Consider the following 72,089-nt stretch of genomic DNA (forward strand, 5'->3'; position numbering starts at 1 on the left):
TTTTGAAAAGTAAAATCACTTGTGAAGATGATATGATGTTTTAATATATGTTAGTTCACAATGTTAAATCTTGTAATTTTTTCTTTTTATTTTGACACACTTGACAAAGGATAGATTTCTAATGAAAATTAATGATCGTACGAATTAAAAATAGTCCCGTTAATGTTTTGATAAGAAAGAAAAAAGGGGGCAATTAATGCTGTCTAATTTGTTCAAAATAGTCTATGAGCAAGAGTCAACACAAATCAAATGGCTCTATTGATATTTACATAGAAAGAGAAAAAGTAAATTGTTTGAAATAGATTATGAGTATTAGTTACCACAATTTAAATGGCTTCGTTGATATTTCCAAAGAAAGATAAAACGTAAATTGTTTAAAATAGATTATGAACGTGAGTTATCACAAATCAAATGGCTTCGTTAATATTTGCAAAGTAAGAGAAAAAGTGAAATTTGGAAACTAATGCAGTGAAATCTGAAATCTGGATCCCAAAATACATGACTATGGGGGGCAAAGTAGAATTAAGTTCTCGTTTTAAGAAAATAAATTTGTTTTGAGTAAATTTTGGGGATAAACTACAATTGATATTAAGTTGAGGCCAATGGTGAAAAATTCCCTCGCCAGCAAATCAAAAATTTGAGGTTTTATTAGGTGCGGGAACTGGTTGACTTTGACCATTGAGTAAGACCCATCTGACTATAAAGTCTTGCAAATTTGAAACCGGTCGTTGGATGTGGAATTTTGTTTTACTTTCATGACAGGAAAAATCATATTTTAACATTACTTCAAAGAAAATCTTCAATTTGGATCGAGACCTCAACAAGTCAAGCTTCAAAATCGAGGATTTTTTTTTTTGGGAAATAAACGATGGATATGTGATTTGTTTTGTAATATAAAGAAATTTATGGCCTGTGCGAATTCTATATTAATCTTTCTTTAGTAATAATGGGATTGCAAATCTTAATGCATGACAAAAAGTCGGCCGGTGTTTGCTTAAATTTAATAGGTTTAGATTTTAACGTGTTTATATGCTTTTGATAATCGAAACTAAAATATTTAAATTAATTAAGTAGTATTGAATTTTCTAAACAGAACTTCCTCCAAAAAATAAATGATAAGTTATTTATTTATTATATAATATGATATACACTCAAATATATCAAAATTAAGATTTAAAACTTCTCACTTACACTCCCTCCACCTATATCACCCAACCCATCCCTCTCCCCTCAAATTTAGTACTTAACAATTCAATAACTTAATAAATTCAGATTTCGGATTTTACACTTCAGATTTCAGTTTTCAAAATTCAATTTTATCAAATGTTGTATAATTCTAATCGTGCATCATATGAAGAACTAGAACAAACAAGTAAAAAAAAATATTTATTTCATTTAGAATCAAGTTTTTGTCTATATTATAAAAAAAGATAATAAAGTTTTCAAATATTCATTAAATATATTATTGAACTATCATTTTATCTTTTCAATTATGTATTTATCATGTATCCATCATACACAAAAAACATTGGATCCCAAAATATTATTTTATTTACCTTACAAATACAATTTTCAATCGAGCTTTTAATATTTTTAACCATTTTATTTCACATAGATCACATCATTAAAAATGCTATAGTGATTATTTTTCTATAAAAACATCTTAAGAAAAGTAATCCAAAGGGTAATTGTAAATTTGTAGCGACATGGGTGTTACTGATGTGGTTGAGAGTCATTGGGCAGTTTAGGATGGTAGAATGGATCCGTCTTTACAGGATAGCAGCTGGCCCAGATTCCTATTGAATCTCGTGGAAGTGCGGATTCTTTTCTTTGTATAGGTTAATGAATAAGGATGACTTTGTTATGCTTTTGTCCTCGGTCCGGAATCGTCGAAGGTTCTTTTGCTTTTCCCTTGTAAATAACTTGGATGAACTGCCATCTGGTGGTACCATTATTTGCCACGGAGAAAAGAATAATACCCAAAAATCTTCAAGAATACTTATTTGGGAATAAGTCCTAACCAAGCTAGTAATAGAGTAGGGACCAATCTTATCTAAGATTTTTTTTTTTTTTAACTTTAATCAGTTGGAATGCAAGTCAGGTGTGTATGAAACACATTTTCTATTAATAGAGAAATATTTTGTTATGCATTCAACTGTTCTAGTATTAAAAATCTTTTGACTATCAATGAGGGTATAGGAAAAAATTTCTATAGAGTTGTTGTTCACTTTAAACCAGTCAATGATCTTCTGCAAGCAAAAAAAAAAAAAAAAAATTGAACACCCCTCGTGAAAATATGCCAATGATTTTTTCCCTGTCATTAACATAGAGTTTTGTTGTTATTCGAACATTGAGAACAATTTACTAAGAATTTGGGAGCAAAGATATAAGTGCATATTTTGAATAGAGAGAATGACCAAAATGGTCCACCATGATTTAAAAATGATCTATTACAAATATATTTTTCAATCATCATTTTATCTTTTCAGACCAAAAGATGCATGTCCAAGTGTCTCATACTTTAAGGAGCAAAACTGGAACAAAAATAATATTTGCTTTCAAAAAAACCTTCCCACTACCACTTGTGGGGAAAGAGAGAAAGGGGTGGTGAGAGTGCTTTTTCCAGAAAAACATATTATTTTTGCTCCGATTTTGACCTTGAAAGTATGAGCACGCGACATGGACATGCATTTTTTAGCTAGAAATTTATTTTAACATAGTTAATCAGGCCAAATTTGGACATTTACCATATCTTGAGGGATCTCTTTGGACCATTTTATACATGAGGGGCTAAAAAATATTTTTTTTATATATAAGAGGGAGAAAATGGTCCTCAAATGTCTTTCACATTTTATTTTTTTTTATACTAGCACTTGTCATCAAGCTGTTTTTAAAAAAAAAACTGACAAGAAATTGTTGTTGTACTATGTCTTTATATTTGTTGATTGCATGGTATACTTCTTCCGTAAAAGCTAAGACATTTGTCCTAAATAATGAAATGAAAAAAAATTCCCGACCCATAGTCCGAGTATTTGATAGCTTTGCATTTTTTTTTTAATTTCATAACTAGAAAACATCATACGAGTAGTTATGTGTATCAATTAAACAATAACCACTTGATTATTGAAATTATTTTGTTTCATTCCCATGTATTTTTGGCATTTAAATTGTTACAAAAAAATTTTAAATTTTCGATATTTGTGCCATTTTGTGTAACGAAATAAAAGACAGGAGTGGGATGGAATTAAGCATGGTGTCCCAAACTCATTAGTCATAGATTCAAAATTTTAATTGCAGGATCTTCGTTTAATAGAAAACATAGATAATTTTATTAGAGAAAGTTCATAAAATTATACCCTAGTGAAACCATGCTACTCCCGTACTATTTCCAAAATAATTAAGGATATGCTAGACGAATAACATATAAATTCTTCAATAAAAATATCTTCCATTATAGGAATATTACATTATCACTCTTTCATTTTAAATTCACACGTTTGATGCAACAATGACTTATATTCTCCAAAAACTTATTTGAACTTAGTATATGAATGGATGTATTTTTAACATTTCTAAGTGTTAAATGCTTATTCAATTCTCCAAAATTTACTTTGCAACACTTTGAGATTTCCATCTACAATGTTGAGTAAATGAAATAAATGGGTATTTTAAATAGAGTCCACTTATCTAGAGTGATTGAAATTCACGGCGTTTCTAAGTGATAAACACAAATAAAGAAGTTTCTATAATCGAAAATGCGTGGACTGTCTTTTAATTTACATCCATCGCTTAAGTTGTGTGTCGATTAGTATAAAATTATCCTTCTAAATATTACTTTTGAAGGACTATATCTTAGGACTTACCCAAATAAGAGAACGAATAAACTCGCTAGATATTGATCACAATATTTCTTGAATCATGCCGTCATAATTGAATACCTAAATTATACAACAATTGTCATTTTCAAAACCTACACAGCTTGGATCTTTCTTTATCTTACTTGCATCCCATTTTCTTAGTGAGGTCAATGTCATTGTGATTTAATAATTAATGATTTTGGATCTTGTGCTAGTTTTTACTATGATCAATAATGCTTGGTGGAAAAAAAGGAACTGCACTAAGAGAAACAACCTAAGCAAGAAAGCTTGTAAAGTTAAAAATACTTTGTGGACACAGCTTTTGACTTGGAATAATTGAAGTAGGTATATTACCTTGTCAAGCTTAGCTAACCAGCCCACCCCAAAAGAAAAAGTAAGCTTTTGATTGCTTAATCCTATGCTCAAAATCTTTTGAGGAGCCCAGAAAGTGCTGTTCATCCTCAAACAATGCTTTTCTTTTAGGTCACAATCAAGCACAAAGGATATATATCCAAACCAGACAAATTGCTATGTCTTTCTATAATTTGAATTCCCCTTTTCTCTCTTTTTTTTTCTTGTGATTTTTTCCTAATTATACTTTGTGGGGTACTTATTTCTTTTATGACAGATACAACTGCATTAGCTGGTTAAGATACAATTAAGTTAGATTTATTACACAAATATAAAATGATTGTGAGTGTCAAGTGGTGGTGATTGATTAAATTCCCATTGTAATAAACCTCTTACCTTAAAAAGTTATTTGAAATTTACGTATTTTTGGACTTAAAAAAACGTTTAATATAATACAGCAATGGTGTCATATTATCTTGCCAGAAAATTATTTATTAGAGTACATCATACTAAAATACAAATCGGACTCTGAAATTGCAAAATGAGCTTTTGGAACACAAATGTATGCTTTCTAATGTTTAAGTGTGCTGCACAAATTGAATTAATATAGCAGATATAATTCCTCTCAGCTATGCAAGTAGTACAGATTAATCTTATAGGATGTAAACTTGATGGAGTTTCTATCATTTTAACCTCATAAATCTATTTTTTTTTTCGCAGCATTTTTTGTTGTTGTCATTTGAGATTTTACCCATTTTTCAAGATAGTAAGTTAGCAAGATGCATTTAAGGGCCCATGGATGGAAGTCAGATAAAGACACAAAAAAGAAAGACGCAAAAAAGTGCAAAAAGAAAGAAAGAAAAAGCCTTAAAGCAAGAGGGAATCACTTTTGGCATCTTTTCTTTTTGGACAACACAAGTTAGTTTAATTGGTAAGAATGAGTCATTTTTTCACAGAAAATATGCATGTATTCGAATTACGCTGCCAATGTGAAGACTGTGTTGATGGACGATTTGTAAGAACCGTTGAAAGTGACTTTTGATTCTAGAAACATGCCCTACCTTATAACGGTGACAGGAGTCGAATTCACCCAAACTTTTTTCCATAAAAAAAAATTCCTTTCGGGATGCAAACGCTTCCTTTTGTTTGCCTGAAATTAAACCTTGTGATACAATTTTCTCATCATGCCAGCCAGATAAAGTACATCAAATATTTGCTAATCCAGCGTTAGTATGCAAGAGATATATATTGCAGAAATAAGCATTCTTAACTGTTAAACCTTTGAAAAGAGCGGGAGAACTAAATAGAAAAATTGAAAAGAAAAACAAAAGGCACTATCTAGAAAAGATTGAGGCATCAAAAGATTTCTAGAAATGCTTTCAATATATTGTTTATAACAATCCATGCATCAAAAGCCTCTATGTTTGAGTAACATTACTACCATTTTCTCCATCTCTCTAGTTGTTATATTACATCTTTAAAAGTTTCTACTTTTTATATAAAAGCCTTTAAAAAATTTAAAAGCATGTATTCCACTCCTTGACAATTTTTTCATCTGTTAAAAGTGGTCCATATTTCCTTTAGGTGTGAGGTAAAAGAGTGGTGGGCTTTAGAGTATCGTGCAGTTATGCTTCTGCAGCAGATCAAGAATTCTTGAAACAAAGAATTGCGTCAAAATGAGGCAAAAACTTATTCCCACCTTCACATGTTAGAAAGAACTTGCATAACAGGTGTGACTTTGTGATATGATTTATATTTACTAACAATTCCAAAAATTATGAAGTTTCATATCCATACTTTTACATCAAAATCTAGAATCTGAAATTTCACAAGATTTTAAATCCCAGAATCTGCAAGCCTTCAAAATTTCTCATAAAGTTTTCCCGATGTAACGTAAATTCGAATATCATTTTCATCATTTTGAAAAATCTAAAACAAAATCTTTTTTAGCATGAACAATCAATTTTTTTTCTCGCAACAATAAGATTTCTATAATCTAATCTAGCCTAGTCTAGGAGATGGGGATGGGGGACTCGATGTGAGTACAAACTCCATCGAAAAAGACCAATTAAGGCCGCCACATATAGTGGCAAATTGGTGAGACCACCACCACCACCACCAGGCCAAAGGCCTAGTGGCTAGCATGAACAATCATACTTAATGTCATTGCCATCTTAACTTTTCATATTAGACTCCAAAGAGATTTTATATGCTTGAAAAGCTGCCAACAAAGCCCTAAGAGAAACAGCTTGAAAAGTGGGCTTTTCACCTCCAGAACAAATCTTCTTATTGAAATTTGCATGCTTTAGCATAATCCACTTCATCTAAGAACATCCCTTAGACACTAGGAATCACTCATCAACACTAAAGTATTCCAGACAATTGGACCTTTTGCAACAAAAAAAGAGGGAAAACAATTTTTACCATTCTTCTACTATTGTCTAAGTTATCATCCACCTTTTTATTTTAACCCGACCGACCATCGATCAAAAACCACAGAAAATTAACCAGAATTAGGAAGGAAGAGGAGGGGACATTATAATAAATCCCAAGTGCTAGAGAGCTTCGGAAAATGCTCTCAGAGAAACTCACAGGGTAAAGTGAAGTCTCAACATCTCAACAAAAACCAAGAAAGAAGGAAACTCTTCTCGGAGTTTTTCTGTATCAAGTGGTAGTACTACTAAGTCCCATGATTATGACTCAATCGGGCAATTTCAAGCGACTGAAAAGTACAAGAAAACTTTGCTCTGGAACAACATAGAGGAAACCAAGATCTGCACCTTTAATATATGGCCCCATGCCCTATACAAAGGAAGGAACAAAACTAGTTGTATCAAAAAGTACACGAATCCCATCAAGCTGCTAAAAATAAGAAGGACATGAAGAATAAGCAAAACAATAATTTACAAAGTAAACCAGTCATCCTTACCTTGCCATTGAGTTGTAAAAGCTCCCCCTCAACCCACTTCGGATTTCGGAACCCAAATTCAGCTATTCTTCCTTGACCTTTGTAACTGGCCACCTAGATAGATAGTAGAGTCAATTAATTTAGTCTTATCAGGAACCTATATGAACAAAGATTCAAATAATTCAGATTTAAAGCACCCCAACCTTAATACTAGACTTTGCATGTATTTGGTAGTGCCTTACAATGTCACGCAACTAATTCTAGAAATACATCTAAATCAAACCTCCGAGGTCATTTTTCCTTCCAAAATGGTGAAAAACCACAGATCCCTTATTCCTTTTTTTTTTTTTTTTGGAGGGGAGGGGTACGGTTGGAGTGTGTGGGTGGAGGTGGGGATGATTTGCTTAAGATAGTAGCATTCTAGTGAAAAAAATGCCAAGAACCAGATATGCGCTCAAAACGTTCAGACTGGGAGCAACATTCTCAATAAGAGCCTTATCTAATGAATAAAATTAGTACAGGAGTGCCAAATCCTCCCAGCAAGTAACAACATAGTAGTATCTACCAGTGTCTAAAAGAATTGGTGATCATAGATACAAAATTGAATTTCAAATTGATATAGAGACGAATAATGTAAAGACCAAAAAATAAAAAGATAAACTTTATCAAATAATCAGTTCAAGAGCTGGATAAAACCACCATAACTCCACATTGAATAAACAGGTAACTAGAGAGAAGTAAAAGTAAAAAAATTCCAACACTCGTGCATGGTACCCGGATAAATCAGGCAAAAGAAAACAAACAGCCAAGGAAACCATCAAAGCGTGCACATTATTCTCATACCCAGGTGCAGTAATGAAGAAAAAAGAAAAAAAGAAAAAAGGAAGAAAAAAAAAGAAGAAAAGACAATGAGATTGTTAGCAACAAACACTTACCACACCTAATTCATCGGGATACATTCCTCTATTAGAAATGCGACTTGCTTTCCCAATCCTAGCACGAAATGTGACCTAAGGAATAAGGAGATTCGCAATTAGTGGCAATCCAGCTGATAAAACATAAACAGGAACAAATGTGAAATGCGTATACCTGGCCAGCAGGAACATTCAGATCCCCCGTTAGCTTTACTGCCTCAACATATTCAAAGAACTCCATATCCGAAGATTCTTTAGTGCTAGTGGCATTCCAATTACCATACTTACGCCTTAATTGAACCACCTCAGTACCATATGGTCCAAAAGCACCAACATATAGACCTGCACAGAAAGAACAATTGGGGATTATGTTGGATGAACTTTATCCCCCAACCCCCCTCCCCAAGGAAAACAAGAAAAGAGCATTCACGCACTCATGCCGAGAGAGAGAGAGAGAGAGAGAGACTCACCATCAAATGGATCTAGATCACCTTTAGAGGTGGTAATTCGACTGAAGTTTGTGTACTCTGATAATCTAGTCCTCTTCTGTGCCTGACTGACAGCAAGCTTGACTATTTCACGTACATCTCTTGAAATCTACAAAAACAACAATTTGGTCAACGTTATCAACAGAGAAGTAGTTTTGGCATTGAATTCACCCAATAAGCTCCAAAACGAAATTTTCTTGATTCCAATACAAGTGCACTTTGGGCAAACCATTATCAAAAGAAAAAAGTAAAAACAAATGGACACTTTTAAAGTTTTTGAAGGACAAGATCCAGATCTTCTCAACTAAATGACATTAGGACCTCTAGCAGAAACTACAACATAATTTTGGCTAAATCAGTTTCTCAATCTTGGAAATGAAAGGATTTTTTTCAACCTTTTCCATTTGTACCTTGGAAGAAAATTTATCAGAACTCCAAAATGCCTTAGCCACTTCTGGAGGCATAAGTTTGGAAACATCTTGTGCTGCAGCAACAGCAGCTAATTTGACCTTGGAGGCAATATTTTCTTCTGTATCATCATCCTGATGTCTCTTGGAAATATGTAGCATAAAAGAATCTTTTTCCATGTCTTTAATTTCAGCTGGTACACGAACATACTCATCCTTGGTAGAGATGTCTTCTTTATTGTGTAAAACTCCTCCAATGAAAAGCTTTGAATCTAAATCTTTTCCTTCATCAACTGTGTCACTATTTTCTCCAGCAGCAACTTGATCCGGTTGTACACCACCCAAATCACTAGCTTCCTCTTCAGAATTTTCAGCTGAAATTGCATTTTCATTGTCTTCTTCCATCAACCGCTTGACATCACCATCCTCTGTTACCTCTTCTGAGACATTTATTTTCATCACTTTCACTTTCAGTTCCGGAATTTTGTCTTTGAGAAAATTTATCACAGTTCGTATTCCTTCCTCAGCAGCTTCCTCAACTTCTATGCTCTTTTCATCAACTTTTTCAGCTTCCTTCTCATTTGCTTCAACATCAACAACTGATGCATTCTCAATTTCAGCAGCTGAGAGACCCTTATTGGATTTAGAATCAGATGATGAACTTGAATTTGCTCCACTTCCCTTGTCTCGTTGCAGGAATACTACCTGTGGAGATGCAAAATATTGCAAGGGGTACATAGTAAATGACTATATCAGCAAATACGCAGTCCGAGGCTTAAGGACAATAAACAATTCCTTGGCATTGCCAAGCACCAACCCAATTTCATTTTCCCCTTCATAGAAAAAATTTTCAGAAATATTGAGCAGGACACCCCCATACTTGTAATATATCAAAATTCAAAAGCACACTAATTCCTGCACTTAAAAATTCTGTTAAAAAATTAAAAATAAAGCATTCAATGACATGAAGCAGAAGATCAGTGCAAACTATTAAACTCTAATCTCATGTATAGCCTGCAAACATCATGAAAAGGACATCAGATTGCCAGGTTTAGGTTTACGTTTAACATAATGCATGATGATAAAACTAGGTTATGACAGGGTCAACTTGATAAAATATAAGACCATTAAGAACCGACCAGACATAGACATCTTCAACTCAAAGCAACAGTTTGAATGGATAATTTAATGGCAGAGAATTCTTATCACAAGAATGACAGACAAAGCAAATTACCTGCATCTTGTATGTGTTATTCACATCTTTCACTACATAAATCTCAAATAAAGGTGTTCCAGGAGATGCATTGATAAGTTGTCTGCAGCCACCAATTATCACTAGTCTCTCAGCAAATAAGATAAAAATGAGAAGGAAAATTTTGCAGCCTTAACCATTCTTCAATGATGTTACCTTGGACTATAACATCTTCCAAGAAATCTGCCCATTCCAGGAGTTATACGAATCAGTCTGCCAAAGGGATCATCAGAATCCTTTGGATAGCCAACCCACCAACCAACCTGAAAATGGAAGGATAAGAATATTCCGAAGAAAAGAATGTAATAAATAGGAATAATTCAGGTTCCTAATAATTTATTTCTCGATTTCAACCCAATCCCATCTAGCAATTAGGAGGGGGGGGGGGGGGGGAGAGAGAGAGAGAGAAACAAATTGCAAGCAATTCTGGACCAATTTTTCTCTGTCAATTGCGATATTGCTTCAAGTGTATGGAGAAAACAAAAATCCCAACATTTCTGTGGAGGAAGAGACAGCAACAAGATATCACCATAAGAATTCCATGGTTCATATATTATACCAATATCCCCCTAAGAAGCAATTCCTGAGATTTATCTTTCAATCTCAATGACAATTGCCTATCCTGAGTCCATCCAAAGGAATAATAATCTGAAATTGGGACCAGAAAGATTTACTATTGATCTTCCGTTAGTCAATAATACCCCAGTTCACCTCTTGTAACAACATCCCTGTGTCAATATCCTCAAACAAATCAATCAGATGCAAAATCCTAGTTAAGCCATCTCCATGAGTATATTTACTGGCCAATTACTAAAGATTTTGAACAGTAAACAATTAAAAGGAAAAAAAATCAATGGCAAAAGTAAAAACTTTTGAACCAAAATAAGGAAAATCAGAAGAAGGAAAAAGAAAAACTAAGAAGCAAGTACACAGCATGCCCATATACAGAAAGAAAATTGAGAAGCGACAGTTGAGGCTACAATGGGGGCTAAAAAGAGGTTGTTGGACAAATGAATTACCAGTCCACTTCCCGTAGTACGACACAATCTCGAAGCATCGTGGTAGCGCTCTTCATCTACTGCATTCTATACAGGAACAGAAAGCAAAAAGATTCATATCCAATTCTCTGCATGACTGACAATTGAGCTTAAACTACTCTTTTACCTTCAATTCTGACATAATTTCAGCAATGCTATCCTTCAATGTTGCTTCTCGAATGGCTGTTTTCAACTTTGCAGCTTCTTGAAAGTCCTCCCTCTCTATTGCATCTTCTAGTTGGAACTGCGAATATACAACGATGCAGAGCAATTAACTTTCAAGTATCAGTTACCACAAATAGTTGCTATGTCAGTAATTCATGCCTCAATTCTGATTTGCCTCTCTGATTTCATGCCTATTAGATGAATATCTAGATCAAATAGATGGTAATGACCATGTTTACATGTTGCAATCCCATGCGGCACTGCTCTTGTTTAAGAACTATTATCAGCAACACACAGATTCACTAGAAGGCTTCCAAACCTTTTGCTACAGTTAGAATGTAAAACATCAGCACAAAGTTGCACAGTTAGACAAAAGAAATGCGGTAGGAAACTAACTCAAGTATATTATTTCTAAATGGAAACAGGAAAGTTAAGAATGATCAAGCACAAACAGAAATCACAAAAAAGAAAAGTGGACTCGAAAAAGCTACCGTAGAGCCAGAACTCTGGCTGCTAAACCAACGACCTGGAACACATTCTGGGGGTTAGATATGGAGGCAGGGAGTCAGAGTGGGATGATTGATAAAACATCTTCATTTTAATATAGTGTTGTGGTATCCACTGATAAGTGACTGAATTTAAAATTTTCTAAAACATTATTTCATCTATAGCAAAAGCTAGTTTATTGCACAGATATGTCAAGAACAATAGAAATGCTGTAATATTTAGTTCTGTTTAATGTCACAGCTGAACAAATGAATAGCCACTTTATTGGAGACACATCATTTTCTATTAAAAAGTAATAACTAATACTAGAAGTGCAACAGTCCAATTTTGTAGGACAATAGCATTTTTGTCAAGGACAAAAGGTTGAGCCATCTGATGACTCCACGATGATGCGGCTATGACTTCTAGAAGCTTCCTTTATTCAATGGTGCATTATATTTTAAACTAAGAATCAATATGAATTGTGAGCTACAGATTTTAGACTCTAAAAAGTTAGCTCGGAAAGAGGATTAAAGAGATGGACACATAACCCCTTTTCACAGTATATCTTGGTACAGGATTCAAAAGAAAAGAATATCAGGCGCTTTTCAACTCATAAACTATTAGTCTATTCATACATATTTGGACTTCAAAAGAAGAGGGCATCCAACTTTACAAGTAATGCTTCGTCCCTTAAGCCTTTTTCTCATCCTGCACCCCTACCACTTTATACATGAGAAAGAAACTTAAAAGTTGCTCAGTACACCTTATGTAGATGGAGTTCTCTGCCAAATTAAAGTAGGAGTTTTCTGAGTTCTTCTATTCCAATTTTTTCCATCTTATTGACTCAGTGAAATTATGAAAGTTGCACTTCATTACCAAGATACTGGACATGTTTATGAACTGGCGATCACATGAGATGTTAAGAACACAATGTGCCAGAAAACCAAACTTCAGCAGGTGCAAAATTCTCTCTTTTCAGCTAAACAAGCTAGATCATACCATCCTTTATGCAACATTCTTGAAGTCGAAGCCAAACAACAAATGAATTCTAGCATAAAACAAATATTTTGCTTTCCAATTTGATTAAAGAAGCTGTATGGAACAGCATGCTCTCCAAAAGCCAAGACTTGTCAGCGATGATTCCTTAACATTAAGTCAAACAAAACAACTGCTTAATTCCACACAAGCTTTATCCAAAATATAAATGTAGCATGAAGATTCAAGTCCAAGAATGTAAGCATCAGCACATTATCCTTAGCTATTACTCAAGATCTTTTCCTTGCACCCCATAGATTTCTCCTCTAAAATATGATAAACCAATTACAAAGAAAGGGTGAAAGAGAGGAGAGAACAGACTGCACTTGATGTTAAAGCGGAGAGAAGAGATGAGAGAAGGGAGAATGAGACTTAATCTTCAAGACCGCATTTTATCCTTCCAAAACTGGAAAGTAATTGAGGAAAGAATCTGTGGCAATCAGATTTTATTATAGAACATCCTGTACAATTTTATTTTTTGTTCCTTTTCTTCATTGGACAAAACAAAAAAGAAAGAGAAGAAAATAACTCTCTCTTCCCTACATTCAATCTGAATGAACTTTTAAGTCCTCTCTCTCTCTCTCTCTCTCTCTCCACATTTTTAAACTAATAAACATAGCGAAACTAATCAGATCAATTCTCAACAAGACTGCTTTCAGCCACAGCCATGAAAACATTAAACCAGAAAATTATGTTGCTTTCCAGAAGTCCTCCCGAAAGCAAGCCATGGGCTCTGTAATATTCTACCAGTATAAGAAACCTGAGCTTCCAACTCCACTAAGGAACTACTTGCAAAAACAACCTTTCAACTACAACATCTCAGCAGCTCTCATTCAAGTGGTCTAAATCTATAGTCAGTTCTATCATCTTCAATAGTTCACTATCTTCCATAATTGTACGAAAATTAAAAGAGACATAAAACATCTTCCCAAACAGAACAACCAAAATCCTAATTACAAATATAACTTCCTATAACTTCCCCTTTTCATTTCGCAAAAGAACAAAACTTTAGCCATCAAAACACTGAACATTGGTCACTACCATCAAACAGTAACAGCTTTCCCCAAACTCTCAACAGCTAGTATGAACAAATAGACATCAAATACAAAAAATAATAATAAACCTATAATTGTTGTTACTACAAATTTAAAATCCACCTACAAACCACTAAACAAAAATTAAAGTTTTACAAAAAAATGATATGAAAAACCCAAAGAGTAAAGATATCGGGTACAACCATTTGAAGAAAAATCCAACCTTTAACACAGAAGCATAGCTCTCTGCTTGCTCAATCTCTGAAATATGGCGAACCCACAAATTCCAATCCCATTCTGATGCTGGAGGAGGAGAATTATTGCTGTTTTCATCATCAAATCCAGTATAGGAGGCCAAAGAAGAAGAAGAACCCTCATCATTATTGTTGCTGCTAAGGCAATAAAGCCTTGACTTCTTATTGTTCTTCCCAATGAACAACCACCCTTTTCTTGAAAAATTAAGACTGCTAATAGACTTCTTATTATTCTTGGCAAATATCAACTGCTCTGACAAAGATGATGAGGATGAAGAAGAAGAATTAAGGGTTGGCCTTAATTGATGAATTGGGACAGTGGAAGAATGCCCTGTGGCCCAAGTGTTGGCCACAGCCATCTCTGTTTCTGGATGAGGTTTTCAGCACTTGATATCTGTGTGTGCCACTGTGTGTTGTGTGTGTAAAAATGGGAGAGTGAGGGAAGTTTCTTGCGGGTTTTATGGATTTTATGGCATGGAATTAAGGATAAAATTTTGGGATAATTCTTTGTTCATGTGGTCCAATCTGTGAGCAAGTGTCAGGATCAGGAATCAGGTGGCCTTAGATTTGTTTATGGGTCGCAATGGATATTTTTGCGGTGGTTCTATAGTTTGTCTCTATTCTTCATTTTTTTTCTTTTAATTTCTAATTATTATGGATTCTTTCATACAATGATGAAATATAGTAGTAAACACTTTTAATAGCAAAAGAATTTTACGAGGAGCTAAAACCTTTTTTTTTGTTTCAGTTTCAAAGATTGAGGTTTAGAAGAAGCTAAATCAACATTTTTTTTCTTCCATACATATATACATGCACATATCATTGAGATGTTGTCATTAATTTCAATCACGAGTTATTTGTAACCTTTGAATTTTCTGTCAAAAAGGTTGTATTTTCTAAATACCAATCCCTGAATTTCGCCCTAATAAAATTGTGCAATTAAATTGAAACAATTTAAGATGTTCTTTTTTTTTATTAATTTTTGGGTGGTAGAAAAAGAATTTACGACATTGCTCACCCTTTGACTAATTTTAGTTATTGCAGGAAACTAAGATGAAAAGCACCAAAGACAACTACAATAAATATCAAGCAACTTTATATTTCTTCACCATGTAATTAGAAAAGGGATTTTCTTTTATAGAAAATAAACTTGGAACATAGGCTTCATGTTTGAGCAACTTAGGTTTTTTTACTAGTAAAACAATTAAGGAGTTTCCATAGGGTTCAATGAGGTTCAAATAGTATTCCAAATAAATAAATAAGCTTTTTTTTTTAAATTTTTCCATTACCTTTTCGTCTTTGTAATTTGTATAGATCCAAAACTAAGGACCAGGAAACTCTAAGGTACTTGTCTAGCCTTTCCATGGTGGGAGTCAATTTGCAGGCTTCTCTACGTTCTTTCCTCGAGTAATTTTACCACATCAATGCTGTTCCCCTTCGTTCTTGTGATATCCAAATTACTGCATTTGTAATCTAAACTAAAAAAGTTCTCACTTTTTTGCATATGGCATGCATGTATATAACCAATTTTAGCAGGTTCAAGGTTCATCAAGTTATCTTCATGTAAACTTTTCTCAAGGTAGAGGCATTTTCGATTTACCAAAGTACAATTAGAATAATTGAAATCTTATTTATGTAAACTGTTGAAAGCATCATCGATCCTCGTCCCAGTGCTAAATAGCAGGTGCAAATGTGCAGTAACCAGTCAAACAGTTGAAATCTTCTCAACATTTTACAGAAACATGAGCACAAGCGACTCATTTTCATCTCCAAAAATTTACTGATAATTAAGAGATCAGCCCAGAAGTCCTTGTTTCTGTAACTATACTAGATAAGGTGCTTGACCTTTCAGTTCTTTTGGCTAATAATTAACAGATGCAATGTGTTCTAGTGCATCCACAACTTGTTTCATTGATGGTCTGGCTTTAGGATCAAAAGCAAGACAATTCTGAGCAAGCTTAGCCACGCCAACGGCTGCTTTTATTGGGTATTTGCCTTCTAACCGAGAATCCATTACGCCCTCTATCTTCGTTTTGTCAAATAACTGGCACTTGATCCAGTTAAACAAGTAGTGTTTCCCCTTCGGACGACAGGTGTCCAGAGCCCTTAAACCTGTTAACACTTCGGCCAATACAACACCAAAACCATACACATCGCTCTTCACACACAGCTGCCCTGGGACACAAGAATGAGGAATATTGTGTTATGATCATTCAGTTGGCATCTTTGCTCAGACACTCTAAGCCGCCAGCTTACTCAAAACTTTTAGCTCAGTTACTGCCAGCAATTTTACTATTGCCGTATGAATAGCTTGAAGGAGGCTCAAGAGGTCTACTTAAGAGTGATTTTACCTGTTCGAATGTACTCGGGAGCAGCATAACCAAGTGTTCGCCCTGCTTGTATTGTTACATTTAATTGACCGTTCAAGGGACCAATCTTTGCCAGGCCAAAATTTGATAGTTTGGCATTGTAAGACTGAAAAGAAAAAGATTGTTCCACATTAAAAAAAAAGGAATGAGGCTTCTTAGGGTGTAACCTCAAAGTCTTGGCAGACAAGTTTTTTGTCAAGTTTATCTGCTACAAGTTTTTTAAAAACTTTAACTACAGTAATCTCAAAAAACTTCTCAAAGTTTTTAAACTATACACTTCAAAATTTTTTTTAAAAACTTCTACAATAAGTTACAGTAAAATTTTAGATAAATACCCAAAAAACTCACTTACCAAACGGAACCCTAATTTGGCAAGTAAAGTTTTTAGGGAGTAGGGATAGGTGCCGTTGGGATTTTCGTTCGGTTGTCAAGTTATTATACTTTTTGAACAATATGATATATAACTTTGTTGTACTTGTAAAGTTTATTCATGCACACCAATTCAACACCAATTCAATCGCGTAAATAAAACAACCGTACTTGATCGTACCTGTCTCAATTCCAATTTTTATAGTATATCGATATTAATTAAATTCCAAGTTTTACTAAATAAGTTAAGAAAATTTGACGTGTTATAATAGTGTGACTTACAGCATCAAGTAATATGTTTGAGGCCTTGAAGACTCTGTAGATAACTTGTTTCTTTACTGCATGCAAGAATGCCAAAGCACGAGCCGCTCCAATTAATATTTTAAGCCTTGCATCCCATTGAAGTGGTTGAATAGAAGAACCCCCTAAAGACAGAAAACCAACAGCTAGAAATTATTGGAATGGCAGATTTTTACCTCAGATTTGACGCTATGCTGTTCCAAGATTAAAGGAGGGTAAAAATCTCACTTCCAAATAAGTGGTTGTCAAAGCTGCCCTTTTGCATATACTCATAGACAAGGAGCATATCTTTACCCTTCCAGCAATAACCGAGGAGCTTAATAAGGTTAGGATGAGAAAGCGTTCCAAGCATGCATATCTCTGTCTGCAAAAATGTGAAGAAACTTTTGAAACAACTTAGAGAAAGTCTTAAAACAGAAACCCTATGAAATTTCATCAGGAATCATGTGTAGGAGGAGTCATATGCATATCTCAGACAAACTCAACCATGCATCTTTCTTCTTTCCTCTATTAAGTAGAAGTGCAGAAGATATGGTAGCAAACTTCTATTTCTTCGGGAAAAACCAAGCATTGAATCCACCAACTTCCTGGTTCTAAAACTGAACTTGGCATGCTACTTTATTTTATTTATTTGAAATTAAGCCACGAATTTGAACTTTATGTAGCCTTATGATGTGGGAAATGCCTGCAAAATTTCAAATGCAATTGATCTTGTACGTTAGAGAAAATTTAATCCGTGGGACACTTATAATGTCACAAGGTGTGTAATTCATAATACAAGCAACGAGTTGAGTAAAGTGGTTCCTGCTTTTCTCACCGTGTGGATCCAAAACGGGCAAAGCGTAACCTACCTAGTTAGCCCTTAAACTCTCTGTTTTCAAACTCGGACCGGACCGGCCGGTCGAACCGGTTGAACCGGGAACCGGCCAGGTAGCCGGTCCGAGTCACATTAGAAAACCGGAAATTTAAAACCCGGTCAAAGCCGGTCAAAAACCGGGTTTGACCGGGTTTGACCGGGAAAAAACCGGTTTTTCCGGTTCAACAGTATTTTTTTAAAAAAAAATTCAAACTTTTTAATATTATGTTTTGACCCCCTAAATTGTTAAAACTTATTGATATACCTCAAATATTTGATACTTTATAAATATTGTCCTAAAATTTGATGTTATTTTTCAATTAAATTCATAATTTTAATTCTAAACTTGTTAATATTTATTAAATAATATAAATTGCTACTTGATTGTTCTAATTTCTTTGTATTTTCTTGTTAAATATATTTGAAACATCAAATATATATGAATATGCCTTTATTAATATCAATATATTATTAGATATTATATATATAACATTTTAATTTTAAAATAATTTTTATTTATGACGTCATCCGGTTCGACCCCTATCGACCCCCGGTCGAACCCATTGACCCCTGACCCCTGACCTCGGCCGAGTCGCTATCCGGTCCGGTTCTGAAAACATAGCTTAAACTACTTTAGATATCAACTTTTGGCTTCACAATTATTTCAAGCCTCAAATTAACCTCTCAAAATTAAAGTGTTAAAATTTGATACTTCAAACTATTTTCACCGTTAAAATTGATGGATCTAAGAATAAAATTTGACACATCTATCGGCAAAAATGAATTGAAGATTAATCAAATTTGATATTTCTTATTATTTAGGAACCAATTTGAGATTTGAAATATATGATATGATAGCCAAAAGGTTGACAATTGAAATAATTTAAGGACTCCATACTACTAACTACTTTATGCCCTTTATAACTTTTAGTTGTGCCATGCATGAAATGACAAATTAATACTCCCTCCGTCCCACTTTGATAGTCCTGTATTCTTTTTTCATCTGTCCCAAATTGTAGTCCATTTTCCAATTGAAGAATGTAGTTGTATTTTAATTTTCCTAAAATACCCTTATTCAATGTAAGTAGTTCTTACTATAAATCTATCCCATTTAATGAAAGTTGATTCTTTTTTTACCATCAATTCAAGTTCCCATAAAGTTGTACCATATTTAATGTGAAGGTATTTTAAGAAAATAGCAATCTAAATTTACTTTTCCAACAAAATTAACTACTTTTTCTTAAACTGTGTGAAAAAAGAAACAGGACTATTAAAGTGGGACGGAGGGAATACTAAGCTACTTTGTTGTGTCAGTGATGGTTATAACTAATTCAACCTCATGCAGTGTTTTGAAAAATGGATCGGATCGACTGTTTCAACCTATTCAATCATGAACCGTCCATGGTCCAAGCTGATTGAATGAGAAAGCTTGAAAGTGGTCGAAACCTCGATCAAGATTGGATAAAATTGGTGAACAGTTAAAATCAGTTAAATTGATCAAGGCGGGATTTTGGATTTTAGATTTCGGCCACTGGAAATTGTTCTTGGACTGCTCCAAGTTTTGCAACTTTCTGATGTTATGGGCTGCCAAAGCTGAATTTCAGTGGACTACTATAGAACTACTACTAACTTGTTTATGTCGCTCAAGCCCAAAACAAAATACCTAATCAAATTGAAAAAAAATTTTAAACCGTCAAATCCTCTCCCTGTTTCTCTAATCATCAGACCAGAGCCGCCCCCTCTGCTCCTCCTCCGCTCTTCCACCTCCTCCATGCCTCTTACTACCAAACTTAGTGACTGCCCTTTTGCCCTTCAATTTTTCATCTACTATTTTATTTTATTTTGGGAACTCATCTGTAGAAGCCCTCTTAGATTTAAGATTTTTCTATTGTATGCTGCGTAATTGTTGAATAGTAGCTATTCTTTAACTTTTAAAACTATTAAAATCAATGATCAATGAACCAGGAAAAATTGGAACCGAATAGTCGGCCCATTCACTTACCGGTCCGAATTTCAAAATATCGACGTTAGGAAGCATCACTAGAAAGTAGTTAATTAAACCTTATAGGCCCTTCCAAGGGAGCCAAGTTGGTTTCACTAAGAGTTAGTAGAGATTCAGTGTTCGAGCCTTGTCACAAAAATGAGAAATAATCCAACAACCCGAATAAGGATTGGGGTCTAAAGTGGGACCAGGTCCTTTTGTTTGTTGGAAAAAAAAAATTAAACCTTATAGACGTTAGGACAAAGGAAAACCATTTGCATCATGACTTCATACCATACTCATTTATTAACAGGTTAAGCAACTTTGACATAAATAACATGATTATGAATATGTTGCAGAAGAAATTTATGTTATGCTTCAAGCATCGGAGACGCTTAGTCCTAGTATGATCAAATAAATTCACTAGTCGCAGACTGTTCTCTCAATGAAGAGGCCACATGCTAGCCTTGACTAGTTTCTAGTATAATGCTCCTGAAACCTGGTGAAATCAACTGTCACACTATTCATTTGACTTATATGCATAGTTTGATAGTGATGAATTGAATAATTCAGAAATAAAGTGTAAGTGAAAAATTTTAAATTTAAGCCCTCACACTTAAAAAAAATTTCCATGACTGAGGAAGTTTGTAATGTGAGAGTGGGAATGGCAGACATCGCATTTGGTCCCACCCATAATGCTGTCCGAATCATGTGCAAGTGGATATGTTCGAATTCGGGTTTGCCCTTGACAATCAGTCCCATAAATAAAAAGAAGTCTAGTATTAACTATTTGGGAATAAAAACTTTACCTCTTAAGGTCCCCCCAACTTTACCTCTTAAGGTCCCCTCCTAAAGTTTCTTGCATTATATTAAGAATTAATCTTTTCTACACGTAAATTGTATTTAAATTCATTAATGTATACTAGGGGTGTGAATCGAAATCGAAATCGGTAATTCGAAACTTTGAAATCAGAATTTTCGACCGAATTTGATTCGAATTCACCAACTCCGAATTCGAATTCAATTCGGAATTCGATAAATTCTGATTTCACTGAATTCATGAATATAAAAATTATTATTATTATTATATAAATGTTATATATATACATACATATATATATATATATATATATATATATATATGAAAACGAATTTGAAATCGAAATAGGAATTCCGAATTACCAAATTCAAGAATATAAAAATTATTATTATGATATAAATGTTATATTACATATATATATATGAAAATATTACATATATATATTAAAATATTATATATATATATATATTTATGTGAAAAACGGATTTGAAATCGAAATAGGAATTCTGAATTCCGATTTTGATTTCAATTTCGAAATCAGAATTTCCTAATTGAAAAATCCCATTAGTGAATTAAACCTGATTTCATCTAATTCTAAATCGGATATTCCAATTTCCATTCCGAATTACTGAATTATTGAATTCAAAATTCCAAATTCAATTTGAATTCGGTCGATAAATCGAAATTTTTTTATTTTGCACACTCCTAATGTATACAATGCTAATATATAAAAAATTTATCCTTATATTAATAGATGAGTAAAGTTTCTTGTAGTAGATTAATAAGAATTTTTCTAATAGATATTTATTAACACCTAAATCACATTTTTAAGTTATAATCATACTTTTTTTTTTTCTCCCTATGATTGATAATTGAAGGTAAGGACCCTTGAATGGTGGATTCATAGTTGCGTCTATAAATAAATCCAGACTTTCATGAGTTCTGTGACAAGAATACAGTAAATTTTGGGTTTCCATGAATTCCTATATATACACATCCAAATCTTTTTATTTTGGGTAAATTACACTTTATTCCCTTATGATTTATAAATTAGTGTTTTTCTACATAACTCCTCTATGGGTTTCAAAAATTATATATAATCCCCTCATAGTTTGAATTAAAGCATCAAAGTGATGGAAATGATAATTCGTAATGAAATCACCTAAAATATCAAAAATACCCTTATTTAAAATTGAAAATTATTTATTAACCAAGGGAGGTTATATGTATATTTTGAAAATCAAAAGGGGGTTATATGGTAAAACATTAAACCATAAGGGGGTTATATGGTAAAACATAAAATCATACGGTATAAGTGTGTCATGTATTTATAAGGGTAATTTTAACATTTTTAAAGGTTCCGTTATGAATGATCATTTCCATCGCTTTGACATTTTAATCCAAACTATGAGGAAGTTATGTATAACTTTTGAAACCATAGGGGGTTTATGTAGAAAAATACTAAATCACAGGGGGGTAAAGTGTAATTTGCCCTTTTATTTTGACCTTTTGGAAATGATACATCGAAAGCTTGTCCTAAAATGAATTATTTCAAGAGAATGGCATCACAAGAAGGAAAAGCAATGCTCCAGCCTTCTATGTTCCAATTTTTTTTTTTTTTCATGTGACTGGATCGTTATCTGCGAAGGAACAAGAAAGACCATGCTAAACTAATCCGAAAGACTTTAAAGGATCAGTTAGGAGCCGAGTTTGTATTACCTTCCACTCTACAAATCCTTGCAGACTTTCAGCTTTCAACTTTTGAACTGCAACAAGTGATTGACTGCCAGTCTTTGATGTGGACTTCTCATGAAGCCAACCTTTGTATACTCTTCCAAATTCACTTTCTCCGAGCACTCTATCACTTCTGAAATTGTTGGTTGCAGCCTTGAGCTCTGAGAGAGAGTAAATCCTTAAGTTAGGCAGGTCCCAGATAACTCCGTGTGGATTAGTCTCCTCAGTTCCACCAGCTGCTGAACTTCGGCTGTTAGATACCACAATGTTGTTGTTTGAAGATGTTCTATTTGCGTTTGCCTGTGATGTACCTGCTCCAAAATATACTTAGTTTATTGGCCTGTCTCATGGACCAATGATGTTATCTTTGCAATTTTGGAAGTGGGGTAGGATTGAAAGGCAAATCAAGTTACTTGATACTTGGGTTTGATTAAAACTCATTCGAATTTAGTTTGCTAACTAATCAAACTAAACATGAACATTATTTTGTGTTCCATAAACTTTCAAATTTAGTTCAAGTTATTAGCATATTATTTGAAATTTGTACATATAGGGTTTATATTACTTGAGTTCGACTCAATAAAAATTCGTTTTTATTTCGTTTGGATAAATAAATAATACAAATTAAAAAAAGTCAAAGTTAAACACAATTTAAGTTCGTCAAACAAACAAACAAGTTTGAATACAAGAGTGTTTGGTTTGATTAGGCTAGTTTATGGGAGGGTTCGAGCGACGGGGCTGGTTTGAATCCTCTTCTAGTTATGTTTTATCATCTATTGTAACTTAAAGAAAAAAAAAAGATCATCTGCAAATCATGATTAGGCTCTTGAAACAGGAAGAAGAAAAAGGCAAGAGACTAAGCAAAAAAATAACTGAACTTCGATCAAAGCAGCAGTATGAAACATGCTAAGACATGTACGCAGCAAAAAATGTTGACTATTGCTGATAATTTTCACATACATGCTCAAAGAATTGCGGTAAACACATGAAGACCACAGTGAATACTATTCATGAAAAAAATAGAAAAGCCCAATGGTCTCCAGTCTTGATCACAAAGAATAGTTTCATCAAGCAGGCATTGGCATGAATTAAAAACAGATTCAGGTCTGCTCAGAAACAGAAACTGCATGAATCTCAAGATCTAGTTCAATCTTCAATCAACCTACCTAATACAGATACTCCCTCGGTCATTCTTGTGCTCACCAGAGCCGAACATACCAAGCCAAGTTGAGCATCGATCCTAAGGGTTTCAGAAGTAGATAACCTTACCGACATAGGATCTTCCAAAGCCTTGAGTATACATGGCATTTGAGGGCGCTCCAAAGGCTTGGGACTGAGACAGGCTTTTGCAACTACTGCCACTGCCCACACTTCAATCAAAACATGCTCATCGACAACTAAACATGGATCCATAATGTTCAATAAGAGTTCTTTATCATATGTAGTGATGTAAGGAAGTACGTTTTCCATCCATTCCTTGATCCTGGAATCATAGCCATCGCCCAAACCAGGATTACCTGTGACTAGTTCAAGCAAAACCTTTCCAAAGCAATAAACATCATAGGCACACATCGCATTCGTTGCACCTGGTCATTTAAGAGAAGATTTAGACAAAAAGTATCGCTAATGTTATGCTTTTCTTTATGTTATTTAACGTTTAGAAAACTTTTCTTGTGAAGCATGATAGGTGGGGTTAAGCAAATGCAGAATTTTGAGCCTAAAAGTGATAAAGCTAACTGGTGATAGTGCTCTGTAAAGGACGGATTATATATTCTAAGGTTTTAAATTTTCTTGCATTACTCCACTAATCTTTTCTTCTTTTTGGTTCAACGTTGTTCTTGCGGTTCATGGTTCAACTTTAGGACTCATGCTACTTTTGCACACCCCTAACTAATCATAGGTAATTAATTTGCTCCCTTACTATCAATGTTCACACGCACCAGCCTCTCAAATTCTACTTTGTATTCCTAGTTTATTACCCAATATTGCTTTGCTTTTTTGACAAATTGCACCCTCAATTTGGTTTAAATATATTCTTATAGACCTTTTAAATCTGCAAAAGATGTACGTAGACTTTTACCTGATATTTGACATAGTTTGCCTCAGTCAAATTGATAAATTTATTGTTCATGATTATGGAAATATTGTGGCCATTATATATAGACACACATATGAAAAATGGTTTGCAAGAGTAAATTTATAAATTTGATGGTAATAAGGCGTGAGACATCATATAAAAATCTATGTATGCCTATTGCACATAAAATAAAAAAAATTGTAACCATGGAAGAAAACAAAGTTAGAAAAGTTTGGAAGTACAAAATAGAAGCCAATAATAAAAAAGTACAAAATAGCAAAATAGAAAAGTTTGTAAGTGCAAAGTGAAATTTAACTGGCTTAACTGATAGGTTTTTGTTGTGCACGGACAAAAATTCCTATAATTTTCTTAACACGATTAATCGTTGGATTAAAATGGGATAGATATAAAAGATTAGAGTGCTATATGTCGATACTTAAAATTGAGGATGCAAAGTGCAAAGTGAATTTAAATCTTAATGGTCCACAAACTATCTTATGCTTCTTTCCTTCCCTGAATTATAGCGCATTAAGGGAGATTGACTTTGAAATCAGTGCGTTTACCTGCACCTTCAAGTAAGAAAGTATAAAGAAAGATCAACCAACTACTTGGTAGTTGGCCATCAACAAAGATTTAAAACTCTACTTGGATATAGGTTAAATGATCAAATCCCATTATTTATATTCTAAAAATTTAGGGTTTCTTAAAAAATTTAAGCATCCATTTGGGCTGATGGTGGTGAACTATACGGAAAATTTGAAAAAAAGAAAAAAACTGAACTATACTGAAATCAATTTTGCATACCAAAAGCGCCCCCTTCAGAGCTCCTGCATGAATAGAAGAAAGAGTAGTGTAATAAAACTCAGATATGCAATATATTCGATAAGGATACATAAGATTGTAGGGCATGATAGATATATTAACATAATGCTGAGTTTGTTCATTTGAGTAAAGAATCTGATGCCAGTAACATCACTAGTTTCCTTTTAGGGTTAAATAAATGAATTTATTGAGCATCTCTGGTTCGAAAAAGTGTCAATGTACATGTTCTCCTCTGAGTTTGAAGGGAAAAATATAATACTGTACCAAGCCTTCAGTGGCTAATTTGCCGTTAGTCAACATTTTTTACTTTACAATTTTTTTTCCCACCACTAATTGCAGTTTGAAATATTATGTAGTTTCTTAACTTTCAAGATATTGAGGTTTTAGAATGAAATGTGATAACGAATTAGATTGAAATTGCTTTAATTGTGTACTAAAAAATTTAATTAAACTTATTTTTCCTTCCTTTTCTTTAGTTTCTTGATTTTATCTATTCATACCACTAGTTTCTCACATCTTCCTTACGCCTGTATGGTTGGTTCAAATTGGACATTTAATTACGTGTTCAACTTAATTACGGGTTCCACCACTTTTCGCTTATATTGATTATTGAACACGTAATTAAATGTCCCCTAAAGTTTATAAGCAATATAGTATATACTGGAAATTAAGTTGACAATCTAATAAATTTTATCTTTTTGGATTGCAATTCGTTATATATTAAGTTTCAAATGAAATAGGTATATTATAAAATTATTTGAAATATTCAATAAATCTATCGACATACATAAATATTAAAATAGTTACTTTAAATCTTTATCGTGGGAACATTAAGTTTGAATAGAAAGGAGAAACAAGAAAAGAAACAATAGGAAATTTCATAAAATTACCTTTAGAAACCAAATTTATTTTGAGTGAAATATTAGAGACTAATTTATCAGATAGGCCAAACATTAAAATCAAAATTGCATTTCTCGGGCAATCGAACTATGACAAAAATATCAAGTAATCAGAAATATCACCACAAGACAAAATACTTACTTTTGCAACTGCAATAACCTTGAAATCATGTTCTGATATTTTTCCTTTTTCTCAGTACAGACCTCAGAAAGCCTCCCTAACCGCGCTTCAAAGTTTTCATCAATGAGTATACTGCGAGCTTCAACATTTCTTGAACGAGTCCGACAACAGAATCATGCCAAATGACAAGTCAATCCCATCATGGAACGGTCAAGAGTTAAAAAATGACGCATAAAAAAGTAAAAGAAGAACAAAAAGAAATAATTATGCAAAAGCAGCATATGATAAGATTTCACATCCAAAACCAAAAGCCTTTGCTTCACCATCAGTGCAAAGTATGCGGACGAAGTAAATGTCCAATACGATCATATGCATGTCAAATTCACGTTTCATTTAATTTAATTCAGGGGAGGCTAGGTTTTATGTCCCTATAAATCAGAATTTTAATTATGTAAGGTGCTATAGCTAGAAAAGCTGAGAAGGGAATATGCTAACATGCAAGATTTTCTTGGGTTTACCTATGAACAAGGGCTGGAACACATTCATGATGTAAATAATACAAACCCTCTGCAACTCCAACTGCAATCTTCAACCTCGTAACCCAATCTAACGATGTTGATTTTTGGCTATCAGGATTAGTTCCATCTGAGACAATGCCCCTAGAACACAAAGAACTAGACAAGTCCTTATTAGGCATACACTTGTAAACCAGAAACTTGTCGTTCGCCTTCTCAAAGCAATGCCCCAGAAAAGGGACAAATCTAGCATAAGAAACCTTGCCTAAAAACTCCAATTCAGCTAGCAAGTATGATTCTTTTTCTCCAGATGATGACATTGACAGATCAACTTTTTTAACAACCACCTGAAGCCCACCTTCTAAAACACCGTGAAAGAGATCCCCAGACCGGCCGTGCTTGATGAAATTTGAGCTGCTCAAGTAATCAGTGGCCTGGAGGATTTGATGATAAGTGAAAGATTTACCAATTAATGGTAAGCTGGAGGAGGTTTTGAAAGAGGACACTAATTGGGCAGAAGGGGAAGCAAAATTAATAGGGGAAGGTGCTGATGAGGGTGCTGATGAGGATGCTGAAGAAACATCACTTGGCGTCCTAAAAGCACTCTGTCGAAGCTGCTCTCTGCGAAGAGTGGCTCTGACTAGCCTTTCCCAATTGTCGTATACTTCTGCCATTCTTGATCATCAATATCCTAGTACTAGGTCCAAGGTTTTTAATGACATGTTGCAATCATGATTCTCATAATCTGATATCGGGATCCTATTTCATACATGTATTTACCACGAAATTACTAGTGCTATATTAGCTGCAAAAGGGTAAATTTTTTATTTTTATTGATGGAAATGAATATTCTTTTCTTCCACCAATTCAAGATTCAACACGTCTTCGACGGGTCTGTTGACTTGTTTCTTGTTATAATTAATATAATAAGACTTCGGATCAGTTGACTTGGTTTCTTGTTATAATTAGTAAGACTTGATTTTTCGTTGAGGAGGCCTTAGTTTGACGGTTAAGATTGAAGTTCTAGAACCTAAGAGATCATTTCCCTACTTTCTCTATTGAAAGAAAATTTTAAAAAGATCTTTTCACCAATTGTTACTTATTTAGGGCTCTTAGAACTCTCTTCACTGTCAAATTTACAATTCAAATCTTGTGTCCCACCATTAAAGGTGGAAAGGGTGTACAAATGAATGAAAAGGGGAAATAAAAAAAAGGATTTATTCTCAATTGATTATTTTAGTTTATTATAGATTCTCATATTTAATAATAATTTTTAGAGAAAATGACATGTGATAGGGTGTTAATTATTAGTAATTTTATTGTTAATTTTCTCCTTTGTCCTTGTCAAATAGTGTTTTAAATTGTTAATATATATTTATATTTGGTATTTGGACCTATCTACGGGAAAGGATCTAAAAAGTGCTAAAAAAGGGAGACTTACCGGAGAAAATTGCTCCACACGTAAAAGAGTCCAAAAACCCTCACAAAACTGGCCTACATGAAGCAACAGACGGATGGCATTTCTTTTGGGCTGATTAGAAGAATTGCTGACTAGGACTCTTACTGGGAAGTCTTTGCCTGGCAATAGGAAACAAGGAGGAGAAAAAGTCGGCAGAGCTTCAATTCACGGCTGGCACCCTTTGGCTCTCAATTGCGGCGGGGACCACGGGGAGCATGATTGATTATTAGATAGGAACGTACAGAGGCTGAGGGCAAGAGTTTTTAGCACAGCTTTAGTTTTAGTTTTTCTTTCTTTTTCCTTTTCATGCGCGACTTTTGTTCGACAAAAGTCCCAACTGGAAAACAGCTTTGGGTGAAAAACGTGATGCCTTGTGAAATAATTAATTTGCATGGAGATTTATTTATATGGTATGGCTAAGCCTCTCATCTAGTCGAAGGCCAACTTGAAGGCGCGATTCCAAATATCTATGAGATCGAATTAATTTTATTTATTTCTTTTATTCATTGGTATTTGTACGTTTTCTGATTTAATTACTTATGTTTGTTATGTTATTTGAATATCAAGGGCCCGATATTCGAATTAACCTAATGATCTAATGCCAAATTAATTGATTGAATCCGTAATTGTTCAATCGATTAATACCAGTGGTGACTAGCGTAATTGGTTTCATGTTAGGGAAACGTATGATCTAACTTAAACAAACCCTCGTAGTATGTTTGTTGGTTAGGGTTAGATTTTTCTAATTATTAATGCAATCGAGTAATTAAATCCTACGGTCGTACTTAGGGTTATTTCTTGGTTAAGGAAATAGTTAACGGTCGTACCTTAACTATCGAGAAATTAAGAAAAAGTTGGTTGTTCATCGCGTGTATGATAACTATAACCAATCTATTAATGAGTAATTGAATTATCTTTGCATCGATGATCAGTTGCATGGATCGTGTCTGAAAAGTTGTACCTTTGGCTAGAGTCGTATTGGTTATTGATTAATTTCTATTAGTTGTTTTATTAGTTAGTTAATTAGTTATTTTATATTCTCCAAAAACTCCCCATACTTCGGACTCTAAAAGAAATAAGTTATCCCCAATCCCTGTGGATTCGACCCTACTCACCACTATATACAAAATTTGTATTTTTCTCGAGTAGGTAATTATTATTACACAGGCTCGACACCCCTGTCAACATGTTTCATTCCTCACATTTCGTAAAAAAATTCTTTTCGTCTCTCACATTTAAAACGAAACAAATTGGTTATTCACATTTAAAAATCCAAGCTTTTACATCCTAGAAATCAACTCTCAGTTGTGAATCAAACCATCTAACAACCTGGTTACAAATTTTAGGGGTAGAATTGGTAGATCACTAGCAAAAATATACTTCCAACAAATAAATTAAACAATTAAAAAATCTTAATTAAAACCCATTTGCTTCTTCAAAAGAGAATAGAAGAAGACAGACCCAAATCAATTTGCCTAATTCAAAACTATATATGCAGAAATAATTTGAACAACTAAACTTCCGGAGATTTGGAAGATTGTATCCTCTTTCAAACTATTAAAAATGTCTCTTGGTCAAATTCAGATCATTCAAACGCTGCCGATGGCAATCACACTCACACATAAGACGAGTAGAGTGGCAGCTGACGTTGAGATGGGGATGAACTCTGGTCAATGGCGCCGAAAAGGGAGCTGTTTCCTGCATTGGCATGGGACCTAAAATAGTTGGATAAGAAGGAGAAGGTGCAGTTGAAGCATCATCTGGTGGAAATACATAAGATCTATTCCAAGCAATACATGAGCTACTGCCTGGTGTGGAACACCCATGTGTGTGAGACACATGTATAATAACTTCAAGAAAGAGCATCCTGGACTTGCATTAAAAGATAGAATATGGCCTGCTGCAAGAGCTTCCTATGAAAGCAGATTTGCTAGTGAAATGGAATCACTGAAGGAGTTCGATGTAGAAGCAAATGGGTTTTAATTAAAATTTTTTAATTGTTTAATTTAGTTGTTAGAAATATATTTTTGCGAGTGATCTACCAATTCTACCCCTAAAATTTATAACGGGGTTGTTAGATGGTTTGATTCACAACTGAGAGTTGATTTCTAGGATGTAAAAGCTTGGGTTTTTAAATGTGAAGGACCAATTTGTTTCATTTTAAATGTGAGGGACGAAAAGAATTTTTTTACGAAATGTGAGGGTTGAAATCGGTCATTTTTCCTAATTTTTATGTGATATTCTTGGTTGCTTTTATATTCAAATTATACTTTTTTAGCAATCAGAAAAAGTTAAAATCCATCAAAAAAATAGGTCTTGTTTGGCAAACGAGTTTTTTGGATGTTTACCTAAAATTTTACTGTAAAAGTTGTAGAAAAAATTTTTAAGATGGAAAACTTTTTTCCTTTCTTTCTTTTTCTATTTCTCTTTCTTTCTTTCTCTTTTCTTTTCTTTCCTTTTTTCTTCTTCTCTCTTCCTCCTCTCCCACCACCTTTCCCTTCCCTCACCAAAAGTTCCAATAGTAGAAACAAAAATTTTTTCTTTTTACTTTTTCTCTCCCCATCTTCTCCTTCCCCCTCTCCCTTCCTCCCCTTACCCTCACTCGCTACCTCTCCTTCCCTTGTCGGAAGTTGTAGCAATAGAAACAATTTTTTTTGCTTTTTCTCTCCCCCACTCTTCCCCTGCCCCCTTCCCCTCTCCTTCCCCCATCACCATCACCCTCCCCCTAACTAGATTGCAGCCGCGATTTGGTCGCGAGCCACGATCTAGTCACGAGACCATATCATGGCTGCGATCTGGTCAGAGGGGAAGGGGGGAAGGTGGCAAGGGAGGGAGAGGGAGAGAGGGAAGGGGAGGAAAGGGGGAGAGAGGAGGGGAGAGAGGGAGGAGGAGAGGGAGAGGAAGAAGCAAAAGAAAAAAAAAGTTGTGGCCAGCGCATGAATCGTAGGTAGAGGTGGTGGTGGCTTGAGGTTGAAGAAGAAAGGAGGAAAGGAAATTTTTTTATGTGTTTTGGGTATTTTAAAGTGGATAGTTTAAAATTTTTGACAACTTTTTTGAAATTACTGTAGTTAAAGTTGTTAAAAAACTGATAGGAGACAAACATGGCCTAAACTCATTTGCCAAACAGGCCCATAGTTTTTATTGATTTTGATTATATTGTGTAATCACTTTTTATAATTTGATTTTACAAAATTTAAAGCAAACGAGGATAAGGCCTTAATATAGTTTTCTTTGTTTTTTTTTTTTGGAAATTATCATTTCATTCATAAAATCTGCACTAATGATAAAAAATAATCATCAAACATGTCACCAAAACAATAGATCTGAAGGATCTACGGATGCATCAGATTTGAGAAGATTATAAAATCGCATTATGAATCTCCAACTTATTCCAAATGACATTAATTTCTTTGACCCCAACGGATATTTGTGCATGTTTCTTCTCCATCAAATCTATTATTTAACTGCTTGAAACCCATATATCAAACTGAGATTTGACAAAATATACTCAGAAATTTCAAATTTGACAAACAGATTTGAAACAATCCATATTTGATAAAGAAAACAGAACAAAAAAAGCAAATCAAATAAAACCCACTAGGAATTTTAGAAGAGAAGACACTCTCTCAAGGAAAACTCAAAGAGAGAAGGAATTTCTTGCTAAAAAACACTAGGATATAAATTTTAGGAAATACTTTATTACTTGCCAATACATAAAAAAGAAATTATTATGGGGAGGAAGAGAGATCAAAGTGGCCTTTCTCTTCCCATGAAAAAAAGGTGTTGTTAAGTTGTTGTTTGGTTTGAGAGAAGAGAGGAGTAACTCAGAGAGAATGGAGGCCTTAATATAGTTGAATGAATTTAAAAAGAATAGTTGATTTGACTAATTTGAGATGAAAAATATTTAATGACAAATATGAGAATTTTTTTGAAAATTTAGTGACTACTGATTCTCTTTACTCAATTACTTTTACAAAAACGTAAAGGTTAATGAACAGTACATTCACATGAATCTAACTTTAGAAAACAAAACCCGGAATAAAGACATTAAATTTTTTGTCCAAACAACAAAAAATCAGGACCTTCACATTTTATTTTTATTTTATTGGTTGCAAAATCACACCAGCACCAGAAAATCCCTGTCCATCTTTTCTTTTGGTACTTATTTGTAGGCATGTCAAATGATAGAGTTTGAATTTGATCTCTTTGATTTCGATTCAAATTTATTAAATCTAGTTAGGTCTAAACTCAAATTCAAACCCGTATAGGTATGAAAAAGAAAATTCAAACCTAAAAGTATCAAATGAATTTGAGTATCCAACGGGTATTCGTAGGTAAAATATAAGTAAACATATTTCTAAAGACAAATCTAAAGATGATAGGGCAAAAGAAACAGTAGCTTGCAAGTTTTTTGATGAAACGAAATAGAGACAGAGACAATGACATCAGAGGCACGGAATAAATAGGTAGGATTAGGTGATGTTTTCTTATGTTAAGAGCATATTCTTTAATCTAACAATCCTAAAATTTTATTGTCTTCAATCAAATAGTCATAGAATATTAAATTATTTTATAAATTTACTGACACACACACATATATATATATATATATATATATATATATATATATATGAATTTAAATAAGATTTGATTTGAATCTGAATTTAGATATGAATCATAGAAAATCAGATTTCATCCATATCTATTACTCTTTTACAGTGTCTGAGTCTGAGTAGAGTATGAATTTAAGAAATTAAATTCAACGCATTGACATGTTTACATATTTGTGTCTGTGTATTGTGCGTAAAAACAGAAATTTAAGAAATTTTTTTAGGTAAACTCGTATAACTTTATTAAAATCGTCAGTTTAGTTATATGCACTGACAAATTTAAATTTCTACTTTAATTCGTACAGGTTTACTCTAAAAGTTGGAAGAATTTACATTAATCAGTGTAAGGCCTCTGACCATTCTGTCAGCTGCCTTCCCATGTGGGAGTGAGCTATCTGACTTGATTGGTATGCATCATGGTCAAAAACTCAAAAAATATCTCTTTGCGGGACAGCACCATCTTTTGTAAAGTTGTAAGCCACCCGAGAGAAAGCTGAGTAGTTTGGAATCTCATTGCTCTTTTTGTCTTCCATTATTTGACACCGTGAATTGATTAGTTGACTTAACATTAACAATCATGGTTGCCTGACCAGGGCCGGCGACCAGCCACCATCTTCGACAGGCTTCCTCCAATGAAATTTACATGGATCCACTCCATTTTGTGCATTGAATTCAAGTACAACCCTCCTTAATAGAACCCAATCAAGGCTAAGCAATGGTGGCTCAGCCACTACTTTTCTAGATCCAACACCAAACTTCTCCGAATTTAGGAGAAATCACTCCTCGCCCCTTGCGCAGTGGAAATCTGTCTTCAAGCAAGTCCAAATCTCATTAAAAAAAATAAAAAATGAAAAGTCAAACGAAAAGCACAAAGATTTCATGCCCAAAAAGGCATGATTTTCATATCAGGAACCGTGTAAGACCTTTGCAACGAATTGTAAAAATCGCAAGTACACTATTCTAAAACAAAGGTTTGTTACTTTGTACAACATTAAAATTCTACAATAGTACTAAATCACTCCTCGCCTAACTTGAGCATAAATCCATCTATGACCACTTACAGATCTCATTACAAGTTTCTAGACAAAGCCAAAAATCAAAGTATCCAAAACATTAACCGGTCTATTGTCAGCGCGATCGTTTTATGTGAATTGCATGTCACACCATTATAAACCATCTTATACAACACGTAAATTCAATAGAGCGAGATCACTTCTTGCCCCTCACAGAGTATAGATCTGTTTTTCAACAACTTCGAATCTGATCAAAAAATTCTTAATAATGTCACAAAGATTTTATGTCGAAGAAAAAATGATTCAAACCAAGAACAATGTAGATGTTGCATTACAGGTATGTTACTTAATTGCAAACCATCTTGTATAACATGTAAATTCTTTAATCCAAATCACTCCACAGCCCTCACAAAGTTTTTTTTTTTTTTTTTTTGGTCTGTCTTTGAGCAACTCTAAATCTCGTCAAAAATTTCTAGACAGTGTCACAAAGATCTCTTGCCAAACAAGGAAAATATGATGATTCAAACCTAGGAATTGAATGACAACTGTGCAAAATTTGAATTTGAAATTTAACTTTTGCATATATGTTATGAATCCAACTGTGATAATATATACACTGTCAGTGTATATGAGATTTACTCATAATCTAAAACCTTGTAATAGTTTGTAATCATATGTTATCCCATTATAACAATGTTAAATTAGTCATCACCCCTCATATAGTAATAGTATAAACCTGTCTTCGGGCAGAAAAGAAAATCACAAAGGTCTGATTTCAAAAAGAAGAAAACAATGACACACAAATACCAGGGATAACGTGTAAGCTTTGTACTCTAATAAATTGAGTCGAGGCTACAGCAGATTGGTAGTGGAGGTGGTGGCAGACCAATGGAAAAGGTGGTAGTGGTGGCAATGAAAATTCAATGGACGATTAAAAGTGTTTTTATGATGCCTTCATGGCTTCTGGTCAAATTTGCTTGCTTAAGCAGATAATGGATAAGGAGTATGAAATCATTTTAGAAATTTGAAGTATTGAAATAGTTTTTTGAACGAAGTATAGAACGTACAAAGAAAGTGTGGTAAGTACGTTTCGGAGTTAAAATGTGCAAGAATGAGACTTGGAAATAAAATTGAAATAGAGCTGGATTTTTCAAAAGATCCGGCACCGGATTCTAGCTTGGTTCAAGCCAAATTCAGAACCGGATTGTGTCTAGAGAGTTTCTCAATTTCTAGAATTGGATCCGATCGTGGATCCAGTCCGGATCACTAGTGATCCAGCGCCAAATCTTCTTTGGTCTAATTGCAGAATCGAATTCGACCCTAAATCTGGTTCTGCTAAAACTCGATAGACTTGATGGTATTGCTACAAATTTTAGTAGATAGAAGGACAAGATTATTTTCTTGACTCCTTTATTACTGCAATTAAGGTGCTTACAGAAATTTGAGCACAGGTGGCTCATTATCAATAACAACTAGGTGGTTTTCCCCGCGCAAGGCGCGGGTGGTGCCTGGGGGTGGTCTGTGTTTGTTTGATGTATGAGGAAATTTTTTGAGGATAAATTAAGTGGTAGAAATGCATGGGTGGAAGAATTGGTCATAAAAATTGAGAGGGAGCTATATTAATATGTGTATATTAATATGAAAGTTAATTGGTTAGTATGTAAAGGGAGCTATATTAACGTATGGGTGGTTTTTGAGGTTGATTGCTGAACGTATGTGGCTTGAGGTACGGAAGGAGGAAGAGGTAATTCATAGCGGTTTGGAGTTTGAGGCTCAGGAGCATCAGGAGGGTTTTTAATGATAATGAGAACACAACACGCTTATATTATAGATTTTCTGTTTTTGGTAGATTATAGTCCAACCAATCTGAGTTTAGACTGGTTGGTAGCTTATCTACCGTCAAAAGAGTTAAATATATACATAAAAGTTGTCTTTTTACATGTCTCTTACAAAAGTCATAATAGGCATAGTTAGTGGTGTAGATGGAATCCACACTACATTTGTGCTCTATTGGTCGCAAAAACAAAAGTTGTTGTGTGAAGCTTACTGAGACTGTTCTTCATCATCTGATTTTGCAGTTCGCTGTTTTTTTGGTGGACTTTCTGTTATTTTCAGTGAAGTCAAGAACCAGTCATCAACCTTAGCTTTTGTGGATCCTTGTGCTCTGTTATTTGGTGTGACTGATGGTGTTGCAGTGTCTTGTTCATTTACAATCTCCATTGGTTCTTGCTCGTCTTCTGCATTTGTTCCTTCTGTGTATTTTTGAGCATTGCTGGTTCCTGCTGCTCCTGTGAGCTTGTTACCTCTGTCAGCTAGGCGGATTTTGTGAGCAACTATAGCTGTGTATTTTTGAGTTGCAGAAGGCTTAAAGCTATAGGGGGCCTTTTTTATGAAGCAGATAATGGTGTTCTCACTGATGCATTCTTCGATAGCTCTATAAGGAATGTTGTTCTGCAGTTATGCAACATACGTTATTGAGATGGTTTATTGTGTATTGTGTAATGATAAGCTAAACTTGATTTGCAGTGGTAACTCATAGTTATGATAGTTACCTCTGATTCCTGTTGCTGAATTTCTGAGATTTTATATGGCAAAAGCTGCTGAGCATCTTTTCCATATAGATCAAGTGTAATGTTACCGCTCCAATCCGCGAAATCAACAGTTATTCTTGGTCTGATGGATATAAGAGTAATTTGATTAGATAAATGATTAGTTGTTAGTTAAGGGTTAAATGTCACATATATTACCTTGCTATAACATGGATACGACGTTGGCAGGAGAGACAGGTGATTTTATACTCAGGTGTGCTGCGAATGGATTTGTGACAGAAAGGGCAAGCATGGTACCAGAGCTTTTGGCTTCTGTCCAGAAGTTTGGCTGTTCCCCGTATCCAGAATGCTTTTTTCTATAACAAAGGGAATGGTATTTGAATCAATTTTTGCAGAAATTTGAATCGAATAATTTGATAGTTTAAACAGGTACACGTGTAAATGTGTATGAACTAATGTTTACCTGTGGAGCAGTCACAATGGCACCTATATGGGTTATATCTTCTGCATTTGGTGGTGGAAGAAGTTCCAATGGGCTCTCGTATGTTTTTTCAGTAATGGCCTTCACGATTGCCTCATTATTTTCAGCTGCCCTGTTGTTGTAGTTTATGTGCTAGTATTAGTATTGTGACTGGTAGTTGAAATGTATTTTATTAGTTTATTGAGTGCTTACCATTGCCTCAGAGGTGGACCTTCTTGTATTGGTGGGTTGATTAGGATGCAGGAGGCAAATTTTGTCGAAAGAGTTAGAGCTGCAATTATGTTTGTTTGTTCTTGTTAAGACATGTTAATGTAATTTTTTATTGTATCAAGTAAGGAGTTAAAAGTTCTTACTACCGTATGATGTCGCCTTAACTCTGAGAGCTGCTACTAGTGGCTGAGTGTGAATTGTTTCAGCAATTATTTGTCCTTCATCAGTCGCATGCTCTCCCCAGAGTGTAAGGATGATTGCCATTGAACTGATACAAGAAAGCTTTTTGTTAGTAGTTGCGATGGACTTGTCAGTAGCTTAAAATTTGTTTTTGGTATCATACCTTTGATCTGCGATTACAATGTCTCTGATTGGAGTTGTTCCTTTGGTTGATTGCGGATTGACGTGGATAACAATACCAATCATATCTGCATTTAGTTTTATGAGAGTTTATGGAAGACATGTAATTATTATTGCTGAAATAGAAAATATTACCTAGATCAGAATTAGTGTCAATCTGATGACAGAGTTTTTTGAATGGAGTGAATTGGTAGAGTGGTGGTTGCTGTTCATCCAGAGGTTCCACAACAGTTGAGTTATCAATAATCATAGTGCATGTTTTTCGCTCAACAGTGAAGTCATCATCTGCGTACTGAAGCCTTGCATTTGAAACTACAAATCGCCTATAGATCTGAAAGTGATTTCTGAAGAAGTCGATGTCTGAGCCGTAGATGAGAGCATCAATTTTGTTTGCCTAATTAATGTAGTAATATGAGTATTATGTATGTAGCAGTTGCAAGTTCAGTATTAAAGCTATAGTTTTAAGTGTGATGTACCTTGTCGTCGGCCAGAAGTAATTTCAGATATCTCCTTCCTTTTTTTGATATCTGAGGCTTTTGTTTGTCGATGACTTGAACTGTAGCTGCCCAATTCTTGATTCCAGGGAGCAGCTCATCAAATGTTATGAAGTTCATTGGTCACAATCTGTAGACAGTTTTAATATCAAAATAGAAATTAGTGAATACAAAGATGCGTTGAAGTAAGATTAGAATTATACACTGTGGAATATGTGCGATGAGTGAATTGCAGATAGTAATGAGCAAATGGTGTTCTTAGAAGTTCAAATCAACAAGTTTAAGGATGGTATTAGCTGAGAATAAGACTGGAGAAGATGTGACAGGTATGATGAGTTAATGTCAATGATAGAAAAAAAATGCTGTTGGAAAAATACAAGCATCAAAGTATTGATGAAGTGTTATAGCTGTGCTGCTTCTAAAATTTCAGTATAAACTATGTTAGGTGTAATATTATCCAAGCTGAGATCAGAAAGAGAAGGCTTGATCAATATTTTGACAGATTTACTGTTTCTAGCTCTAGAAAGAGCTACGTAGAGTTGGCCATGAGAGAAGACTGGCTCACGAAGGTAAATCCCAACATAATCTAAGGTCTAACCCTGAGCCTTATTTATTGTCATGGCGAAGCATAAACGAACTGGAAATTGCATTCTTTCAAAAGCTATTGGACAGTCTGGGTCACTATCTGATTTGAAACATATTCTGTGCAGGAAAACTTCTTTTCCTGTGAATTCACCACAGCTGATGACTGCCTCTATTATATTTGGTCGTAGAGATCTACATATGAGCCTTGTCCCATTGCAAAGGCCTTCTGGAGGATCTATGTTTCTAAGTAACATGATCGGAGAGTTTGGTTTTAGCAGTGTTTTGTGTGGAGGGAAACCATTTGGTGTAAGGCTGTTAACAAAGTATTCTAGGATAGCCTGCTGAGAAGTGTCTATTATTTTATCTTTGCTAATGTATTCAGAAGCATTCCCTGAAAATTCTTCTATCAATGCACTGTTGATGTCGTCGACAAAGTCATTTTTAGTTGTAAGAATTGCTCGATTCGTCCATGAATAATCTTCTTTTGAACAACTTTTCAAGTCTGGAAACACTGCATGAATTAAGCTGTTGAGTGATTGCTCTTCAGTGGTGTATGGTATGAGCAGGTCTTCAGGAATTTGAATATTGTTGTTGTTGACAAAAGATTCAGTTCCGTTTCCTATACGAAGCAAATAATCAGTAAAATTGGGATCAACAACAGCTCTCATATTTTGTTTGAGTTTGAGTTTGTGTAAATGAGGCCATATATAGGAATTTATAAGACTTGCTTGTATAAAGTCAGCTTTTGATCCTTTTGTTATGACTGGAAGTACCTGACGAAAATCGCCGCTGAAAACTATGATTTTGCCTCCAAAAAGATCATCTGTGTCCATTAAGTCTCTTAGTAGTTTGTCTACACGTTCAATTCCTATTTTGTGCATCATTGGAGCTTCATCCCAGATTATTAGCTTTGCTTGTCGAAGCAAATCTGCTAATGCACTCTGTTTGCTGACAGTACACATATTGCTTGTTTCCATATTGATTGGTATTTTGAAGCGCGAATGCGCTGTTCGTCCTCCAGGAAGTATTGATGCTGCAACTTCGCTTGATGCTGTAGCCAATGCTATGAAACCTCTGGATCTGATATCAGCTAATAGAGCTTTGTATAAAAATGTTTTGCCAGTCCCTCCTGGTCCGTCTAAGAAGAAAGATCCTTTGTGATTGTTGTATACATGAGCTGTAATTATATCAAATGCAAGTTTCTGTTCCATATTTAGCCGACTAATGGATGCAATATCTTCATCTGAGATAATAATCTGAGTTTCACTCATAGTATCTCTTGTTTCTCTGTCTGCTGGATTCAACCTCAGAATTCGTGGAACTAAGTCGTAACTATTGATATTCTTGCCCATTGATTGTAAGAACTTACTTATTTCATGAAGCACATTTAGTCGTATCTGATCACTTTGCACATGAGGCTGATGATAAAAATCTTCGGATAAAGATTCTTCAAAATTTTCCCAAAGCTGTCTAGGATTTGCTGGCGGAAAATGTACTAATATTGTGGCAAAAAGTCTTCTGAAAGTGTGAGGCATATGATAGAGTGCTGCTTCTTCGAGGCATTGTTGCTGTGCATTGTTCGATTCAAAATATCCCCTGAGTATTGCTGCTTCTTGAAGGCTATTTGCGTATTTATTGTCTATCATTTTGAGATCATCAAATGAAGTTGGTCCTTTAACATTGATTAAGAGTAGCCGCAGAAAATAACGCTCTCCTTCATTTGGATTTGCTGCAACAATTCTTCCAATACAGTCTTTCTGTTTCCTTGCCGACCAATACTTCTTATCTGGATCCCAAACGAAATGTTGAGGAAACTCCTTGTATGTGCATTTTAAAGCTTTTGCTAAATCATCTGTTGCATTCATATAGAAAAACTCTGTTAACATGGTCCTTTTCTTGAACTGATTTTTCAATAAATCTCTGATGTCTTCATTGTCCTTGAAGCTCATGGATTGATAATTCTGTAAGTGTAACTGTAAATTCATAACCGAAGGATGCATTTCATTGAGAGTAAATCTGTATATGCGCCACAGCTTCAATACCAGATACCCATCTTGCTGTCTGATATTCTTTGATTTCGTCAATGCATTGTTCTGAAGTATCTGAGTTAACTCGAAAATGGATTTTGTCATGTCCTTTGAAAATATACTTGAACATGTATTTGACAACTTTGATGGTAGAACAGATTTCAACATTGATATGGCAATTGAACTTTGCCAATAGGTACGGATTATGTGGTACTACCCATCTGTTATCCAGTTCTTGACCTCGAACATGAACTATTTTTCCATCATTTCTTCGGCGATATATTGGATAAGCATTCTGTCCATGAGTTGTAGAATCTGCCCATTGCTTTGGATACTTGTTCTTACAAAATCTGACCTTTTTACCTTGCATGCAGACATTGTTAGGATTTTTACTGCCACAAGGTCCGTGCATCATATGCTTACGGACCATTTTAAACAAATGCTTCTGTGTACCTTTATTTGGTAGTTCAGCAGAGACTATTTGATCATAGGAATCAGGAGAGTATAGCTTTGAATTGGGTTTCAGAATAATAAGGAAGTGAGCATGCGGCAAGCCTCGTTTCTGAAACTCAATCACATAGGTGTATGCTGTAACTTGACCGAAAATTTCTTTCTTGAATAGCTCTTCCTTTAGCATTTCCAATTTAGCGTGAAACATCCGAGCACATAAGTCGATTCTGTTTTGTGCTTCATCAGTAGGCAGCATGTTTTCCTTAATTTCTGGCCATGAAGGATTACATGTCATAGTAAGAAATAAATCAGGCCTTCCAAATTTCTGAACTAAGGCCATAGCATCCATATATCTCTTTTTCATGTCTCGAGGCCCTCCTATAAATGAAGCAGGTAAGAGTACACGCTGGCCTACTTTAGAACCTTGTGATTGCCCTTGAATTACAGAGTCCATCAAGCCTTGGAGTTGTTCTCTTCGAATAAGCAATTCCTTGCTTCTATAGAAGTCAAGTCTTTGAGTTTCAAGATTGACATACATATCTACAGCGAATTGTTGTAGTAGGCGGCCGGTGTTCAGAATATTTGGATTGTATTCTTTTCTAATCTGAAACTTGTAGGCATAATATTCTCTCATTGACACGAACTCCTTTGAATTTTCGTGTTGCTGAAAAGCTGCAGAGGTAGTTTTAAAGCATGAGTATCAAATATATAAAATGCATTCAGAAAAAATTTTGATGCTGATAGTAAACTTGTGCAAAATAGCTAAGGAAAATGCACCTTGTTGCTCTGAGTTGAAGAGCTCTTCAGGTGATGTAAAACTGGTTAATGTCACTGTGCATTTTTTCTTTCTTTCTGCTCTTTTACGTTTCTTTGGATTCACATTTCCTGATCTCTGAATTCCTGGGTGCCAGCCTGTTTCTCCAAGAGGATATAGTAGAGGATATTGGAGAGGATCGTAACAGCCATAATAGTACTATACGCGATGGCTCTGGCCTTCTTCTGTATATACTTGTATATGTCTGCTATAAGCTTCTGTTGGATTTTCACCTTCAATCCATAGAGCAGCAATTTGAGAAACTGTAGGCTTATTGTAAGTTCTTTGATCAGTAGTAGAATGTGATCTGAGAATAATCTGATATGAGTCTAAATCTGGAACATTGCGTAAACTTCGAAAAAAAACAGGCATAAGGATTTTGCTTCATCACATCCATGAGTTTAGAGACTATATTTACTGTGACTCTCTCTGAAAATGCTAGCCTGTTCTGTAATTCATGATCTGTATCATGAAAATAAAGTTGCAGATACATGCCAGATCCTCCGTGGGGAATCAATTCATTGATGAAGTGATACGTCTGTCCTTGGATTTTGAATGTATAGAAAGCATTAGTTCTCTTGCATAAGGCCTTGTCATAGTGAACTCCAAAAGAAGTAAAAGCGAACATATTATTATATGTTCGAACATATGTACGAAAAGATATTGCATCCTCTGTGTTTCCCGTATACAGCTCAACCAAAATGTCCGGTAATTTGTTTTCATGTAGGATAACTTCACTATCAGAACAGCATAAACTTGGTGTCTCAGAATGGAATCTTTTAGACCGCAGTACTGACAGTCAGGAACCTCAGGCAATTTATCTGGTTCATTACTGATTAATTTGAGTGCTTGAGTTCCGTTTGTTGTTTCACCTGACATATATTATTAATGAATCAAAAAGGTGAAGGTAACTGATGGTATATATTCAATTGAAGAACAGGCTATAAAGAGTATACAACAGACAGGATTGATAAAATTCTACCATGTTGCATACGTTTTTTAGTCTTCGTCTTCTTTTTTCGAGATCTGGCAGATGTTTGCTGCTGAGTGGATACAACTGTGGCAAGAATTATGTCAGGTAAAGAGAAGTTATTGATATAAGAATACATTTATAGATAAAGGAATTTATTGAGACAGAAGAAACAGTGGAACAAAATTCCATGAACAGCATAATAAACCTTTAATGGAAACATTATGATCTTTGATACTTGATTGTATGGTGTCACTGAGAGAAGGCACCATAGCAATGCCTACAAGAACATAAAAGAATGCAATGGGGACATTTTGTTAAGATGATTCATAAAGTAATAGAAGCTAACAATGTAAACAGTCAAGCCATCATTGGCAAACCTGGTGTATCTTGCACAACATCGAAAATGTACCTATAACAGTTGGTGCAAATTGGAGATTCACCTGCTATATAAGAGTAGTTAACAATTATTTATGGTTATAAAATACAAAAAGTTTTATGTACTTATCAAAATGAACCTTGATTTCGTTCTGTGTTTGACTGTAAGGATTGGTGGAGACATTGTAGTCTAGGCTGCTGAGCAATGGTCACAGTAACTATAAATTTCATAATGATAAGTATATAATCAATGATCAGATAATCAAGTGTAAGATTAAAATAAGAAGTATGAAATGCAGGACAAAATGATTAAATAACTGAATAAATTAACCTTGATTTGTCATAGGCTGGAGCACAGCTGTTTGTGGGAAGTCATTAGATTGCAATTGGGGTTGCATAGTTTGTTGCGAAGATTGGTTATGATAAAGTTCCTGCGTATCTAAAGAAGTAGACAAATCTGAGAGAATAGCAAAAATGGAATACCGGTGCAATAGAATACAACTACAGTTTCATAAAACGTAATACTACATTTATAAGTATATACAGGTATGCAGGTATCTCACCCTGGAGTTGGTGATGAACATTGGTGGTAGCTGATATATTTACATCCTCAGTGCATTATTGAAAACACTTGGCAGGTTCTTTAATCATTATTTTGGAGCAAAAAATATTTGCGTTGAATAATCAATATTCATAAAACTGGAATTCAAATATATTAATATAATATAATACTAAGTTTAAATAAGTGAATAGAGGAAATAGCTTCTGCACCTGCATCAAGAGTGAGTTGGGCTTCATCGCACAGCTGAAGGGTACCTCCAGTGGTGGTTTGTTTTTGATCAGACGAATTAGTGGAATTTTTTTTGGCTTTCCTCTTTTGATACGCCTCTCTCTGTTTTAGACGGTGTAATTCTTTCTCCTCAGACGATAACATAGCATATTTCTCCCTTAACCTCTGATTGCGTATAGCCTTTTGCGTAACTACCTTATGACTATCGGTACAACTACTCATCCTATCGTTTAACTGAATATACTAAACAAGCAGAAGTGGAGATAATGGTGTTTGCGAAAAAAAGCATGAATGCAAAGAGCAACGGAAGTTGGTGCAACTATAAAAGTGCAGAAAATTGCATTTAAAGTAGTCAAAGAGGTAAGAGAAATTATTACCCAACAAAAGATGGCTAAAAGTATTGAACAACTGCTGCAAAAAAAAGGCAATATAACGTCAAAACCACATGCATGCAAAAGATAAACGTACAAGGAACATAAACATGCATAAGGAAAACATGGAAACCAAGAGGTAAACAGGTGATTAGTAGCTATTCATGGAACAAAAACGATGAAACAAAGTAAAAGAGAGCAGAGCAGAACGTTGAGTACCAGCAGTGGAAATGCAAACGAAGCAAAGGGAAGCAGCAGAAAGCTAATTGAGAAACAATAGCATATGCGTATGAAATAAATCTATATATTTGCTGAGCGGAGAACATATAAACGCAGAGATAATAGCGGTGAATATGGCATTGGAAACAGCAGATACATGCAAAGGGGCAGGGAAAATTTAACTTCCAGTAATAGCCTCAACCTAAAAGCTCATAATCCACAAGAAAGGCATCTTTGACGAGGAAAGTGTAAATTGCATGGTGGAATTACTGTTTGTTGATTTGACCCAGCAATTGATACGAAATATGGGCCGCTTATGGGCCATGTTTTGGGCTGCAAGAGATTGAATCTTTTAGTAATAGTTAGTAGTTTATTTTCGAGATTTCTATTTTATTTGCTATGAATAAATTCGGTCCAAGACCTCATGTTGAGTTGGATCCGATTTATAGAGTCTAGGCTCACTATAACTTAAGTTGGTTAATTAGCTTTTATTGGGTTATGTTGGGCCAGCTTAAAGCTTTCATTGGATCGATTATAAGCTGACCATTAGATAGTGGATTTGAGTAGTGGAATCGGGCCAAAGGCCTAGCCTAGCCGAGTTAGGGTTTTCAAGTCACTTTAGGTTTTCAAGTTGTAAGGCTATATATAGCCTAGGTTTTCATTCATTAAAGGAGAATTCAGATTTTTATAAAATATTCGTGAGTTTATTCACTCTCTCTTGCCTCAAGAGAATTTCCTTTGAATACTTGAGAATTAATCTCAAGCTGTTCATCGAACTTATCAATCAAGTAGTCTCCTTGATTGTGGCGTTCTTCTATCTATACTTTTGGTTCACTAAATTTGCTAGTCTTGGGTTAAGGATTATCCTTAGTTCGTGGCTCGTGATTCTAGAAGGGTCAAAGTTCCGCAAACCCACTCAACTTGGTGTTCGTCTAGATCCGTCGCACATCAGCAATCTTGTCAAAGGAATTGACAAAAAAGGCCAATCCATATCCATAAGAGAGACATATAAACAAGATTTATTTAAGGGTAAACAAAGGAACAATAAGTACACCAAGGGCAAAAACGTAATATCAACCTAAAAAATCTCTACTTCTTATCTTACACGATATCTCTTACACATCTCTTACACAATATAAGAGAGGCAGATAAACAAGATTTATTTAAGGGGAAACAAAGGAACAATAAGTACACCAAGGGCAAAAACGTAATATCAACCTAAAAAATCTCTACTTCTTACACAATCGTCAGACAAAGATCAGAAGCACATAAGGCAAAAAAACATATAAAACCAAGACCATTCAGAGCACAAAATGACGGGGAAGGCCTTGAAGGAGCAGATGAAAGTGGCCTTGCACAGTAAAACAAAAGTGCCCCTTATATATTATAAGGAGAGACATATAAACAAGATTTATTTAAGGGTAAACAAAGGAACAATAAGTACACCAAGGGCAAAAATGTAATATCAACCTAAAAAATCTCTACTTCTTATCTTACACGATATCTCTTACACATCTCTTACACAATGTAAGAGAGGCAGATAAACAAGATTTATTTAAGGGAAAACAAAGGAACAATAAGTACACCAAGGGCAAAAACGTAATATCAATCTAAAAAATCTCTACTTCTTACACAATCGTCAAACAAAGATCAGAAGCACATAAGGCAAAAAAACATATAAAACCAAGACCATTCAGAGCACAAAATGATGGGAAAGGCCTTGAAGGAGCAGATGAAAGTGGCCTTGCACAGTAAAACAAAAGTGCAGATGAAAGTGGCCTTGCACAGTAAAACAAAAGTGCCCCTTATATATTGTAAGGATTTACTTTTACGAGATCAGCCCAAGAGACGAGTCCTTTCTGCAATATACTACTACAAACAAAATTCGACCCAATTTCAAAGATGTGGGATTGTAAAAGAAACAGCAAGAGATCGTATTAATCAGGACAAATATTGTTGGAAATTTTCAAAATTTGTATCTAGTAATTTTAGGATACACATACATGTATTGTATTATAAATCAAATGATTCTAAAATGGATATACATTGTGATAAATGTATACTCATTTATGAATACATTCATGAATGCGGGGATCTTTGAATGTAAAGATATATTCACGTCTTTGATCATAGAATCATGTGATGCATGAATTAAAGTACATGAATTTGTACATAATATATTGAATCTATTCATACAAGTATTTATTAAATTCATTTGTTTTTAAACAATTTCTCCTATATAAAAAGGTTAAGTAAAGTGTGTTTTGGTGCAGAAAATCACTTTCTTACTACTTTGAATTCTCTCAAAAGCACTCCTTAATTCAAAAGGATTTGTTTTACTTTGTATAAAAGTTTAAGACAAACAAACTGCATCTTATCCTAAAGGATATTTGTCCAAGATTATTGCACATTATACCAGATAAATAAAGTCTAAAGGAAAGTGATATACAATCACGATTTGAAACCAATTCTTGTTACTTTATTTGCCAGTTCATTATAATACTCCCAACATTCTTCAAACTTTATTTTGTACTCTACAATGGCTGGTACCTTAAAAGAGTTGGCATCCAACATTGTCAAACTTGAAAGGTTTGATGAATGAAATTTCATTTGTTGGCAAAAACATGTTCATTTCCTTCTTATTGTACTCCAAGTGGTCTATGTTTTAACCACCCCAAACCCATTGATCATCAATCTCGATGAAGAAATTCTTGAAGACATCCGAAAACGTCATAAATGGAAGAACAACGATGAAATATGCCATGATCACATCTTCAATTCCATGAGTGACAGCCTATTTGATATCTACTATTCAATTACTACCGCCAAGAAACTTTAGGATTGTTTGGAGTCCAAATACATGCAAGAAGACGCTACAAGTAATAAGTTTCTTGTCTCATCTTTTAATAATTATAAAATGGTAAATAATAGGTCTGTTATGGAGCAATTTAGTGAAATTGAAAGGTTTCTTAATCGCTCCACACAATATAATTTGCACATGGATGAAACCATTATTATTTGCTGTATAATAGACAAATTACCACCTTCTTGAAAAGATTTTAAGAGAGACCTCAAACATAAAAAAATGGATATCTCTTTTGAGATTCTTGTTAAGTCTTTTCGAGTAGAAGAGGAAATTCACATGCAAGAAAAGAAGAATACACAAATCTTTGAAGAGAACAAATATTCTACTTCAAAAGTACATGTGATTGAAGAGAGACAAACTATAAGTTTCAAGGAAGCAAGAAGGGCTAACAACCCAAGAACCAATCCAACAATAACAAGAAAAAGAAGAACGGGCAATACTTTTATTGCAAGAAAAGACATTACGAGTCCAAGTACAAGATTCCTAAAAGCAAGAAGGAGAAGCAAGAGTTTTTAATAACACAAGCAAAAATCTTGTGGTTATGAGCTTTGAGATTAATATGATTGAACATGAGTTTGCTTAGTGGGTTGATTCTGGTACTATGCGATACGTGTACAATAATAAAAATGTTCTTCAAGTCCATGAAACCTGTGAATGAAAGCATCGTTGTTTACATGAAAAATTTTGCTACAATTTTGGTTCAAGACATTGGAGAAGTAGAATTAAAATTTACTTCTGACAATGTTATAACATTGACAAATGTGTTTTATGTACTGTAAGTTAGGAAGATGTCAGCTAGTTTGTTGAATAAATTTGGTTTTAGGCTTGTATTTGAGACTAACAAGTTTATTTTGTCTAAGGGTGGTATGTTTGTAGGCATGAGTTATTATTGTAATGAAATGTTTAAACTGAATGTACTTGCTATTAGAAATAATAAGATCGATATAATTTCTGTGTATTTGGTTGAGTCATTTTTTGGATTGTGGCATAATAGACTTGGTCATATTAACTACAATAGAATATATGAAATGATGAGACTTGGGCCCCGTTTGGGAGGTGAGTTTTTTGAGTGTTTGTATAAAACTTTACTGTAGATCACTGTAGAAGTTGTAGAAAAATTTTTGTGAGATGAAAAAACTTTTTTTCTTTTTCTTTTTCCTTTTCTTTCTTTCTTTTTCTTTTTTCTTTTTTTTCTTTCTTTCTTTTTTCTTTTTCTTCCTTCCTTCCCCTTCCCCCTCCCCTGTTCGGCTGTTCCCTCGAAGAAAGAACTTTCTTTCTTTTTTTTTTTGCTTTTTTTCTCTCCCCCTCTCCTGCCCGCCATCCCTCCCTCTCCCTCCCCCGCTACCCCTCTTCTCCCTCTCCCCTTCCCCTTTCTTCCCCCGCCACCCCTCCCTCTCCCTCCCCTGTCACTCTCTGCCCGTCACCCCTCCCTCTCCCTCCCCCGCCACCCCTCTTCTCCCTCTCCCCTTCCCCTTCCTTCCATCTCCCCATCCCCCATCCCCTTCCCTCGCCCGTCTCTGCAAAAGAAGACCGGCACCTGAGTTTTGCAGCAGCAGAAACAATTTTTTTTTTCAATTTTTCCTCTCCCTCTCATCCCTTCTCCTCTCCTTTTCTTGTCGGTAGATGAAGTAGCAATAGGAAATTTTTTTTTTGCAATTTTCCTTCTCCCCTTCTTCTTCTCTTCCCCCGCCACCCTCACCCTCCCCCGGTGCGATCTGGTCTCGCGACCAGATCGGCTAGAGGGGAAGGGGAAGGGTGGTGGGGGAGAAGTGGGAGAGAGGGAGAGGGAGAAAAAAAATAGAGGATCAAAATCGGGCAAAGGGGGAGGATGGCAGGGGAGGAAGAGGGGGAGAGGGAGAAAGGAAAAAAAAAAAAGACTGACACCGGAAGAGGTAATCGGCGCCAGAACTGGCGACAGAGGTGGTGGTGGGTTGGGTGAGGAAGGAAGAAGAAGAAAAGGGGAAGGGAATTTTTTTTTTTTTTGTGTTTTGGATATTTTAAAGTGTGTAGGTTAAAAATTTTGATAAGTTTTTGAGGTTCCTGTAGCAAAAGTTGTTAAAAAACTAGTATCATACAAACTTGGCTAAAAATCAAGGTTCCAAACAAGGCCTTGATTTGCTGTCATATTATGACAAAAATGAAGGAAAATGCAAAACATGCATGCTAACAAAAATTACAAGAAATTCATTTTCTAAAGTTGAAAGATTTTCAAAAATCTTAGATTTTATTCATAACGATGTGTGTGACTTGCATGGCACTCCTACTTTGGGTTGTAAAAAATATTTTGTGACTTTTATTAATGATTATACTAGATATTGTCATGTTTACTTGTTACACTCAAAAGATGAAATAATGCAAAAATTCAAGACATAGTTATGTCAAAGATTTGATAAAAAATGGAGTCATATCAATTGATTTTGTGAGATCTAATGAAAATATGAGTGATCATTTGCCAAAAGGGTTGGGTTTAAAGTCCAAAATTCTTGATCACTATTGGTGGAATCTCAATTCAATGTTGGATACAACGTCTAACCTTGAATTCAATGAATGAAAGTACATCATTCTACTGGTTGGTGCACTATGTAAAATTTAGACATCCCAAGGTAGAATAGTACTTATTATGCTCGCCAGTGCAAATGTAAGGATGAGTCATTGGACTCTTAATGAATCTTAAAAGTGCCATCAATGGTGAGGATATTAAGATGTCGCCTATATGAATGCTGATTTTCGATAAACCACAAAGTTAAGGTTTTTACTTTGTAGCATTCATGAAAGAATAGTGATACAAGATCGTAAAATGTATCATTGAAGAACTCATGGTTGTACATTGCTCAATGTATGATATGTTTATAAGGTTTGTCTAATATACAAGTAGTTCAAAACTTGTCTACCATTTTGTAGGATTGATTTTAAAGAATCTTCACTAAGATAGTGGTTTTATGCATATTAGTGTGAGATTATTCGGTGACCTTTTTTGAAGTCCATTTTCTATATTTTGAAAATGGAGGGGGGATTATTGGAAATTTTTAAAATTTGTATCTAGTGATTCTAGAATGTACATATATATATTGATGATCTTGATCCCTGTCTTTTGATATTTACAAAACAATTGGATATTACTAATCTCTTTTCAATAACAAGTCTTTTCAGTTTTGAAGTAATTTGATTCAAAGAATAAGAGCAAATTGATAGAAGATAAAGGTTGTTGAAAACTGTCGGATGCTCACAAAGTCAATACCGGATGTCCGATAAATAGGGCAGATCATATTGGATGCAGAACATTCTCATCGGATGTCCAATAGAATTGAGATAATCCTTCAAACTCTCTGTCTGCTATCAGATGCAAGCATCGGAAGTACCTGATGTCCGATAGAATCCTTCGAACTCTCTGTCTGCTATCAGACGCAAGTATCAGAAGTACCTGATATCCGATACTCCCAACGGCTAGTTGACTTTTCAGCTACTTTCTATCTGTTGGAAGCATTAATGAAGCACTTTCTTGGTTTTATATAAATAGTGCATGGTCAGAAACTTCAAATAACTCTTGCACACTAAAGATACAAAAGATATAGACTAGTTTTAGTGAGAAAAAACTCTCCAAGGAAGATTTGTAGTCTTGGTAATGTGAAGTTCATTGTAAACTTTTCATTTGTGAGTGAATACTTCAATAGTGTAACTCTGTGAGGGTTGTCCTAAGGGATAGTAAAACTTCCTACCCTGACCGAGTGGAGTTTGAGACAAGGAGGAAGTGAGCCTTCTTTTGTACATAAGATTGGTTATATTTCATCAATTTGAAGAAGGTTGTTTGAATTGATTTTCAAACTCAAGAGAAATTTGGTAGTCAATTAGTTTGCAATTCTTTTCTTCTTATTTATTTATAGTTATCTTGTAATCTTTAAATTGCTTATATCTTCTACTTCTCTCAAGTGATTTTGTTCATTCATTGATTGATTCATTGTGTGATCTCTTAGAAAAGAGGGTAAATTTCATATTGAACAAAAAATGCACATACCTTGATTAGTTTTATAATCAACTTAATTCACCCCCCCCTCTTAGGTTGTCTTCAGGCCTGACAATTGGTATCAGAGTTTGGTTTTTTACAGATTAAACTCAATCGATTTAGAAGTAAAAATAACAACCAATTATGCTATTTTTTTGAAGGGCAATCTGTAACTAGACCTTCTATATTTAATGGATCAAACTATGTGAGTTGGAAAGAAAGAATGATTAATTTTTGCAATCGATTGATATTGAATTGTGGTTTATTGTTAATGAAGGTCCATATGATACTTCTATAATAGATGAAAATACTCATAGACCAAAACAAAAAACCAGAAATGAATTGACTGGTGATGATAGAGCCCATCTCACTTTAAATGCAAAAGGTATGAATGTGTTATATAGTGCTTTACACTCAAATGAATCTATTAGGGTCAAAGGCTGCAACTCAACTAAAGAAATTTGGGACAAACTGAAAGAAATTCATGAAGGTAGTGAGAATGTTAGAGAACAAAAGAAATCTATCTTAGTTACTAAATATGAGTCATTTAAGATGGAACCTAATGAATATATTAATAAAATGTATTGTAGATTCAATGACCTATTAAAGATTTAGAGGTTCTAGAAAAGGAATACACCTTAGGAGAGAAAAACAGAAAAATCTTGAATGCCTTTATCTAAAAATTGAGAGAGAGTAAGATGACTGCTATTGAAGAGGCTAAATATTTGAATTCTATGCCTATTGAATCTCTCATAAACTCTCTAACATCTTATGAGTTGAAACTTAAGATCAAGGTACAGGAAGAAGAAGATGCAAAAGCTAAAAGGAACATTACTCTAAAAGTATCTCAAGATGAAGATGACTCGATTTTATTGGATGATGAAGATGTGGATGACAATGATCTAACTCTCATCACAAAAAGTTTCAAGAGAATCCTCAGTAAAAGAAGATTCAGAAAAGAAGAATCTAGCAATTCGAATTCCAACCAATTCAACATTGCAAGAAACAAAGGAAAGCAAGAAATCAACAAAAAATAAGGTGACAACTGCTATGAATGCGACCAACTTAGACAGTACATAAGTGAGTGTCCAATGAAAAAGAAGAAAGAAGAAAAAGTCGAAAAAAAATCAAGATTCAACTATTTCCAATTCACATGGAATGAGTGCAATTTTGATGGTGAAATTGAAGAGAAAGAAGAATCTGCTCAATTGACTTTTATGACTATTGGAGATGATAAGATAACAACTTGTAACTCTTAACTTGATAGTGATGATGAAATTGATGATTAATCTTGAATCTTTCATTAAAAAATTGTATGATAGTTTGAAAAAATTTTATACTAGAAACAAAAAATTAAAACAAAAAATTAGCTTTCTTCTTCAGGACAATGCACATATTTTTCATGAAAATAAAAAACTGAAAACTGAAAATGATTACTTCAAAAAGGGTGAGATTGATCTATAAAATGAGTTTGATAGAAAAATAAGAATTTGTGAAATATTCAAGAAGGAACAAAGTGATTTGAAAAGAAGAATGTATAATTTAAATGAGTTGCTCCAATATAAAAAATAAGATTGTTTTCAAGGGAATGAATCAAAGACTCATCTTGGCACTCATGAGAAGAAGTTGAATTCTGGTGCAAATGAATTTACTATTTATAAGAGAAGACAAGTAAGATTTATTAAACCTATTCATGTAAATAACTCTTTGATTATGTGTAATGTTTTATTGTCAAAAATGTCACATGAAAAGTGATTGTTATGTGAGGAAGAATATGAGAAGAGGCATGAAATGCATGTGGATAATTAGACATGATACTAACTCTCAAGAACCCAAAAATTAAAGGGTACCAAATATTAGTTCTTGAACTCTTGAGTAGGTGAACCCGGTGAACATCATTAAGGAATCAAAGTGGTTCGTAGACAGTGGATGCTCAAGACACATGACCGATGATCCATCACAATTTATCAAACTCAAACCAAAATCAAGTGGCAAAGTGACATTTAGAGATAATATGAAAGTTAAAACAATTGGAGTAGGAGATGTTAGCAAGAATGGTGAGACTTTTATTCATAATGTTCTTTTGGTTAATAATTTGAATTATAACTTGTTAAGTGTTAGTTAATTATGTGATAAAAAATTTGTTTGTTTTATACAAAAAACATGAGTGCTTAGTTCTTGATCAAAGTTTAACATCATTTTTCAAATGAAAAAGATTCAATAACATCTATGTTGTGATTCTTGAAAATATTAATCACTCTAACTTTCAATGTCTTAAAGTTTCAATTGAAAATCCTTGATTGTGGCATAGAAGATTTTGTCATTTTAATATGAATTTATTAAAAAAAAATTTTAAAAAGGATCTTGTTAGAAGTTTGTCAAAAATTAAATTTGAAAAAGATAAAATTTGTGATGCTTGTCAATTTGGAAAACAAATCAAAATCTCTTTTAAACCCAAAATATTGTACTTTTATTTCAAAACCGTTAGAGTTTTTAGATCTTAATTTGTTCGATCCTACACAAATTGCTAGTTTGGGTGGTAAGAAATATTGTCTAATCATTGTTGATGATTATTTTAAATACACTTAGGTAGTTTTTTTCTCATAAAAATGATACTTTCAAAAATTTTATTTTCCTATTTGCAAAAGATTAAAATCTGTTTGGTTTGAACATTATTATCTTTTGGTTTAAAAAATTCTTGACCAATTGGATGTTCTCTTTTGGTGTTATTTTTTTGTTATTGACTGATGATGGTTGCAGCTGTTATTATTTTTTTATGACAATTACTCTCTGATTTTATGATGACAAAAAGGGAAAGAATAATGATGATCTAATGATCTTAATGATTTTGGTATTTTGGCTGAGTAAGGGATGCAATATGCAAGAGGGAGTTATTCTGATGTAAGGGAAGTTATTTTGGATGTTTTGGATTTTGATGTTTTGGCTAAGTAAGGGATGCAATGTGTAAGGGGGAGATGCTATGAGATTGATAATTTTTTTTTATCATCACCCATTGTTTTGTCATTATCAAAAAGGGGGAGAATGATGATCTTGATCCCTATCTTTTGATATTTACAAAATAATTGAATATTACTAATCTCTTTTCAATAAGAAGTCTTTTCAGTTTTGAAGCAATTTGATTCAAAGAACAAGAGCAAATTGATAGAAGATAAAGGTTGTCGAAAGCTGTCGAACGCTCACAAAATTAATACCGGACATCCGATAAACAGGGCAGATCATATCGGATGCAGAACATTCTCACCGGACGTCCGATAGAATTGAGATAATCCTTCAAACTCTCTGTCTGCTATCGGACGCAAGCATCCGAAGTACCGAACGTCCGATAGAATTTTTCAAACTCTCTGTCTACTATCGGACGCAAGCATCGGAAGTACCGGGCGTCTGATACTTCCAACGGCTAGTTGACTCTTCAGTTACTTTCTATCCGTTGGAAGCAGTAATGAAACACTTTCTTGGTCTTATATAAATAGTACATGGTCAGATATTTCAAATAACTCTTGCACATTGAAGATAGAACAGATATAGAGTAGTTTTAGTGAGAAAACACTCTCCAAGGAAGATTTGTCGTCTTGGTGGTGTAAAATTCATTATAAACTTTTCATTTGTAAGTGAATATTTCAATAGTGTAGTTCTGTGAGAGTTGTCCTGAGCGATAGTAAAATTTTCTAATTTGATCGAGTGGAGTTTGGGGTAAGGAGGAAGTGATCCTTCCTTTGTACACAAGATTGGTTGTATTTCATCAATTTGAAGAAGTTTGTTTGAATTGATTTTCAAGTTCAAAAGGAGTTTGGTAGTCAATTGATTTGCAATTCCTTTTTTCTTATTTACTTATTGTTATCTTGTGATCTTTAAATTGCTTATATTTCTACTTCTCTCAAGTGATTTTGTTCATTTATTGATTGATTCATTGTGTGGTCTCTTAGAAAAGAGGATAAATTTCATATTGAACAAAAAGTACCCATAACTTGATTAGTTTTATAATCAACCTAATTCATCCCGCTCTTAGGTTGTCTTCGGGCCTAACATATATATATATATATATATATTATGAATCAAATGATTCTAAAATGTACATACATTATGATAAATGTATATTCATATATGTGGGCATTCTTGAATATAAGGATAGATTCATGTTTTTGATCATAGAATCATGTGATGCACGAATTAAAGTACGTGAATTTGTATATAATACTTTGAATCTATTCATACAAATATTTATTAAGTTCATTTATTTTTTAAGCAATCTCTCCTATATAAAGAGGTCAAGTAGAGAGTGCTTTCCTGCAGAAAATCATTTTTCTACTGTTTTAAATTCTTTCAAAAACACTCCTTAATTTAAGAGGGTTTGTCTTATTTTGTGCAAGAGTTTAAGATAAACAAAATTTATCTTATCCTAAAAGATATTTATCTAAGGTTATTGCACGTTATACCAGACAAATAAAGTTTAAAGGAAATTGATATACAATCACAATTTTGAAACCAATTTTTGTTACTTTATTTGCCAATCCATTGTGATATTCCCAACAAATATATGAAATGGTCTGTTTCGAGAAAGCATGAATTTGGGCATTTGTAGGTTGTGGGGGTAGATCACGGTTAGGGTTGTAATCGAACCGAACTGCTTGCGTCAAAAGCTTGACTCGAACTCGGTCAAACCGAGTTCGAGTCGAGTTCGAGCAGCTCGATAAGGCTATCGAGTCGAGCTCGAGCATCCAGAAGAGATGCTCGGAGGCTCGACGAGCCTTATCGAGTATATTAATTTTAATTATTTAATATATTATTATTAAAATTATATATATTATTTAATATATAAAATTACCATTATACCCAAAAAAATTGTCGAATTTACGAAATGTTTCAAATTATATAAAAATTTTAAAAAGGCAATAATGACTTTTCACTAAAAAATTATCAAGAAAATGAAATTTAATAACTCGATCTCGATAGAACTCGATAAGGCTTGAATGCTCGAATGGACTCGAGCCCATGCGAGTTGAGCTCGAGTACTGAGAGTAAGTTTCGAGCTCGAGCTCGAGCTCCAATAATACTACTCGCTCGAGCTCGAGCTCGAGGTCGAGCACCCCTATTTCTATGTCGAGTCGAGCTCGAGTATGGCGATACTCGGGCTCGATTCGACTCGATTACAGCCCTAATCACGGTGCATGAATTTCATTTTTTGGTTCCTAATTTTTCCTAGGTTATTTTGGTTAGTAATTAACAGATGCAATGTATTCTAGTGCATCCATAACTTCTTTCATCGATGGTCTTCTTTAGGTTGAGAGGCAAAGACACCTCAAAGCCAGTTCAACCATTCCTACAGTAGTTTTTATCGGGTATTTGCCTTCCAACTGAGAAATCCAATATGCTGTTGGTGTTTCTTTGGTCACGTAATTGAGGCTTGATCCAATCAACCAAGTTGTATTGCATCTTTGGATGACTAGTGTCAAAAGCCCTTGAACCTATTAGCGCTTGGACCAATACAACACCAAAACTATACACATGGCTCTTCACATACAAATGTCCTGTTACATAAGAATTCTATGTCGTTATAACTTGATCTTTCAATTGGCATCTTGCTCAGACTTGATGTAAGCCAACCTAATCAAAATCTTAGCTTCTGCTACTGTCGTTATCACAAGTAAGAAGCAGATATCTATATTGAATGATTACCTATTGTTGTATACTCAAGAGCAGCATAGCCATGAGTTCCCATAACACGAGTTGACATATGTGATTGACTATCTAAAGGATTCATAAAACATAACTTTTAGAGATGGTTCACACAACTGATCCTTGATGCAGTAATAAATTCATTCATTCATGATAAATTAGTTATAGCTATCACCAAGCTCTAACATGTTACAAGGGTTTATTTAGATTAGATCGTATATTTTTTTGACATAAACCTAATCATGTCAGTCACCACAAGGATTAAAATAGCCAAATAATTGCGAATTCAACTATTTTGATCGATAGTAGATTATCTAGTTCAATCAAATATCGGACCTTTAATATTCAACTAAACATAGAAATCATAAGAAATTATTTCAAAATGCACAAATACAAATGAATAAAAGAAACAATAAAATTTAATTCGAACTCACAGTTGCTTGTAAAACCAAATCTTCAAGCTATCTCTTGACTAGAAATAGAGTTTAGTTGCTCCTCATGGAAACAAACCATCCCAAGCAAAAATATGAATAATTGCCAAAGTCATATACCAAAGGAGAAGCAAGAGTCATTGTCTTGCTAGGGTGAAAGAAAAAAACAATTGAACCCTAATTCTAATTTCTCCTATTTTTTATAGTTGTCAAAATATATCCAGGTTCCCCTAGGAAAAGCAAATAAAAATAGAAACAAAAAAGACTAATAGTGTCCTAATATGAGTAGGAAGTCTTCACACCTGGAAAGGAATCTCGCTTTAGCCAGAAATCCAAATTGAAATTGGAAACGTCAACGCATGTCTGGTCATCGAAGACACCTTTAGACGTGCTCATGCTTAACTAGGTAGAAGTTTTCTGGAAAAACACTATTTTGGCTCCTTTTTGCTTCCAATTCCAACAATTGTAATTCAGCAATTAACGCCATATTTGACCAAAATAACAAGAAAATATTTGCAAATTTAAGCACCATTATGCACCCTTTAATTCGCTAAAAATAGAACCAGATCCAAAACCACTGGTTCTGGTCTAGTTAGAACCGTTTAAAAAAAAAGAGATAATAGACAAAGTCCAAGTCCAAGTCTATCTTGAACTTGGACAGTTGGATGGACACTTGAATTTGGAGACTTGAAGTAGCCATTGTTGGCTTTCTATTACTTAATGTCTTAAAGGATAAAGCCGTTGGCTTTATCTGCAGTGGTTATTTGAATATAGCCGTTTGCTTTAGCAACAGCTATTTTAATGTAGCTGTTGCAAAAGCAACGGCTTCCTATTTTTTTCAAGTTTTTTTTCCTATAAATTGTTTTCTAAATTTCATTTTCTCCCACACCAAAATTTTATCTTCTCTCTTTCATCTTTAATACTCTCAATTTTTTGATCTACTATCTAATTTCTCCAACTTTGTTCTTATTTGCTCACTCTCAATTTGTCTATATTATACTATTTACTTAATTCATCTAATATCTATAATTATAGGTATTGGATTATTACTTGCAAACTTTTTTTTTTACTTATTTGCTATCAAATGACAAGTTTTAGTGGTGGTAGCTCATCTTTAAAATCAACAAGGGCAAAAAAATGTCACAATATTGATGATGTGATATTCCAACTCAAGAAAGAACACATGGAGGCCATTTTTGAAGAGCAAAAAATTGAGACCAGTCGACGAAGCAGTAATTTGTCAAAGTTGATGAAACTAAAGCAAAATGCAATTATTGTAAAAAATGTTACCAGTACAAAACGAGAGATGGCTATGGAAAGTATCACAAACATATGAAAAAGCGTCATCCTCAAGATTATGGCATCGACAAAAAACAATCACAAATTACCGGATTCGCTTCTTCTAACCTTTCTTTATTTCAATATATTGAGGAAAGAGATAGGAATGAGATAGCAAAAATGGTAGCTATTGAAATTTATCCTTTGGTTTTGGTGAAAAGTTGGGTTTCAAGAAATATTAACAAAACGTTTTGAATCTTCAATTTAAATTTGTTCCTAGAACCACTCTTAGACAAACACTTAAAAATATTTATAATGAAAGAAATGTTGATCTTGATCCCTATCTTTTGATGTTTACAAAATAATTGAATAGTACTAATATCTTTTCTAAGAAATCCTTTCAGCCTCGAAGCAATTTGATTCAAAGACAAGAGCATTTGGAAGAAGAAAAAAGAGGACGAAAGCTGTTAGACGCAAGTATCGGACGTCTGATAGAATTCTTCAAAATCTCTGTCTGCTATCGGACGGAAGTACTGGACGTCCGATAATTTCCTTCAAACTTGACGAAAGTTGTCGGACGCTTACAAATACAATACCGGATGTCCGATAGAATTGAAATAATCCTTCAAACTCTCTGTCTGCTATCGGACGCAAGTATCGGATGTCCGATAGAATCCTTCAAACTCTTTGTTTGCTATCGAACGGAAGTACCGGATGTCCGATAGGATCTTTCAAACTCTCTATCTGCTATCGGACGCAAACAATGGTAGTACCGGACGTCCGATACTCCCAAGGGCTAGTTGACTCTTCAACTACTTTCTATCCGTTGGAAGCATTAATGAATTACTTTCTTGGTCTCATATCAATAGAACATGGTTAGAAATTTCAAACAACTTTTGCACATTAAAGATACAAAAAGATATAGAGTAGTTTTAGTGAGAAAACACTCTCCAAGAAAGATTTGTAGTCTTGGTGGTGTGAAATTTATTGTAAACTTTTCATTTGTGAGTGAATACTTCAATAGTGTACCTCTGTGAGGATTGTCCTGAGGGATAGTAAAATTTCCTAATTTGATCGAGTGGAGCTTGGGGCAAGGAGGAAGTGAGCCTTCCTTTGTACACAAAATTGGTTGTATTTAATCAACCTGAAGAAGTTTGTTCTATAAATTGATCTACAAACTCAAGAGGAGTTTAGTAGTCAGTTGCTTTGCAATTCTTCCCTTCTTATTTACTTATTGTTATCTTGTGATCTTTAAATTGTTTATATCTTCTACTTCTCTCAAGTGATTTTGTTCATTGATTGATTGATTCATTATGTGATCATTTAGAAAAAAAGGGTAAATTTCATTTTAAGCAAAAAGTGCCCATAACTTGATTAGTTTTATAATTAACTTAATTCACCCCTGTCTTAGGTTGTCTTCGATCCTTACAATTGGTATCAGAATTTGGTCTCTTAGAGATTAAGCTCAGGCAGCTTAGGAGTAAAGATGACAACCAACAATGCCATATTTTTTGAAGGACAATCTGTGATTAGACCTCCAATGTTTAATGGATCAAATTATGTAAGTTGGAAAGAATGAATGATTATCTTTTTACAATCAATTGATATTGAGTTGTGATTTATTGTTAGTGAAAATCCATATGATGCCTCTGTTATAAATAAAAATACTCATAGATCTAAACCAAAAATAAGAAATGAACTGACTGTTGAAAATAGAACTCATCTCATTTTAAATGCAAAAGTCATGAATGTGTTATATAGTGCTTTAAACTCAAATGAATTTATTAGAATCAAGAGTTGCAAGTTAACTAAAGAAATTTGGGACAAACTGAAAGAAATTCATGAAAGTAGTGAGAATGTTAGAGAACAAAAGAAATCTATCTTAGTTACTAAATATGAGTTGTTTAAGATGGAATCTCATGAAAATATTAATCAAATGTATTGTAAATTTAATGATCTTATTAAGGATTAAGAAATTTTGGAAAAGAAATATACCTGAGGAGAGAAAAATAGAAAAATCTTGAATGCTTTGTCTAATGATTGAGAAAGTAAAGTGACTGCAATTGAAGAGACAAAAGATTTAAATTCAATATCTATTGAATCTCTTATAAACTCTCTAACATCTTATGAGTTGAAACTAAAGACCAAGGTACAAGAAAAAAAATGCAAAAGTAAAAAAGAGCATCGCTCTAAAAGTATCTCAAGATGAAGATGACTCAATTTCATTGGATGGTGAAGATATGGATGATGATGGTCTAACTCTTATTACAAAATGTTTCAAGAGAATCCTCGATAAAAGGAGATTTAGAAAAGGAAGACCTACCAATTCAAATTTTAATCAATTTAACAATGCAAGAAACAAAAGAAAGCAAGAGCCCAATAAAAGATAATGTGACAAATGCTATGAATGCGGCCAATTTGGACACTACGTGAGTGAGTGTCCAATGAAGAAGACGAAAAAAAGAAGAAAATCAAGATTCAACAATTTTTAATTCACATGGAATGAGTGCAACTCCGATGGTGAATCTGAAGAGGAAGAAAAATATGCTCAATTGGCCTTTATGGCCATTGGAGATAATGAGGTAACACTTCTAACCCTCAATTTGAAAATAATGATGAAACTGATAATGATTTTGAATCCTTCATTGAAAAATTGAATGATAATTTGAAAGAATCTTATGCTAGAAATAATGAATTAAAATATAAAATTAGTTTTCTTCTTCAAGACAATGCACGTCTCTTTCAGGAAAATAAAAAGCTGAAAACTGAAAATGATTTCTTAAAAAAGGATGAGATTGATAGAAAAACAAAACTTTGTGAAATGTTCAAAAAGGAACAAAGTAATTTGAAAAAAAGAATGGATAATTTAAATGAGTTGCTCTAACAAAAAAAAAAACTCTTTTTAAGAGAGTGAATGAAAGACTCATCTTGTCACTCATGTGAAGAAGTTAAATTCTGGTGTAAATAATTTTGTTGTCTATAAGAGAAGACAAGTAAGATTTATTAAATCTGTTTATGCAAATAACTCTTTGGTTATGTGTAATTTTTGTTGTCAAAAAAGTCATATGAAAAGTGATTGTTATGTGAAAAAGAACATGAGAAGATGCATAAAATACATGTGGATAATTAGAAATGATATTAACTCTCAAAAGCCCAAATCTTTTGATTGAGAATGGTATTAAAAAGTGGATAATTTTTTTTGTTGAGAATGATTTTAAAAGGAGTATTGTGGATACCACTCTTTTTATTAAACAAAGTTCAAATGATCTTCTATTTGTACAAATATATGTATATGATATTATCTTTGGTGCTACTAATGAGTGTTTGTATAAGAATTTTTCCACTATTATGCTAAATGAGTTTGAGATGAGTATGATGGGAGAATTGAATTTCTTCTTTGGGCTCCAAGTGGTTCAAACCCAAGAAGGTACAAAAATTGATGAGAAGAAATATAAAAGTATGATTGCTACAAGTATTTTGTAATGCTTGTGATATTTCTAATGTTCTGAACTAAGTTTCCTTTGATGATTTTTGAATGACTAATGAATGTTGGTTGATATGAATGTTGGTTTCATTGATGTTCGTTGTTATTTTTTGTATCTTTTGATGTTATTCTTCTGTTATTGGCTGATGATGGTTGCTATACTGTTATTTTTTTTATGACAATTATTCTCTACTTTTATGTTGACAAAAAGGGGGAGAAATTACAAAATGGATGCTGGTTTGGGATGTATGAGTAAGGGGGAGTTCATGTGATGATATTATATGATGGTACTTAATGGTCTTGGATGTTATAAGTAACGGGGAGTTTCTGCTCATTTTCCCTTCTTCCATCCATTGTTTTGTCATCGTCGAAAAATGAGAGAATGTTGATTTTGATCTCTGTCTTTTGATATTTACAAAATAATTGGATAGTACTAATATCTTTTCTAAAAAATCCTTTCAGCCTCGAAGCAATTTGATTCAAAGACAAGAGCATTTGAAAGAAGAAAAAGGAAAACGAAAACTGTCGAACGCAAGCATCGGATGTCCGATAGAATCCTGCAAAATCTTTGTCTGCTATCGGACAGAAGTATCGGACGTCCGATAGGATCCTTCAAACTCGACAAAAGCTGTCGGACGCTCACAAAGACAATACCGGACGTTCAATAGAATTGAGATAATCTTTCAAACTCTCTGTCTGCTATCGGACGCAAGTATTGGACGTTCGATAGAATTCTTCAAATTCTTTGTCTGCTATCGGACGGAAGTACCGGACGTCCGATAGGATTTTTCAAACTTTCTATCTGCTATCGGACGCAAACAACAGTAGTACCGGACGTCCGATACTCCCAACGGCTAGTTGACTCTTCAGCTACTTTCTATTCGTTGGAAGCATTAATGAAGCACTTTCTTGGTATCATATAAATAGAGTATGGTCAGAAATTTCAAACAATTTTTGCACACTGAAAATACAAAAGATATAGAGTAGTTTTAGTGAGAAAACACTCTCCAAGAAAGATTTGCAGTTTTAATGGTGTGAAGTTCATAGTAAACTTTTCATTTGTGAGTGAATATTTCAATAGTGTAATTCTGTGAGAGTTGTCCTGAGGGATAATAAAACTTCCTAACTTGATCGAATGGAGCTTGGGGTAAGGAGGAAGTGAGCCTTCCTTTATACACAAAATTGGCTATATTTCATCAACTTGAAGAAGTTTGTTCTATAAATTGATATACAAGCTCAAGAGGAGTTTAGTAGTCAATTGGTTTGCAATTCTTCCCGTCTTATTTACTTATTGTTATCTTGTGATCTTTAAATTGCTTATATCTTCTACTTCTCTCAAGTGATTTTGTTCATTAATTGATTGATTCATTGTGTGATCATTTAGAAAAAAGGGTAAATTTCATATTAAGCAAAAAGTACCCATAACTTGATTAGTTTTATAATCAACCTAATTCACCCATCTCTTAAGTTGTTTTCGATCCTTATAGGAAAAAAAGAATTAATTCAATTATTTGTAAATTTAGATAGTCGTGTGTCAATATGTTCTGATATTTGAAGTGATCATTGGCAAAGACATTTTTATATGGCCATAACTTGTCATTGAATTGATAATGAGTGAAATATGCAAAAAAGAATGATAGCTTTACATATTTTTTATGACTCTCACATTGCTCTAAATATTTTTAAAATGATTAATACTATTTTGGGAGAGTATGGTCTACGTAAAAAAAATTTTCAATTGGTTTTGATAATGCTTCTACAAATACTGGTTCCATTAGAGAGTTACAAGATCTTTGCCGACTTGGATTAGCTGGTAAATTTTTTCATATTAGATGTGCATGTCATATTTTAAATTTAGCCATACAAGATGGTTTAAAGGTGCTTGAAAATCATATTATTAAAAAAGCATTTTCTTATTTGTGGGCACACCCTAAACTAATGAAAGAATGGAACACTTTTTGTAGGACTAAGGAAAAAATTCTAAAAGATTTTCAAGAGATGTTCCTACTTGTTGGAATTCAATATTTGAATTACTCAACCAATCTTATAAATATAGTGAATTATTATGTGCATTTTTTGCAACTAACATGATTGATATAATGTTGCATAAAAATAATTGAATTGTTTGCAATAAAATTTTATAAGTTTTAACAGTTTTTAATGATACTACTTATACTTTGTTTGGTGTGTATTATCCTATTGCTCATTTATTTCTTACCGAGGCATGTAACATTGTTGGTTGTTTAAATGAATCTAAAAATGTAACATTGTAAAACCTATTATGGACATGTTTAGGAAATAGTTTGGTTGCTTCGGTTTTTTATCCTCATGTTAGATTAGAGGGTTTGCATGAGTACTCGTCATCATATTGTGAACAAATATATGGCAGTGATAATTATGCTTATGATGTTAATAAAATGGTATTTGAAGTTAAAGAACTTATTTGTTTTTTATATAATGAATTTTGTATTGCTTATGATGATCGATTTCCTGCTAGTATTTTGGATGAACCCTCCATTAATGCTGGTAATAGTACTAAAGTGACTGTTAAACTCGATGATAAATTACTTTTTCAAAGACCAAAGCGACAAAGTGTTCACTTAATACTAGGGGTGGACGTGGGTCAGATATCCGTCCCATCCACCATTTGATTGATCCGACCCGCAAGGTCAGCTATTTTCTTACCCTTATCCGCCTCACATATCAGCAGATACTCGGTTATAGGGTACCCGCTGAGATAGGATAGGGTCAACAGGTACCTGTCTTGCCCCATTTATCATTTAATTTTTTTTAAAAAATAAGTTATACTAATTTAATTTTATATTTTATACATTCATCTAAGATTTAATGAAGATTTTTTTTTCAAAAAAAAGTCTCCCACCAAGAAACAAGCATGCAAAAAGATTACAAGATAAAGGAAAAGAATTAAAAGAATTCAAAATCAATAAAAGTTTGAAATAAGTAGCATATTTTTTTAAATATATGTTCCACATTAATTAAACTATTTTCTACAAAATATAAGATTATGACCTCTACAAATGAATCTTATAAACAAACTATAGTCTCTTATATTTGTAATGCAATTTGTTCAATGAAATTACTTATTTAATTCTAAATTATTATTTTATAGTATGTGTATAAAAATTAATATATATATATGCAGGGTGGGTCGAATCGGGTCGGGTACCCGCAGATTTTTAATTTTTGGACCCTAACCCGCCCTGCATCTTAGTGGGTACCCGACTCTCTTTTGATCTGATCAAATAATACAAATCGGATATGGCGAATTTTCGAATTAGCGGATAATTTTTGCCCACCCCTACTTAATACTAGTGCAGAAATCAAGTCATATCTAACTACCAAATTTGAGCAAGATGATAGCAACTTAACTAAGCATCTTAAAGTTCTCGATTGGTGGAAGCGAAAATCGAAGAATTATTCTATCCTCTCCCTTATTGCTAAGCAAATTCTAGCAATTCCAGCATCAATACTAGCAGTGGAACAGGCTTTTAGTGCCAGTGGAAGTATTTTGGATGAGATAAGATCAAGATTAAGTCTCAGATCACTAGAAATTCAAGCACACGTGGGTGATTGGGCTAAAGTAGAAAATAGACAACAAGAGATGGGAAAAGATGAAGAGAAAGGATTCAATGACGTAACCGATACTAGTACCGTAGCAAGCAATGAAGATTGATTAAGTAATTAGCTCTTATTTCGATATTCCATTTCAACTTCAATGAAAATATTTTGTATCTTTTTACCTACTTAAAATATTTACCATTTGATAATGTAATGTATTTTTCAAAATTTGATGATAGAATGTAACTTTTCATAATATTTGTATCATTTATTCCTTGCTTTATAAAATAATAATAAAATTGAAACTTGATCTTTCTACTATATTTATTTTTTTTACATTCTATTTAAAAATTTAAATATATTGTTTTGCATTAAAATTTGTAAAAACAAGTAACTAAATATAATTATATTTGTATAGAACCAAAATTAAAACCAAAACCAGTGAAGAACCAGGACTAGAATCAGAACCAGAACTGCTGATTCCAAAACTGTAACTGAGAACCATCTTATAAAGTTGTGATTCTGATTCTACCTTTATAAAGAATCAGAACCGTGGATTTCAGAACTGTAACTGCAGAGTCTAGAACCCTGGCCATGCCTACCTATAACTCAAACAACTGGATAAGTCTTTGTTAAGCATGTGTTTGTAAACCAGAAAGGTGTCATTCCCAGAAAAGGGAAAATCTAGCATGAGAAATCTTGCCAAGAATTTCCAATTCCTTTATGAAGTATGAAGACCCTGACATATCAACTCTTTTAACAACAACCTCAAGCCCACCTTCCAAAACTACGTAAAACAGATCCCCAGGGCGGCCATGGTTGATGAAATTCAATTTACTTAAGTAATCACTGGCTACGAAGATTTGATCATAAGTAAGAGACTTCCCAACTACTGGTAAGCTGGAGGAATTGTTGAAAGACGATACTCGGGTAGGAGGGGAAGTGAAGTTAAAGGAAGAAGATGATGATAATGACGCTGAAGAAACATCACTTGGGGTTCTATTCTAAGAGCACTCAGCCTGAGCTGCTCCCTGCGAAGAGTGGATGTGACTAGCCTTTTTCCCAGTTATTACATGCCACTGCCATCCTTGATTAGTACCATAGTACTGGTACTGGGAACAAGGTTCTTTAGAACCATTTTGCAGTCATTATGATGATGAGTGATGACATGATCCAATTCTGATATCCCACGAAATTACTAGTGCTACATCAAAATGTTAGTGAAAATCTATTGATAAACACCTGGAAGGTGAGGAGATGAAAATGGATGTTCTTTTCCGTATCTGCAATTCAACACATACATCTTCGACTGATCAGTTGACTTCGTTTCTCTCTATAAAAATAAAAAATAAAAAATAATAGACTTTGCTTCAGACCAATCAGTACTCTAATGTATTGGTGAAAGAATCATGGCTAAACATAAGATTAATTTGCCAGCATCCATCTTTAAATGCTCCTAAGTGCTTTTAAAGTCATTTTAACTTGTATAGCTTTCGCCTTCCTCAAACACCGTTGTTGCAAATTACTCATTCCTCAACCAGTTTTTTTTTTTTTAATAATATCTGATGTACAGGAACAAAATTTATGAATACAACAAGATAATATAGAAATACAACCATACAAAACAACCCCACCTGCCCATTCCACGAAAATTAGTCATTAGTGCATAAAAGTTACAGCTACAACACTTATGGTGGGAGATTATTTAAAAAAAAAAAAAAAAAAAGAAGCAAGCCATGTGAAAAAGAACCAACCTTCAAAACCGAAGCATTGCTCTCTGCTTATTCCAATCCCATTCTGATGGTGAAGATGGATGATAAATGCTGTTTTCTTCATCAAAACTAGTATTGGAGGATAAAGAAGAACTCTCATCATTATCATTGATCAGAAGGGAGTAGTAAATCCTTAACTTCTTATTCTTATTATTCCTAAATTCGACCGGAATACTTTTTCGGAAAATTAACACCAATTAATTTATATACAGGGAAATTGTACCATCCTCTTCGAGGGTATCATACCGATAATTGTAATTCAATAAATTCTTGATGTATCATTTAATAATTCAAATTCCTAAAATCATTAAGAGTTCATATTTCTTTTTGACAAATTGAACGATAAATTAATACTAATCATCAATATGGCACAAAAAAAGTGCTCTAGAACTCCCTTACTTCTTATTCTTGGTGAAAATCAACACTTACGATGATGATGACGCAGAAAAATGAAGGGATGGCCTTTCATTGATGAAGCGGGACGGTAAACAGATTTGGGCAAGACAGAAATTTTGAGATAGACCCAACTATCCGCGAAGCCCATTTAGCAAAAGTTTTTGGGTTTTTGGTGATAAAAACTTTGCATATTGTGGGACAAGACAAATTCTTGAGCAATCAAAACGAGCGGAAAGTCGATTACGGTTGAGGAATAAGGATCCACTAAGGACAAAGTTGATATTTCAAACAATTAATTGTTTACGTGACGAGTGTTGATTGGCTTCTGACCCGATAGTAGGACCCAACGGACTATATAACTAATATATGAAGTATAATTGGGTTTCTTAATTTTAATTGAGAATTAATTTTCATCTCTCCAATTTCTCTCAAAAATTCTTCTCTTATTTTCCTCTCTAATGTGAAAATCTAAGGATGCCAATTGAGTGTTAAATTTCTTGGACACTTAGGCCTCGAGAACTTCTTTAATTTGCCATGTCCACTCTCCCCTAGGTTATGCCCATAAACAAAAAACTTAATTTTTTTTAAGAATTTAATAAGTTGGATTTGGAGGGTGAGGTATAATAATTTGGACCTTCTCATTGAGTGACACATCATCCATTTCACGAAAATGCAGGGTGAGATGTTTGCTTACTCGAATTTATGCACATAATTACTTAGGGTTGCCATTAAATATTTTGATTCCAATTTCAATAAGTGAAGTACCTAAGAACAGGATAACTATTTTGGACATATATTTATTTGCGAAAAGAAAATAAATTTCTTAATATATAGTTAGATAATTATGACTTTCTTTCTTCTTTTATTTTTTTGTTTTTGGGGGATATATATATATACATACTTGGATGATATATTGACAGATATATTTATTGTCTGCATATATACTTCATATTATGCAGACTTCAAAATTTGAGAAAAGACATCTGCCCCCAAGTCCTCCTTCCAGTAATTACACTACTACAAAGACAAATCCGATACAGTTTCAAAGATGTGGGATTGCGGAAGAAACAACAAACAGCCGTATTAAATAGGATAAACGTCTGAAAGGATCTGTTCATTGAGGAAGCAAGATTGTGGACATTACTTCTTGTGGGAGATAGGGTGGATGCACTTCCTGCCTTGGTTTCATGAACTATCTGGCACGCTGAAATTGTCCCAGGTTCCTTTGGCTTATCATTTAGCAGATGCAATGTGTTCTAGTTCATCCACAACTTCTTTCATTGATGGTCTTGCTTTAGGCTCAGAAGCAAGACATCTCAGAGTGAGCTGAGCCATCTTCACTGCAGCTTTCATTGGGTATTTGCCTTCCAACCGAGAATCCATTATGCTCGTTATCTTTCTTGTGTCCGATAAATGAGGCATGATCCAATCAACCAAGTTGCGTTTCCCCTGCTGACGATTAACGTCCAGAGCCCTTAAACCTGTTAGCACTTCGGCCATTACAACACCAAAACCATACACATCGCTCTTCACATACAAGTGCCCTGTTACATAAGAATTCTGCGTCATTATGACTTTTGACCTTTCGATTGGCATCTTGCTCAGACTTGATTTAAGCCAAACTAATCAAAACTATAGCTTCTACTAATGTACTGCCATGATCTCAAGCAAGAATCTTGAAAGATCTATGTATGATTACCAGTTGCCACATATTCGGGAGCAGCATAGCCATAGGTCCCCATAACACGTGTTGTCACACGTGCTTGACCATCCGAAGGACCCGTCTTTGCAAATCCAAAATCTGATAGTTTGGCATTGTAATACTGAAAACAAAATGATTAATCGACGTTACGAGCAATGAGGCTACTCAAGGTATCATCTAAACACCAGCACTTTCATAGCCTAACTTGGTTGTAAAATGCTTTGAGGATATTGAGTATAATAAGAAACCGACAAGCTTTAGTAAATCAACTATAGAAAGAACTTCTCACATCCAATAACCTTGCATTGGTCAAATATAGGACAACTGATGAAGTATCTTAATCTAACTTACACCATCAAGTAGTATGTCTGAGGCCTTGAAATCTCTGTAGATAACTTGTTTCTTTAATGCGTGCAAAAATGCTAGAGCTCGAGCTGCCCCAATTAAGATCTTAAGCCGTAATTCCCATTGAAGTGATTGAACAGAAGAGCCCCCTAAAGACAAAAAAGCACCAGGAAACAAATTTTGTACTGGCATCATTACCTTAGACGATGCTAATATCTCTGAACTTCAGTTAAAGGGTAGTAAACATCTCACTTCCAAAGAGGTGGTTGCCAAAGCTGCCCCTTGGCATGTACTCATAGACAAGGAGCAGCTTCTCATCTTCCCAGCAGTAACCAAGGAGCTTAATAAGGTTGGGATGAGAAAGCGTTCCAAGCATGTGTATCTCAGTCTGCATAAAGAAATTTGAACGAAACTTTTGAAGCAACACAGGAAATGAGGAAATCTTCAAAATCAACACAGAGGGCGAACAAAATCTCTTCATGTATCATAAGAGTAATTGATGTATATCTCCAACAACGTCAAACATTTTCTAGTTTCCTCTTTTGAGTAGAAAAAGTAGAAGAAGATATTAGCAAACACTTTCTTCAGTAAAAACACAACAGCCAATCCGTTAACATTATTAACATAAATTGTTATGCAACTTTGCTCCACTTATTGGAACTTAATCATGCAATTTTCAAATATTCATTCTTCATACTTAATATTGAAATTTCTTTGCCACCAATAAATATCACCTAGACCTGAATTCACTAGCTGTTCTTTACACTACACTCCCCCTTGGGCAGTGGAAAGGGTCATGCAAAGGAAACTAATGTCAATTTTGATTCTTTCCATGCTGTGAGTATACGTCCATGACAACCATAACTGGCATCACCAAAATATACATAACCTAGGCCAAATTCTGAGTAGGTCTGGTGCATTGGACAGTCCTTGTATAATTGCTAGTATAAGCTCTCAAATCATCAAGATGAAAGATTTCTTTTCTGAAATTTGTTGCAGGCCAACTTGGTTGATTTAACAAAACTGCCTTAGACAAACAACTGATACTTTTTCTTTTCTGTTTTTCACAGGGAAATGAAACAGTGAAGGAGAGACCAGTAATGAATTATTTCATGAGAGATGGCATCACAAAAAGTGCAAGCTTTATTCCAGCCTATTACGTACCAGTATTTTATGTGCCAAGATGATTGATTCAGATAAGAACATTTTGCAAGAAGGAAGAAGAAAGCAATCACCAACTAAACCCAAAAAGACTAAAAGTCCAGTTAGTTACACGTTTAGTGTATCACCTGCCACTCAACAAATCCTTGAAGACTTTCAGGATTCATCTTTTTAACTGCAATCACTGATCGAGCACCGCCCTTTGATGTGGACTTATCATCAATCAAACCTTTGTATACTCTTCCAAATCCGCCTTCTCCCAGCACACTATCACTTCTGAAATTTTTAGTTGCATCTATGAGTTCTCGGAAAGTGTAAACTCTTAAATTGTTGAGGTTGACGTCCCAAAATGCTGTATTAGCGGATCCCTGTGATGTACCTGCCCAAAAAGCACTTGTAATTGACCTTTGTCATCGTTCAATGACTTCATACTTAAAAACTTGGGGGGTAGGTGGAAGAGGAGGGAGGGAATGAATCTTGTTGTGGTTATGTTTTATATATGATGCAATCTGATTCAAAGAAGTTAAAAGAATATAAGGTAGTCTCT

The 72,089-nt window shown here is 34.1% G+C and overlaps 4 protein-coding genes and 1 pseudogene across 5 annotated transcripts; all 5 read right to left on the reverse strand.

Annotated features, from left to right (window-relative positions):
• Positions 1–6,721: 6,721 nt before the first annotated feature.
• Positions 6,722–14,754, reverse strand: LOC113742312 (protein EXECUTER 2, chloroplastic). Its single transcript, XM_027270130.2, has 11 exons — positions 14,161–14,754; positions 11,342–11,458; positions 11,197–11,262; positions 10,334–10,440; positions 10,160–10,241; positions 8,929–9,630; positions 8,501–8,627; positions 8,206–8,372; positions 8,052–8,126; positions 7,138–7,230; positions 6,722–7,010 (listed from the first exon to the last, which is right to left on the reverse strand). Exons 1-11 carry the CDS (start codon positions 14,548–14,550, stop codon positions 6,909–6,911), a joined length of 2,028 nt encoding a protein of 675 aa, XP_027125931.2. The 5' UTR covers positions 14,551–14,754; the 3' UTR covers positions 6,722–6,908.
• A 1,047-nt stretch (positions 14,755–15,801) lies between these two features.
• Positions 15,802–27,741, reverse strand: LOC113741889 (uncharacterized). 2 transcript variants are annotated; one of them, XM_027269547.2, is made up of 9 exons: positions 27,058–27,741; positions 26,561–26,689; positions 25,502–25,524; positions 23,787–24,206; positions 22,606–22,931; positions 17,458–17,593; positions 17,212–17,354; positions 16,543–16,666; positions 15,802–16,366 (listed from the first exon to the last, which is right to left on the reverse strand). In XM_027269547.2, exons 1-9 carry the CDS (start codon positions 27,726–27,728, stop codon positions 16,053–16,055), a joined length of 2,286 nt encoding a protein of 761 aa, XP_027125348.2. In that variant the 5' UTR covers positions 27,729–27,741; the 3' UTR covers positions 15,802–16,052. The 2 variants fall into 2 exon arrangements, with proteins under 2 accessions (XP_027125348.2, XP_071903795.1); XM_072047694.1 differs by having other exon boundaries at positions 16,103–16,361.
• An 8,438-nt stretch (positions 27,742–36,179) lies between these two features.
• LOC113740807 (uncharacterized) lies at positions 36,180–38,350 on the reverse strand. Its single transcript, XM_072046483.1, has 7 exons — positions 38,213–38,350; positions 37,872–38,130; positions 37,720–37,804; positions 37,149–37,278; positions 36,884–37,041; positions 36,689–36,809; positions 36,180–36,587 (listed from the first exon to the last, which is right to left on the reverse strand). The coding sequence occupies exons 1-7, from the start codon at positions 38,348–38,350 to the stop codon at positions 36,180–36,182; spliced, it is 1,299 nt and encodes a 432-aa protein (XP_071902584.1).
• Positions 38,351–38,823: 473 nt separating this feature from the next.
• On the reverse strand, positions 38,824–40,764 carry LOC113740808 (uncharacterized). Its single transcript, XM_027268328.2, has one exon. The coding sequence runs from the start codon at positions 40,762–40,764 to the stop codon at positions 38,824–38,826; it is 1,941 nt and encodes a 646-aa protein (XP_027124129.2).
• Positions 40,765–69,240: 28,476 nt separating this feature from the next.
• LOC113742592 (uncharacterized) overlaps positions 69,241–72,089 on the reverse strand; it is a 6,033-nt pseudogene continuing 3,184 nt past the window's right edge.

This window comes from Coffea arabica, chromosome 4e, assembly GCF_036785885.1.
Source record: "Coffea arabica cultivar ET-39 chromosome 4e, Coffea Arabica ET-39 HiFi, whole genome shotgun sequence".
Lineage (NCBI taxonomy): Eukaryota > Viridiplantae > Streptophyta > Magnoliopsida > Gentianales > Rubiaceae > Coffea > Coffea arabica.

What these genes read in the sequence shown, in the direction of transcription:
- LOC113740808 (XM_027268328.2), bottom strand. Translation starts at nt 40,764, where the DNA reads ATGAGCTTCAAGGACAATGAAGACATCAGAGATTTATTGAAAAATCAG.
- LOC113742312 (XM_027270130.2), bottom strand. Translation starts at nt 14,550, where the DNA reads ATGGCTGTGGCCAACACTTGGGCCACAGGGCATTCTTCCACTGTCCCA. An exon ending in ATAACACATACAAGATGCAG is followed by an intron (nt 9,631 to 10,159) that starts GTAATTTGCTTT and finishes GCATCTCCACAG; the next exon opens with GTAGTATTCCTGCAACGAGA. An exon ending in CTGATAAATTTTCTTCCAAG is followed by an intron (nt 8,628 to 8,928) that starts GTACAAATGGAA and finishes TTGTTTTTGTAG; the next exon opens with ATTTCAAGAGATGTACGTGA.
- LOC113741889 (XM_027269547.2), bottom strand. Translation starts at nt 27,728, where the DNA reads ATGGCAGAAGTATACGACAATTGGGAAAGGCTAGTCAGAGCCACTCTT. An exon ending in CGAGGGAGTATCTGTATTAG is followed by an intron (nt 22,932 to 23,786) that starts GTAGGTTGATTG and finishes ATTTTGGAGCAG; the next exon opens with GTACATCACAGGCAAACGCA. An exon ending in TCCCGAGTACATTCGAACAG is followed by an intron (nt 16,367 to 16,542) that starts GTAAAATCACTC and finishes CTTGTGTCCCAG; the next exon opens with GGCAGCTGTGTGTGAAGAGC.
- LOC113740807 (XM_072046483.1), bottom strand. Translation starts at nt 38,350, where the DNA reads ATGAACTTCATAACATTTGATGAGCTGCTCCCTGGAATCAAGAATTGG. An exon ending in TACTTCTGGCCGACGACAAG is followed by an intron (nt 38,131 to 38,212) that starts GTACATCACACT and finishes TACATTAATTAG; the next exon opens with GCAAACAAAATTGATGCTCT. An exon ending in ATTGTAATCGCAGATCAAAG is followed by an intron (nt 37,279 to 37,719) that starts GTATGATACCAA and finishes CTACAACAACAG; the next exon opens with GGCAGCTGAAAATAATGAGG.